The sequence below is a fragment of the Nicotiana tabacum genome, chromosome 11 (genome assembly GCF_000715075.1).
Source record: "Nicotiana tabacum cultivar K326 chromosome 11, ASM71507v2, whole genome shotgun sequence".
Lineage (NCBI taxonomy): Eukaryota > Viridiplantae > Streptophyta > Magnoliopsida > Solanales > Solanaceae > Nicotiana > Nicotiana tabacum.
In genome coordinates, this window is record NC_134090.1 from 22,592,751 (window position 1) to 22,664,839 (window position 72,089).

The window sequence follows — 72,089 nt, forward strand, 5'->3', positions numbered from 1 at the left end:
TTGCAAGTCTTCCCGTTGGCATAGGCTTTTGAAAAATGTATTTCAATGGATCCAACCGAGAAATGAGGTAAGTAGTGTAGGATGACAAATAGTGTTTCAATTTTTGAGCTACCCATGTTAGGGCGCAACATGTCTTTTCCAGATGAGTATACTTAACCTCATAAGCTGTGAACTTCTTGCTAAGGTAGTAGATGGCATGTTCTTTTCGGCCAGTGAGGTCATGTTGCCCCAATACACAACCAAATGAATTTTCCAAAACCGTCAAGTAAAGAATCAAAGGTCTTCCTGGCTCTGGCGGGACCAACACGGGTGGGTTTGACAAGTACCCTTTTATTTTATCGAACGCTTCTTGACACTCATCGGTCCATTTGACTGCAGCATCCTTTTTTAACAATTTGAAAATTGGCTCACAGGTTGTTGTGAGCTGAGCAATAAACCTGCTGATATAATTTAACCTCCCCAACAAACTCATTACTTCAGTTTTGTTTTTTGGAGGTGGCAGTTATTGGATGGCTTTAATCTTTGACGGATCTAGCTCGATGCCTCGTCGACTGACTATGAATCCCAGCAACTTTCCGGATGGAACTCCAAATGCGCATTTGGCAGGGTTAAGCTTGAGGTTGTACATGCGAAGTCTTAAGAAGAATTTCCTCAAATCCCCAACGTGGTTGGCCTGATGTTTTGATTTTATGATCACATCATCCACGTACACCTCAATTTCCTTGTGTATCATATCATGAAACATTGTGGTCATTGCTCTCATATAGGTTGCTCCGGCGTTCTTTAGACCGAATGGCATTACCCGGTAGCAATAAGTTCCCCATGGTGTGATAAATGCCGTCTTTTCTGCATCTTCTTCATCCATTAGAATTTGATGATACCCGGCATAACAATCCACGAAAGACCCTATATCATGCTTGGCACAATTGTCGATCAAAATATGGATATTGGGTAACGGGAAATTATCCTTTGGACTTGCTTTGTTGAGATTGCGATAGTCGACGCATACTCTAATTTTGCCATCTTTCTTTGGTACAGGAACGACATTAGCCAACCAAACAGGATATCGAGTGACTCGAATGACCTTTGCTTCCAATTGTTTGGTGATTTCTTCCTTAATTCTCATACTCATATCAGGCTTGAATTTTCTCAGCCTCTGCTTGACAGGAGGCACCGTTGGATCGTTGGGCAATTTGTGGACCACTAAATCAGTGCTCAAGCCCGGCATGTCGTCATACGACCATGCAAAAACATCTTTGAATTCTATGAGTGCTTTAATTAACTCTTCTCAGATCTTTGGTTCGAGATGGACACTTATTTTAGTTTCCCGGACATTACTCGTGTCCCCTATATTGACGTCCTCGGTATCACTCAAGTTAGGTTTGATTTTTTCCTCAAAGTGAATTATCTCTTTACTAATCTCTTCAAAAACCTCATCTTCATCATATTCTGATTCATAATCACAATATATTTCTTGAATTAATATTTCGGAACCAGATTGATTTTTAAGACTGGGTTGAGGATTCCTCATGCATGCCATATCACTAGAGCCAGCGTAAAAGGAACTGTACAGAAAAGAAGAAAAAGAAAAGAAAGCTATTAGGAATGATAATAAAAAGGATACTGATGTTTATTGGATGATGAAAGATAATAAGGTTTGCACACTTCAAACAAACTGTAAGATAAGCTTTGGGATTACAACCCTGAAGTAACCCAAAAAAACTGAAAGAAAATCAAAATAAACTACCAAGACTCCTTTCGAATTGGGAGAGGAGTGGCTTTCCAATTATTGAGCTTTGTTTCTGGCCCAACGAATTGAACTTCTGCGTTGCTACACCCTTCTCCGCTTTCCAACATATTCACATCACTAAACAATTTCTCGAACCTTTCAATTAATTCCTCTTCAGGATTGACCCGGGATTTAGGAATTGTTGTTATCGAGCGATTTTTAGCGCCGGTCTTGACAAAAGATTTTGACAGATGTGGTACTGGTTTTGGAAGAACCCATGCTTGGTGCTTCAACTTCTTAGCCCTTATCACGTCATTGGCGGTGGGTATGAACCCTAAACCGAATGTTCCCCAGTTCTCGGGGAGAGGTACTGGTTGTTCAATTCCTTGTAGAGATAAGCCCAGACCTTTGCCGGGTATAAAGCCATTCTTTAACATTTCATAAGCTACCATGACTGATGCAGAGGATATCTTTGGTTTTGGAAGATATTTCCCCTCTGGAATTTTCTTTATCGACACTGTGTCGATCACTTGGTATACCCATGGTCCCTGGTCATTTTTTGTTCCCTCGACTGGTACAATGGTACTGCTATGAGCATTTAAACTTTCTTCTCCATGCACGACTATTTCTTGATGATCCCATTCAAACTTGACAGCCTGATGTAGTGTTGACGGGACTGCTTTAGCAGCATGGATCCATGGTCGACCCAACAACAAGTTGTAAGAAACAGTTATGTCCAACACTTGGAATTCCATTGTGAATTCAACTGGCCCTATAGTTAGTTCCAATACTATGTCGCCAAATGAATCTCTGCTTCCACCGTCAAATCCTCGTACGCAGATACTATTCTTTTGGATCCTCTCCTTTTTAATTTTTAATTTGTTTAAAGTGGAGAGAGGGCATATGTTTGCACTGGACCCATTGTCAACCAATACCCGGGTTACTATGGAGTTTTCACATTTTACGGTGAGGTAAAGAGCTCTGTTGTGCTCGGTACCTTCCACAGGTAATTCATCATCAGCAAACGTAATTCTGTTTGTCTCAAAGATTCTGTTGGCTATTTTGCCCAAATGATTTACAGAGATCTTTTTAGGAACATGAGCTTCATTCAGGATCTTCATCAACGCCAGACGGTGTTCCTCTGAATGGATCAGTAATGACAACAATGAAATTTGAGCGGGGGTCTTCTTTAATTGATCCACAACAGAATAATCATGGAGTTTCATTTTTCTTAAAAACTCCTCTGCCTCTTCTTCCGTCACAGCTTTCTTTGTTGGCATTGGATTGTTTTTAGTTTTTCTCAGCTCTTCGGGAGTAAAACATCTTCCCGAACGAGTCAAGCCTTGCACCTCACACACTTCTTCCTTGATTTCTTTGCCCTTGTACATTACAGTCACCCGTTCATAGTTCCATGGGATGGCTTTGTTGTTGATGATCGGCAACTGGATTACAGGTGCAATAATAACCCGATCTGTACGTGATCCTTCCACGAATATAATGGGTTTGTTAACGACCCCTGGTACTACCACTTTCGGCCTTTCTTGTTTTGCAGCAACTTTGCTCGATGATGCCTCATCGACTATCATAGACGGTTCATCACCATTTTTGTTCTGCTTAAACACCGGCTTTTCCTCCATTAACTGCTTATCTGGCTTGGTTCCATGAGTCTTGATCATCATGACAGTTTGTGACGGCTTCTTTGTTTCTCCATCAGCTTGTATGTTTTCTATCATGTTAGCCTCTTGATGGGCTGGCATTGGATTTCTATTGATATTTGGAGCTTCGGGGGTTTGAACCTCGATTTTATTAGTATCAATCAGCTCTTGTATTGCATTTTTCAAATGCCAACATTTCTCCGTATCATGGCCTGGTGCACCGGAGCAATATTCACAACTAATGGTGTAATCCATATTCTTTGGTGGAGGATTGGGTAGTTTGGATTGTATTGGTCTCAGCATGTCTAACTGTCTCAGCCTGTGGAACAGACTAGTGTAAGACTCTCCCAATGGAGTGTAAGTTTTCTTTTTCTGTTCCCTTTCTCCCCTGAATGCTGGCCTAGGCCTGAAACCTGGTCCGGGATAGGCTCGTGGGTAAGTATTTGGTGTGACAGGAGCACGCCAATTGGTGTGAACAGGTGGCTGATTGTATGCTTGAGCATGGTTAACGGCAAAATGAGGCTCTGAAGGGTGATAGTAGTGTTGGGACGAATCATGGTGGTAAGCTGATTGGCGAGGTCGCTGTTGATTATAGTAAAGCGGTGAACCTCTGAGTCTCGGCCAAATTCCTGAATCAACTACGGCTGCTTCCTCCCTCTTCTTTCTTCCGATTCCTCCTACCCCGCCTTGAATAGCTTGAGTAGTTGCCTTAATTGCTGAATAGCTCATGATTTTATTTGTCTTGAGGCCTTATTCCACCATACCTCCCATCTTTACTAACTCGTTGAATGATTTTCCAACCGCTGAAACCAAATGGGCATAGTAAGTTGGTTCCAAGGCTTGGAGGAAGTAGTCTACCATTTCGCTCTCCTTCATAGGAGGATCCACTCTTGCTGCATGTTCTCTCCACCGAAAACCATACTCTCTGAAACTTTCATTGTGTTTCTTCTCAAATTTGGTCAAAGATAATCGATCTGGGATGATTTCCAGATTGTATTGGAAATGGTATGCGAATGCCTGTGCCAGGTCATCCCAGGTGTACCATCTTCCATGGTCCTGGCGTGTATACCACTCCAAAGCTGATCCGCTTAGACTTTGACTGAAGTAAGCCATTAATAATTCATCCTTTCCCCCAGCTCCTCGCATCTTGCTACAGAAACCCCTTAAGTGGGCTACCGGGTCGTCGTGCCCGCTGTATAAGTCAAATTTGGGCATCTTGAAGCCAACTGGTAATTGTACGTTTGGGAACAAGCACAAATCTTTGTAGGCTACACTGACTTGCCCACCTAATCCCCGTATGTCTCGGAACAATTGTTCTAGACTTTTGACCTTCCTGAACATCTCTTCTTGTTCAGCATTTTTGACTGGCTTGTCAATTTCGGTTGGGAGATCAAACCGAGGAGTAGTTGAATTGATTTCGGAGGCTTTGAAGGTGGGCTCCGGGGGGTAATATTGGTTGTCTTGGGCCTGGAATATAGGCTCACTAGGAGATTTGTGAAATGTAGCAGGAGGAGGTGCTACGAAAACAGGAGTCATAGGTGGAGGAAAGTACGGAACTGGTTTTGGAGGTGGAGACTGTGGTGTCTGAGAGGTGGTGCCTCGGTAGTGTTGATAAATGGGGAAACTTGGGGATAATTCAGTGGTGATATTATCCTGAGTTTGGGTCATTGATGGAGCAGGGTTATTTGGGTAAGATGGGGGTAACTGTCCGGTAGACCAAGCTTGGTACATCTCAGCCATTTGCTGCTTGAGCTTAAACATCTCTTCTTTCATTTTCCCGACATCCATCTCTTCTATCTCCATACCTGTGTCAACATCTGGGATAGACATACTTTCGGGTATCGGTCCTTTTGATCTTGTGTGATAGTGATAATATGCCAGTATACTCTTTAGAGAAACTAACTGCTTGAATTCTGGAAATGGACAAACTTGTTAGTTGTGAGAGTTTAACACATATATAATCGCATGTTGAGATGCAATGCTCCTAGACAAATAATCCCTTTCTATTATGCATTTGCTCGGCTGCTTGTGTCGTCCCAGCCTTCTTGAAATTTTTATTGTTATTCATTTTTATTTATTATATATATCTTTTATCGTGGTGGTCGAATCTGAGAGATTGCCTACGTATCATGCTCTTACATGAATCAGACCTTGCGTAGTTCGGACCAAAGGCAATCACTTTTATTCATTACACAAAGATGGAATTACATTTGAAAACTTTAAGAAAATGGCTTGAAAACACACACACTTAAATCAAAATAAAAGATACAATTCTTAACATCTCACAACGTGCCCCACTTTCCACTTTTGTTGTCAAATATTGGATTATCTGCTCAATGTGGGGCTTGACCCGGATGGCCTCCCAGCGTTCGATACATCATTTCTAACTCCATTGCTAGATGACGAGCAAAAGTGGGTGCATGCTCTGTAAACCTTTCATAATCCATTCCTTGGCAGTTTACATAACTTTGAGATGTGAAGACTGCCAGGTCGTGGATTTGTGCCCTGAAACCTTGGAGACGTTGGTCATGGTCTTGCAATTGCTGTTGACGAGTGGTGGCTATATCTCTGACACGGTTTTCACGATCTAGAGCTGATTCTAACAGGGCTCGGAGTCTAGCCTGCTCTAATCTTGCATGCGATCTTTCCCTGTCGAGGTCTGCTTGTTGATGTTCTCTGTTGCATCTTCTTGCCTCTTCTAGTTGTGCACGAAGCTGGTCTTCTGATCGCATCCAATAGTCTTTTTCTTTCTTGAATTGTGCCTTGTCTTTTTCGGATTGCCTATCATGGCGTTCCTTGTTAGATCTGGCCTCTTCGTTTAATTGTTGGATCCTTTCTTTTGCTTTGCTCAATGCCCTTTCGTTTTCCGCAAGAATGGAATCATAATCTTGCATTCTTTCAAAGAGATTGGCGATGGTTTTTTTATCCTTCCAGCTCCTCTTTGGCGTTTCAGAAACTCTTTTCATTTTTGGAATCGAGCATGAAGATTTTCATTCTCACAAGCTAGACTCTTTTTCTCGCCTTCGGCTTCTTGTGCTTGCAAATCTTTCTCCAAACTGAGGCTTCTTAGATTTTCTTTTAGGGCATGGATAGTTGCTTTGTACCCTTTTTCTTTTTCTCCCCAGATCAACCGCTCTTGGATTTTATCATTGAAGTTTTGAACATGGGGTCTTTTTGTTGGCCTTTTTAGCTCAGGTTCTGGTACATCATCCACGCGAGACCGTTTTTCGAACCACCTTGCATATCCAGGATTTATCTCACCCTTTGTAGTGTCTAGGACTTGAGTATCACTTTTCAAGTATCGGCACCCATTCCACATCTGTTGAAGTAGAGCTTCGGGAATAGTGGCTTCTGGGTGTAATTCGATTACTTGCATACTCAAATCTTCATCATCAGGAACTATTTGATATCTCCCTAGTTGCCTTAGGACTCTTAGTGGTGCATACGGCTGAATGCTTGTCAATCCCAATAGCAGTAGATAACTATTTGAGGTTGACATATGTATTGCTTCCCTCATCGGGAGCCATCCCAGGGTCCATTCAATTTGGTTTGCCGTTAAAGCCTTTAGATGAGATACCCATGCTTCTATCCCTTCTGGAGCTTGATAATTTTTTGTTCTTTCCTCATAGCTCTCAATGCAATTAGCTTTGTTTGACCCATACTGTATGATCTTGGGCTGTTGTTGGAGATGTTCAATCACCCACATTTGCAACAAAATTTTGCATCCTTAGAAGACTTTTGCTCCTGTTTTGCATAAAGTCAAAGCCCGATAAATATCTGATAGAATGATGGGGACATAGGTGTGATTTTGTTTGGTGGTGAGGATTTGCACAATTTTTGCGGTGCGAATATCAATTGTTCGCTCTTTATTTGGGAAGATCATGACTCCTAGAAAAGCCACCATGAAAGCAAATCGACGGTGCATCTGCCAAGTGTCTTTGTTTTGCTTATTAGTAAGGCCTTTCTCATGAATTTCGAACACATCTGACTTTTCGAACCTTGAATACAAAAAGTTGAAGGAACAACATCCATTGATGACATTGCTTTTCCTGATTTGACTGCTGATGTTCAGAAGACCGAAGAATCGATGTACCGAAGGAGCCTTTGTGAATATCAAGCTTTGATTTCTTAAACTTCCATCAAAACCAGCATATCCAGCTATCTCCTCTAATGTAGGAGTAAGCTCGAAGTCAGAAAAACGAAAAACATTGTGAGCAGGGTCCCAAAAAGTTACTAACGCCGCAATCAGATCATCCCGGGGTTTAACTTTCATAATGTCCGTGAGATTTCCCAAATGCTTGACGACCCATTTTTGACCGTCTTCGCCTAAATCATACCACCACATTTGAAGCTGACATAGAAATTCTTCCGTACTTGTGGATGAGGGGCTTTGTGTGGTGCTCATTTTGTATCTGAAATTTAATTTTAATAAAGTCAAAATTCATTTTGGGAAATTTATACTAAAAATCATTTTTGAAATTTTTTTTTTTTTATTTATTAAATATCTTTATTTCAAAATTTTAAAACTATATTTTTTTCGAAATTTTCTTCTTACCATGATTTTATTTAAGCTGGTCAACAAGCATGTTCGAGGCAAATGAATGCACAAGTAACAAGTAGGATGCATCATGATGGTCTTTTAATTTTTGGGTTCACCTGTCCTAGACAGACCCAACCCCTGTATTGAGTCTCCAAGGCCAAATGTGTATGATGCAAATAGACGTTCCTACTAGGGATCCGGTACATGGCTGAGTTATTCTAAGTGTAAAACCTTAGGTTGATTGTTCTAAACCTGGCTTACCCAAACGGACAGTTTGAGCCGAAGCGGGGGCAACGTACCGGGAGCACAAAAGTCTGCCCGGCCTAGTTACTTGTCCCAACTCCGTCTTATTTGGTATGACTTTAACAGAAAGGTGGGTCACGCGCACGTGTACACCATAAATTCAGAAGACTCAGAAAAAAGGGGGTTTCGTAGCAGTTGTATATATTCACAATTCAAATAATATTAAAGCGGAAAAAAAAAACATTTAGCATATTGGCATATAAACAGTTGAAAATCATATAGTAAATAAAGCCAATTAACACAGATATTTTAAGCTCGAATTCTTTAAACCCTGAACCAATGGTTCTGGGTTACAATAACACAATTGATCCCCAGCATAGTCGCCAGAGCTGTCGCACCTCCTTTTTACCGCGCCCGCGGGGCACGTGGGGAATTTTCTCCAATTGAAGGACAGTCGAAACGGGATTTATTTAATCATTTAAGAGTCGCCACCTGAGAATTTTAAGGCGTCCCAAGTCACCAATTTTAATCCCTGAATCGAGGAGAATATGACTCTGTTTATTATTCTGCGAACCAGAAATCCTGAGTAAGGAATTCTGTTAATCCGGAAGAAGGTGTTAGGCATTTCCGAATTCCGTGGTTCTAGCACGGTCGCTTAACTGTTTTTATTATTGGCTTAATTATCTTGATTTTTATTAAATATATAGATGTTACATGATTTTACTACCGCTTATTCTTATTGTGATTGAAAACCCTTCTTTGATTCGAATTACGCGTACGTATATTCGTGTTATAAATTTAAAAATGCGGAATTGTGTCACGCGTACGTGTACACAATAACTTTTAATAATATATTTATTAAGCAATCATTTTTTTTTAGAGATTGTGCTGAATCAAGAATATTTGTTTTTTCTTAAATATTAAACCGCACATCGCGGATTTTTATGAAATTAATTTAACGCCTTTGGAAAAATCCTTTTATTAAATATTTGCTCGAAATTGCGCGTACGCATAATCCGAATTTTGCTTTTTAAAAATATAATCAGGGTACGCGAACGTATCCCTAATTGCGCGAAATATTTGCAATGATATTAGGGATTTTTCCATAAATTGTTTATTATATTATGAGAAATCTTCATTTAAGATATCCTTTAATTCTTGGAAAAGAATCTACAATTTATTAAATGTTTCCCATTGATTATAATTTCCGAATATAAATTATATTCATTCCAACTATTCAAATTCAAAGGACAGAATAAAAATATGATTAATACTATCTTTAAAACAAATATGACATATATATATATGCCAAAGAATAAATTGCATATGAAACTGAAAATGAATGATTCATAAAGGAAAGAAATATTTTCCAAGAATTTTTATTATTTACTTAATGCAATTTCTATTTATTTTTTTTTATCATTGATTTAAAGTGTTGCAATCTGTACATGTACATCTCAACTTATTCTCATATATTCGTTTTTAATCGAATAGGCGAAATTATTATAATTGATTCTGCTTATGGTTAAACGTAAATGTATATATAATCAACCCTTGTTACTAACTTTCACATTATAACCTCCTAGGCCATTTGTTATTTTAAGAAAGAGAACAAATCTACCTAATTGACTTAATAAAGTAATATTGCCTGCCACATTATTCATCCTGTTTCGACGTTTGCAAACATAATGGAGGATAATAATGCAACTTCAAACTATTGGTGTTAACCATAATCATTATTATGCCATATATGAATTAAGTACAATCAATCATCGTCTAGCCTTAATCCACAACCAAACAATCGAAATACACTAACCACTCATTTCTTTATATTCTCGGACTACTTTATACCTGTCTAACAATGTCGTAAGACTTAATTAATAACCAACCTCATGCCATATTCCTTATCTTAACAATTCAACCATAACTATACCTTAATGAAATTCTGGAATAGATGAAATTATTACAATACTTGTATGAATTTCAAAGGAAAATGATCAACTGATAATTAACATGTCCAGCATACCTCTATATGAAATAACATGAAACAAAACTGGAATTTATAATAACAAACTTAGATAAATGAAAAAAATAGAACTGCAACTCAAACTTCATTGATTTATCATGTCGAATCTCTTTCCAACATAGAATTTAAGAAGATATGTACCTGGAAATGGAGGTATAAAGAGTAAATTTCAGCAGTAGCAGCAGTAACAAATTCAACAGAATAGCAGTATTTCCACAGATTTGAGCGATAATATGACCCGAGGAAACCAGATGCACAATACAGTATTTTAAAAGACACTTCAGATTTTAACTGAACAGTGGAATCACATAAAGTTGAACAGATTCAACAAAAGAACAACATTTCAGATTTCAGTTTCTTTTTAGTTTCAAATTCCCATTTTTTCTGATTTTCTGTTTCTGCTGCTGTATCTGTGTGTGAATGTGTATGTGAGTGTTCTATTTTCTGTTTCCTTTACTATTTTTCTTTCTTCTCAGATTTCTATTTTTCTCTCAAAATCTGCCTTTTCAGATTTTTTCTCCGCTCAAAATCTCTTAAAGTCTGCCTCTTTTAAGCTGTCCAGCTCCCTGTATTTATACAGGGCTGGTCTTTATCTTTTTAAGTGCTTCTTGGACCCCCTTCTTCTTTTAAAATCAAAAAGTTCCATTAAAACTGCTTTTGAATAAATTAAATGATCATATCCTGATTTTAAGCAGCCCCATTACCCTTTGTTCCACATTAGTATCATTAACTAATAGCCATTAACATACCACTTTCAGCCCTTTATTATTATCAAATTACCCTACTGCTTTTATCCCAGAAATACTACTGTGATCACTATTATTACTGCCTTAAATGCAAAATCGTAACAGAATTTACAAAACAGATTTAAAAATCTGTTCAAACTTAATTATCAACCTGATTTAACACAGCTATAACCAATTCTCTTAGGTTCTGGACTGAATCCTAAGAATGTAAACATTCTATCACAATTACATCTAATCATCATTTGTAAATTTGAACTCAAACTTGACAATATTACACTGAGTTCAGCATAATAATGCAAACTGAACTTATAATTGAACTAAGATCAAACATACACAGGAGCATTGTCAATATACTGACAATGCCCTGTTCAGAAAACAACATATACAGCATACATTTGAATTCACTGATTCACAAACAAACATGATTTAATTGACGAGTATTAATCAGTTGACTATTTACAACATTTGTCAATAATTATTCTGAAACAATAGAAGCAGACTGTTTTAGTCAGCATTTTAAGAAATGAAAATTCGTAATATAACTAATCGACGAACTTAATCGAGTCGATTACACATATTGTAAACAATCATAACCAACAGAAACATTTCACTTTAGAAATCAAGTAGACGGGTAGGGAACAGTATAACAAAATTAATCAAAACAAAAATATGAAAAATCCACAAGTTATTAAACAAACGAAAATACATACAGAATATCACAAACAGAAATAGAAAAAATACCTTTGAATCTTCAATTTTAATCCGACTCGAACTCAACTTGGATTTGGATTTTTGTTTGAAATGAAACAGACCTTAGTCGAAGTATTTTCCACTGAAAATACTTCGACTAAGGTCGATTGAACCTCAATCTTTACTTAATCTAAACAGAATCCGAAAGTTTGGTAATTTTAGGGTTCTTAAAAATTTGATTTGGGATTTAACCATTTCTGGTCAGATTCGAGAAGAACCAAACATGATACATGGGTGAGGGTAGCCTAGGGGTCATTTGGTGTTAGTTTGAAACGGATCTGAGTTTGTTCTTGTTTGGTCCGAATCTTCAAAAGAAGATTCGAGAAGTTCAGAACTGATTCGAGCCAAACAAACAACAGATCCATACTCAGGATGACTAGGGGAAGCTATGGTGTTAACTAGGTGCTGTTTGGTTTAGATCTGAACTTGGCTCGAATCTTCAAATGAAGATTCGAGAACCTTCAGGGAGATTCGAACCAAGCAGATAACATATTTGGATAGAGGAGGTTCAGGGGGTTCTGGGGTGTTATTTTGGTGACCGGCGGCGTTGATGCCGCCGGGTTTCAGGCGAAGGGGAATAGGGGCGGCTAGGGTTAGGGGTCTGTTTGGGAAGACGATGAACAGGAGAGGATGGGGGGGTGTTTAGTTAGGGGCCGGGGTAAGGGTTTGGGACTTATATAGGGGTGGGGTGGATTGATATCGTCCGTCCGATCAAGCAAGATGAAGGGCCAGGATTAATTCATTAAACCAAACGACGTCGTTTGGTTTAAAGTTGGGGTCGGACTGAATCGGGTTAATGGATCGGGTAAGGGTCTTGGGTTAGGGTGATGAAATCTTGGCCGTTGGTTGGATTTAATCCAACGGCCCTTGATGAGAGGTGACCAAACGACGTCGTTTGGTTCTGGCTTTGAATTGGACCGGACAGGCTGTTTGGATTGGGCTGACAGGGGGGGTAAATTGATTTGGGCCTGGATTTTAATCCAGGTCCAATCTTTACAACTTGTATATTTTTTATTTATTGATTTTATTAATTAATAAAAATCCTAATTAAAAATAAAAACAAAATTATCATTACAATAATATTAACTATAATATAATTTTAACTTCACAAAAATATATTAATTACTCTATAACAATTATTTAACACATAGACAAAACATCAATCACACAGTGAAACATTTGAAATAGAACCAATGCATATTTTTGTGATTTTATTTAAATTATCTTTTAAATGCATAATTAAATCCTATATGCATGCAATATGTATTTTATTTTATTTTCATTTTATTAAGACATAGTAAACATTTATGGATATAACACAATTATTTAGCATCACGCAAAAATTCAAAAATTACACAGTAAAAGAAATTTATTTTATTTTTTGATTTATTTTGGAGTAGTTTTCGTAAGGCAAAAATCACGTGCTCACATAAGCATGAATAATATGATCAAAGAATGCAAAGATTACAAGAATAAAACTCACTCGCATGCTATGTCTCGACAACAACACATAGGTACTCGTCACCTCACATATACGTTGCACTCAACATCCAAACACATAGCAAATAGGCAAACAATACCTAATCCCTCAAGCCAAGGTTAATCACGACACTTACCTTGCTTCATGGGCCACTCAATTCTCAACTACCATTTTTCCTCTAGTATCCACCTCCGAACCACTAGTATCTAGCTACAATTAACTCAATAACATCAATTATTGCTAAAGGAATTAACTACAATGCATGAATTTAGATTTCCCGAACTTTCCCCCAAAAAGTCCAAAATCGACCCCCGGCCCACTTGGTCAAAACCCGAGGTTCAGACCAAAATCCATTACTCATACACCCCTGAGCCCGGATATACAATTGGTTTTGGAATCCGATCTCAAATCGAGGTCTAAATCCCCAATTAGCAAAAATCCCCAATTCCACCTAAATCCCTAGTTTTATACCATGGAAAAACAAATATTAGGGCTAGGAATTCAATGGGTAATGTTAGAAATGGAATAAAATGAGTAAAAGAGTACAAACCTATGATTTGGTGTTGAATCCCCTCTTCAAAATCGCTCGTAGGTTGAGTTCTAATGAAAGAGTTGTGAAATTTTGAGAAAATCCCGTCATTGTTCTGTTTTAAATCATAGGCGTCATACCTTCTTCGCGTTCGGGAAAGGTCTGATGCAATCGCGGAGCAGCGGCTCAATGAGCCTTTGCGTTCGTGAGATACTCTTCGCGTTCGCGAAGGCTTATTCCCACCATCCTACGCATTCGCGATCCATGTGCCGTGTTCGTGAAGAGTAACGTTTAGTTCCCTCCCCCAGGTCCCAATGTTTCGCGTTCACGATAAGAAGGTCGTGTTCGCGGAGGGTAAAGCCCCAATCTCTCCGCGTTCATGAAGAAGGAAATCTTCTTCAGACCAGTTCACTTTTCGTGTTCACGAGAGTAGCTTTGTGAATGCGAAGAAGGAACTACGAGATGACAGTTGAAGCTAAAAACAGATTTTTCTAAGTTCAAAACATCCCGTAGCCTATCCGAAACTCACCCGAGCCCTCGGGGCTCTAAACCAAACATGCACACGAGTTCTAAAACATCATAGAACTTGCTCGTGCGTTCAAATCGTCAAAATAACACATAGAACTACGAATTTAGCACCAAATTGAATGAAATTTTCAAGAAAGTTTTAAAACCTCTATTTTCACAATCGGAAGTCTGAATCACGTCAAACCAACTCTGTTTTTCACCAAATTTTACCGACAAGCCTTAAATATCATAATGAACCTGTATCAGGCTCCGGAACCAAAATACGAACCTGATACCAACAAGATCAAATATTAACCAAATTCTTAAAACCATTTAATTTTCAGACTTTTAATTTTTCATCAAAAACTCATATCTCGAGCTATGGACCTCAGAATTTAATTCCGGGTATACGCCCAAGTCCCATATTTCGATACGGACCCACCGAGACTGTCAAAACACAAGTACAGGCCCATTTACTGAAAAAATTAATTGAAGTCAACTAAATTAACTTTTAAAGGAAAAAATTATTATTTTCATCAACTTTCAACATAAAATCTTTCCGGAAACATGCCCGGACTACGCAAGCAAATTGAGGAGGGTAGAATGAGGTTTTTAATGCCTCAGAACACAGAATTTAGTTCTAAATCATAAGATGACCTTTTGGGTCATCAAATTCTCCACCTCTAAAACAACCATTCGTCCTCGAGCAAACATAGAAAAGTACCTGAGCTGGGAAAAAGGTGGGGATATCTACTCCGCATGTCTGACTCGGACTCCCAAGTAGCTGCCTCAACAGGCTGACCTCTCCACTACATTCGGACTGAAGGATAACTTTTTGACCTAAACTGTCAAACCTACCGGTCTAGAATAGCTACCGGCTCCTTCTCGTAGGTCAAACCCTTGTCCAACTGGACAGAGCTGAAATCTAACACGTGGATGGATCACCGTGATATTTTCAAAGTATGGACATGTGGAATACAGGATGAACTGCTAATAAACTAGGTGGCAATGTGAGCTTGTAAGCCACCTCACCCATTCTCTGGAGAATCTCAAAAGGCCCGATGTACCTAGGGCTCAACTTGCCCCTCTTTCCAAATCTCATTACACCCTTCATGGGTAACACACGGAGCAACACTCTCTCTCCAACCATGAATGCAACATCACGGACCTTACGGTCGGCATAACTCTTCTGCCTGGACTGAGCTGCACGAAGTCTATCCTGAATGATCTTAACCATATCCAAGGCATCCTATGCTAAATCTGTACCCAATAACCGAGCCTCTCCCGGCTCAAACCATCCGACCGGCGATCGATACCGTCTACCATATAATGCCTTGTAGGGATCCATCTAGATACTCGACTGATAATTGTTGTTGCAGGCAAACTCCACAGCAACAAGAACTGATCCCCAGAGCCTCCGAAGTCAATAACATAAGTGCGGAGCATATCTTCCAAGATCTGAATAGACACTCGGACTATCCATCTTTTTGAGGATGAAATGTTGCGCTCAACTCAACCCACGTACCCAACTCACATTGTAATGCCCTCCAGAAGTACGAGGTAAAATGCGTACCTCGATCAGAAATGATAGACACGGGCACACCGTGAAGACAAACGATCTCCCAGATATAAATCTCTGCCAACCTCTCTAAAGAATAGGAAACTTCCACAGGAATGAAATACGCTGACCTGGTCAGTCTATCCACAATAACCCAAACTGCATCAAACTTTCTGTGAGTCCGTGGGAGTCCAACAATGAAATCCATAGTGATACGCTCCCACTTCCACTCAGGAATCTCTATCTTCTCAGCAAACCACCAGGTCTCTGATGCACGTACTTTACTTGCTGACAATTTAGACACCGTGCCACATATGCAATTATATCCTTCTTCATCCTTCTCCACCAATAATGTTGCCGCAAGTCCTGATACATCTTAGCAGCACCCGGATAAATAGAATACCGGGAACTGTGAGCCTCCTCTAGAATCAAGTCACGAAGTCCATCCACATTAGGCACAGAAACACGACCCTGCATCCTCAAAACTCCATCATCCCCAATCGTAACCTACTTGGCATCTCCGTGCCGCACTGTGTCCCTAAGGACAAGCTAATGAGGGTCATCATACTGCCGCTCCCTGATATGCTCAAATAAGGAAGACCAAGCGACTGTACAAGCTAGAACATAATTGGGCTCAAAAATATCCAACCTCACGAACTGATTGGCCAGAGCCTGAACCTCTAATGCAAGCGGTCTCTCACCGATTGGAATGTATGCAAGGCTGCCCATACTAGCTGACTTTCTACTCAAAGCATCGGCCACCATATTGACCTTCCTGAGATGATACAAGATGGTGATATCATAGTCTTTCAATAGCTCCAACCACCTCCTCTATCTCAAATTGAGCTCCTTTTGCTTGAACAAATACGGCAAACTCTAATGATCCATGAATACCTCACATGACATGCCATAAAGATAGGTCTCTTCAGCGCATGAACAATGGTTGCCAGCTCTAAGTCATGAACAGGGTAATTCTTCTCATGAACCTTCAGCTGCCGCGAATCATATGCAATAACCTTGCCACCCTACATCAATACCGCACCAAGTCCAACACAAGATGCATCACAATATACCGTATAAGATCTCGAACTTGTGGGCAACACTAACACTGCCGCCGTAGTCAAAGCAGTCTTGAGCTTCTGAAAGCTCGCCTCACACTCGTCTGACCATCTGAACGGGCCACCCTTCTGAGTCAACCTGGTCATCGGGGATGCTATAGATGAAAACCCCTCCACAAACCGACAGTAATAACGCGTCAATCCCAAGAAACTCTGGATCTTTGTAGCTGATGTGGGTCTAGGCCAGTTCTTGACTGTCTCAATCTTTTTAGGATCTACCTGAATACATTCTACTGATACCATGTGACCCAAGAAAGCAACTGAACTCAACCAAAACTCGCATTTTGAAAACTTAGCATATAATTGGTTCTCTCTCAGAGTCTGAAGGACGATCCGAAGGTGCTGCTCATGCTCCTCTCGACTGCGGGAGTAGATAAGAATATCATCAATAAATGTAATCACAAAGTAATCCAAGTAGGGTTTGAACACCCGGTTCATCAAATCTATGAATGCTGCTAGGGCATTTGTCAGCCCGAATGACATTAATAGAAACTCATAATTCCCATACCGAGTCCGAAAAGCTGTCTTAGGGACATCGGATGCCCTAATACTCAACTGATGGTAGTCAGATCTCAAATCAATCTTCGAAAACACTTTGGCACCCTGAAGCTGATCAAATAAGTTATCAATTTGTGGCAATGGATACTTGTTCTTGATGGTGACTTTGTTCAACTTTTGATAATCTACACATATCCTCATCGATCCATCCTTCTTCTTCACAAACAATACAAGCGCACCCCAGGGCGAGACACTAGGTCTAATAAAGCCCTTATCAAGCAAATATTGCAACTGCTACTTCAATTCTATCAACTCTAGCGGGCCCATACAGTATGTCGGAATAGAAATAGGCTAAGTGCCTGGAACCAAATCAATATAGAAGTCAATATCCCTGTCGGGTGGTGATAACTGTGATTTCTACATGTTTTATACTCATTCTTATCTAAGCTTTGTGCATTAACTGCCATAAATTAGTCCCAAAATGCTTACAAGTTGCGCTTGATTGCAGGTTTTTTGCGATAAGACGGTCGCATTCGCGGAGGGTAAAGCCCCCATCACTCCGCGTTCGCGAAGAAGGAAATTTTCTTCAGACCAGTTCACTCTTCACATTCGCGAGAGTAGCTTCGTGAACGCGAAGAAGAAAACACCAGATGATAGCTAAAGCCAAAAACCAGATTTTTCTAAGTTCAAAACATCCCGTAGCCTATCCGAAATTAACCCGAGCCCTCTGGTGCTCCAAACGAAATATGCACACAAGTCCTAAAACATCATACGAACTTGCTCGCACGATCAAATCGCCAATATAACACCTAGAACTATGAATTTAGCACCAAATTGAATGGAATTTTCAAGAAAGTTTTAAAACCTCTATTTTCACAATCGGACGTCCGAATCACATCAAACCAACTCTGTTTCTCACCAAATTTTACAGACAAGCCTTAAATATCATAATGAACCTTTACCGAGTTTCGGAACTAAAATACGGATCTGATACCAACAAGATCAAACATTAACCAAATTCTTAAAACCATTTAATTTTCAGACTTTCAATTTTCATCAAAAATTCATATCTCGAGCTAAGGACCTCAAAATTCGATTCCGGGCATATTCTCAGGTCCCATATTTTGATACGGACCCACCGGGACTATCAAAATACAAGTCTGGATTCGTTTACTCAAAATATTGAATAAAGTCAACAAAATCAACTTTAAAGGTAAAAATTATTATTATTATCAACTTTCAACATAAAAGCTTTCCGGAAATATGCTCGAACTGTGCACGGAAATCAAGGAGGGATAGAATGAGGTTTTTAAGGCCTCGAATCATAGAATTTAGTTTTAAATCATAAGATGACCTTTTGGGTCATCACAAGTGTGCATCACGATCGCGGACGTTGGTCGTGTTCGCGAAGAGAAAATGGGAGAAAGGGGCCTGTGAATCGCATTCGCAGAGACAGATTCGCATTCGCAAAGAAGAAATTTCTGCTGCACAGGGATGACTTTGGAAGCTTATATCTTGCAATCTACAAGGAATTTGGATATGATCCAAAAATAAAATTGTAGCTCTTGGTTCTAGTTTACAGATTGTTAAACCATTTATCAGTTGGAGTTTTGTACAAAACGTTATGACCATTATACTAGAGGCTATCTGGAAGAGTTAGGCCACTTGTTCTTCGCGTTCGCGATTGGTTTCATGCGATCGCGAAGGGCAATTTCAAGCTGAGAAAAAGTTGTGCTTCGCGATCACGAAGAGTAAATACTCGGGCAAAAGCTATATTTCGGAGTTTTGGTCGTTTTATTCGTATTTTTCGGATTTTGGAGCTCGGTTTGGGCGACTTTGGAGAGGAATTTCACCACATGGATTGGGGTAAGTATTCTTGACTTGTTTGTGATTATATTTCATGAATTAATCTTCATTTTTGGCGTATGATTATTGATTTTTCAAGAGAAATCGGAGGAACTTTCTATAATTCCATAAAGTGAATTTTCAAATTTTGAACATCTATTCGGAATAGGATTTGAGTAAAATTAGTATGGTTGGATTCGTAATTGAATGAGTTATCAGATTTTGTAACTTTTATCGAATTTTGAGGTGTGGGCCCCATTGTTGACTTTTGGTTGACTTTTCGAGCGGAGTTGGGAATTTTTATAAATTGTTAAATTGTAAGTATTGGAGTATATTTTGATTATTTTGCACGTTGTTTGACTAGTTTCGGGTCGTTTGGCTTTGAATTAAGGAGATAGGAAGGCGTACAGAGATTGATACGCGTGGAATGGAATTTCCGGAGTATTGTTTAGCTTGATGGGCATTGGATTCGGCTTGTTCGAGGTAAGTAACACTTATAAACTTGGAGCTGAGGATATGAACCCCTTATTATGCGTGTTATGTGATTGGGTTAGGGTGACGCACATGCTAGTTGACGGGCGTGTGGGTGTGCACCGTAGAAATTGTTACTCGATTGATTCTGTGGAGCTGTATAGTCAAATAGTCTTGTCATTATCCATGTATTTCATGTGTTTAAGAAATTGAGCTGTGACTCATGTTAGAAATCATGTTTAGGCTATATGCTTATCCCGTTGGGACCCACTGAGGTCATTTATGATGTTGAGTTATATGTTTAAATTGCAATTTCATACTCAGTCATATTCATTCATTTTATATCATATCTCAATCTCTGTTGTTATTCATTGACACATTATATCATCATTTTTGGGCTGATTTTCATGACATTTTGAGCTCGAGAGACTGGAGAGATTGATGACTGAGTGAGGCCGAGGGCCTCATTGTTAGGATATTTATGGGACCGGGCTGCACACCACAACATGTTTTATTGATTCATGCCATGATTGGCTTAATATAGTGCTTAGGCTGGATCCGCCCCTCTAGAGTCTGCACACCCACAGTTGAGCACAGGTACCTACTAAGTGCGAGTGCTAAGAGCGAGTGTCGAGTGATTGAGAGGATTGAGTGTCTGTGAGGAATGAGTGATTGTGAAGACTGAGTGATTGGGAGGACTGAGTGACTGAGCATGCTGAGTGAAATTTCTACTCAAGAGCATGCATATGATTTTACTACTATGTTGCATTGCATTGGCATGCACATTGACATGTACGCATAGAGATGTACTTTTCTCATGCCATCTGACAATGAAATTTCTTATTATGGAAGAAAGGTTTTGGGAAAAATCACAGTTTTCAGACTTACTCATATATTTGGTGATTTGGTGAAAAGAATAGTGTTTTACTGTCATCTTTGAAAAACATGCCTATTTTTCCGAAATTGTGAACGAGCGCAGCATCATATCTTGAGTTATTACTTGTATTGTTTTGTTTATATTGGTTTGAGTTTTTTTCCTGACTGTTGATGTTAGACTCTGACTGTTGTCCAAGCACGTCACTACTTTCAACCTAAGGTTAGGTTTGTTACTTATTGAGTACATGGGGTCGGGTGTACTCATACTACACTTCTGCACCTTGCATGCAGATTTCAGATGTTGATGTTGTTGTGTATAGCAGTAGCTAGAATTGAACATGTAACTTTGTTTCGGTCATAGCTGCCTCTTGATTGTGGTAGCTTTAGAATTTTAATCTGTTCATATATATTTCAGACGGATGATGTATTTTATTTCACACAAGCTTTATAAATTCTAAATCTTAGAAGCTCATGATTTGTACTACCAGTCCTTGGGAAGTGTAATAAAGTTAGTTATATTATCTTTAGTTCTCAGTTAAATCTCCTTTGAATCGGATTGTTGTTATTTGGCTTACCTAGTGGGTGAGGTTAGGTGTCATCACGACTAGTTGAATTCTCGGTCGTGACAAATAACCTGCATGCTTTTTTCTCCCCTTACTTTTGAAAGCCTTGTGGTAAATCCATGTACACTTCTTCATATAGATCTCCATGAAGAAATGCATTAAATACATCCATTTGATGAAGTTTCCAATCTCTGTAGGCTACAACGGCTATGACAGATCTCACAGTCACCATTTTGGCAACTGGAGAGAATGTCTCATGGTAGTCTAAACCTTCTTGTTGATTGTATCCCTTTGCTACAAGTTTTTCCTTAAATGTTTCCACTTCTCCATTTAACTTATACTTGATTTGGTATACCTACTTAGATCCAATGGTAGACTTCTACATCCCAAGTTCTGTTATCCTCTAGAGCCTTCACCTCTTGCTGCATTGCTTCAATCTACCTCTTGTCTTTTACTGCCTCCTTGAAGGAACGTGACTCTTTCATTACTGAAAAAGCATGCAAGTAATCGTTGTATGTTTGAGTTACAGTGTCATAAAATAGTTAGTTAGAGATGGAGTAGGCACACTGTATAGATTTCTCTTCTTTGTAATATAATCTTGCATCCATATAGATGGTTGTTTTGTTCTGGCTGACTGCCTGATTTCTGCAGTTGGAATTCCTTCAGATGATGAAGTTCCTTGCAAAGTTGGAATAGCTAAATGATCTACATTTTCTGCAACAGAAATTATTGTCTCCTCAGCTAAAACTCCAGGTGGAACTGTTGTCTCCCTAGCTAAAATTGCAGGTGTTGTGGAGTCCATGATCTCTTCTAGCTGTTCAAAGCCTTCTATCAGGCCTTCATCTTCTCTTTCATTAGCTGCTGGTTGATTTGATGAACTTTCAGGTGTGGCTTCTGCAAGTTGTTCCAATACAATGGTGTAGTCATAACTGGCATTTCTGTTGCTTAACCATGCTCCTTTAGGAAGTGTATTTCTGCAACATGTCTGTTGTCATGCTGTAGATAAAGGAAATCATCTTGGTTTTGCATCACTGTGTGTAGATTGATCCGCAGTTGAGTCTCCTTGAAAGGAAAAATAGATTCCCTGAAAGTAACATCTCTGCTAACAAAAAAATAATTAGTTTCTAAATCAAGCAATCTATATCCCTTTTGTGTAGAGGAATATCCCAAAATGACTGCTTTCTTAGCTCTAGGTACAAATTTATCCTCCTTCACTAGGTTTGCAGCATAGAATAGACAACCAAATACCCTTAGATGATTAAGTGATGGTTTTCTTTTATGTAATAGCTCATAGGGACTCCTGCTAGCCAGCATTTTATAGGGTAATCTATTTATGATGTAAACAGTTGTCTGCACACACTCTCCCCAAAACCTTTTTGGTAAATTTGCTTGAAACTTTAATGCCCTTGCAGTATCTAATATGTGCATGTGTTTTCTCTCCACAACTCCATTTTGTTGTGGAGTGTAAGCACAGCTATTCTGATTAATCACTTCTTGATCCTGTAGAAGAGTGTCCTATTGATTATTAAAGAATTCAGTTCCATTGTCTATTCGATTCACCTTAACAGAAGTATCAAATTGGTTCTTAACCATGCATAAAAATTGTTTTAAGATAACAATGGTCTCACTCTTCAATTGCATTACAAATATCCAAGTTGCTCTTGAGTAGTCATCTACAACAGTAAGAAAATAGTACTCTCTATCATGAGTTGGCACTCTATATGGCCCCCAAATATTCATATGTACAAGTTCAAAAGGTTTAATGCCCTACTGTTCACTATCAAGAAAGGCAAGCCTAGACTTCTTTGCCACAAGGCATACAGAACATCTATTATGCAAACTACTATCTACTTTATTCTTCAGAAATAGAATGTGTTGCAACACTGGTATTGAATCATGTCCTAGCCTCATATGCCATATCCAGCTTGAATCTCCTTCTCTACTTTCATGTTTAATTGCAGCTGCTAATTGTCTCACTCTTCTTTCTTTTAGCAAGTACAATCCTTCACTTTCCTCACCAATACCCCTCACCTTACTATTGTAGAGGTCCTAAAACACATACAACTTAGGCAAGAAAATAGAAGCACATGATAGGTCTCTTGTTAACTTTGATACTGACATTAAATTAAAGTTGAAATCTGGCACATGAAGGACAACTCGACAACTACAAAACAACAGAAACAGTTTGCTATGGGTAAAAATTTAATTTTTGCATTTGCCTAGCTAGACCTGGTTTCAAACTCCTTGTGCAGTGCACCTCTTGAATTTTTAATCTAATCAAACTCTGCACAACTCTGTTCTTGTTTTGAAACACTCAATAATTTCTCTCCAATCAGATGTGGTATACAGCACCTGCTAGAAACATTATGTATGCCTCTGATTGGGATCCCCCCAATTTGTTAGTCTGTCCCTAGTATATAATCTTCTATGGATTGATAAATAAAGTGTGAACACCCATTTAATTTGGGCTCTCCTCATTATTGCATATGGGCTCTCCACAGTACTTTGGAATATTCTCCTTTTAACTTGTTGTTTACATGTTTGATAGAATAGCATTCTGCATTAAGCACTTCTTCTTTCAAACCAGCTTCTATTAGATACTTTACTGCCTTAAATATTTTCTGAATTAGCCCTGAAGCATGCTTGCTCTATATACATATAATTGATCGTTTTATTATGTCCTGTTGTCATGTAGTGAGGAGAAATAAAATCCAATTAATAAACTAAATTTTTCGTCTTTGATGGCACACGATTCTTCTAATGTTGAGAGGGCTTCAATCATTCTCCAGATCCTCAGAGTTAACAACTAATGCAGGCAAGTCTAACATATTTGCTGTGAATATGGAGGCAAAGGAGATAGAAGATTTATGTAAAATAACAGGTTATAGTAAAGGCAGACTCCCATTTAAATACTTTGGTGTCCCAATATCATCTAAGAATCTATCAAAAATTGATTGTTAAGTGCTAGTGGACAAACTAACTACCAGAATAAGAAGCCGGGGTTCAAAAAATTTATCGTATGCTGGAAGAGTGCAAATGATCAATGCAGTGTTGATGCATATCCACACGTACCGGGCATCGATCTTCATACTACCCAAAGCAGTTCTCAAAAGTATTACAGCAATCTCTCAAAATTATTTGTGGGATGGTAAGGTGGAAACAAATAGGGCACCACTAGTAGCTTGGGACCTTGTATGTTGACCAAAACAAGAAAGAGTTGTTGGAATAAAGGACTGTGTGGTATGGAACGAGGCAGCTATAGGGAAGTATGTCTAGGACATAACTCAAAAGACTGGCTCTATGTGGGTCAAATGGATTAACCATATCTACCTTAAAAATGTAGATTGATGGTAATATAATGTACCACAGGACAGTAGCTGGTATTGCAAGAAAATATGTCACATAAGAGACAAATTGGCATGGGGCTATACTCATGGAGGATGGCAGTCAGAAACATAAAAGTATACAATCCAAAAAGGCTTTTCATGGTTGAAGGAAAACTTGAACACTTGCCAATGGAGAAGATGGTCTAGAACAAACAAAACATTCCAAAACACAGCTTTATTTGCTGGCTGACTATGCAGAAGAAGTTACTCACAAAGGACAGGCTAGCTCACAGAGAAATCAACGCAGATGCCATGTGTGTACTGTGTGGAAATGCACCAGAGACTGTTGAACACTTATTCTATGAGTGTCAATTCTCAAAAACATGCATCACTATAATACTACAGTGGCTAAAGGTAAGGATCACAAACCTTGAAGGACAGTTCCTATGGAGAAGAGTAGCCAGGAAAATGGGAGGCAAATTGAGTAGGAAATTCTCATATGCAGTATTGGCAGCAACTAACTACCAGGTATGGAAAGGGAGGAGTGAAGCCCTGTGGCAGAGTTCAGTCCCTAGACCAATGTGAGAAAATCAAAGAAGAATGCAAAGTTCGAGTGGTGGAAATACTCAGCAAGCGGAAAAAGGGCAAGGATAGAAAGTGGCTGGAAGAAGTATATAGATAGATAGGAGATAGGCAGGAAAATACATGTATAGGATAGGATAAATGAGTAAATACGGGATTTTTTATATAGCTAGAAGCTGGAGTTGGATCATTCATTGTTTTTCCTTCATTGTACTTTTTCTAGAGATGAATAAAAAAAATTCATTCCACCAAAAAAAATAGAAACCAAATCAAAAGCTTAAAAGAAGGTAAGATACTAAAAATTAGAAAAAGTCGAAGCTTTTCTAAAATAATTTCGGCTTATTTCAATTTTGAAAATCTTCATTCTTGGTGTAAAAAAAAAAAAAAAAAAAATGAAGAAGAAGAAAATTACACTCTCAGTTAGACGGGTAAGCCTTGCCTCCTTAAAATGAAATTTTGCTATATATGTATAAAGGTGATTTGGTAGTGCATGTGTAACTTAAATTCTTATATATATATATATATATATATATATATATATATATATATATATATATATATATATATATATATATATTTATATATCTATACTATATTAAAAGCACGAAGGCCCTTAGCGAAATGTCGTTCACCTTTTTTACCCCTTTAAAATAGATTTTACATAGTACAAAATTGTCATTTAAGTCTTTCCCTATCTTTTAGATGTTTTAAATAAACTAAAATTTTCCTTATTTAACGTATGTAAAAACTCCTAAAATTTAGGATTTTGAATGCAAACAAAGAATTTGCTATTTTTTGTCTCCTAACATTAAGAATTACACGATTTTTTCTTCTTTTTAAAATTTTTGTCTATTTCTTTTTCGTTAGAGAGTGTTAATAATCAATTTAACGAAATCATGTTAGAATAATTTTATTAGTTAAAGATGTATACAATTACAGTAATAAATATGCATTCCATGTTGGATATAATGAAGTTATGGATAATATTTCAAATATTTAATATTACAATAAATTTTTAAATTTTGAATGTGCTAATATCTTGAACTCTGAGTTCAACTATGAATTCACCACTTTTTACTTTGCTAGATTTATAATGTTTCTTCTTCTTTGATCTTTTCAATTAATAAATAAAGATGTTATTTCATTGAATGGTGATTTTATGAAATACGTTAGGAATGCATTATATATACTTTAATAATATTTATATAATATTTCAAAGTTTTATAATTATTGATATGGGCTATGCGCGTACCAAGATCATTAGGGAAATATCGTTTACCTTTTTTACCCTTTAAAATTTGGTTTCACACTAGATAAAGTGTCATTTAATTATTTTCCTAAAATTTTGGCAACTAACTCTTTTCTTACTTGAAAAATGTAGAAACTCCTAATATTTAGAATTTAAAATTGAGCAAAATTTCACTAATATAAATCCTTATTTCATTTGAATATTGTGTGAAGTGAAATATGTTAAAAGTAAAACCTTTAATTTAATTATTTTAAGATACGTAATATTAAGCGTGTTAAAAGTTACATATTAAAGGCATATACGAGATTTCTTAGTTCATCTAATATTAAGCATGTTATAAGTTATTTGTGGTTGTTTTACATGATTATTTTTTATTATGTAGTCAAATAATATATTTATCATTACTTTGATAAGTTTAAAATTCTCATAAATTATTTTGTTGGATTTTTTTTAAATGTGGATCGTTAATTATTTTTCTTCGCCTTCTCAATTCCTTACTCCATTGATGGCTAATTATAGTTTTTTTATATATGAGATAATTTGTGGTACAATATTATTTCAACATTAGTAATTCTTAGGCTTTAGATCGTTAATTATCCATTTTATTTCTCCAGGAATTGTAGGACGAACCTTCACTCGCAAATTCCAAAAGACCAAATTTTTTGGTTTTTCATTCATGTTATTTTGAATATTTGTGATAAAACTATGTCACAAAAATATTTAACTAAATTTAATGTCGATATACCCTTTTACTTTAAAAATGAATTTTTTTTCTTCTAAATAGCTGCCCAACAACAGTTTAAACTTTAAATAGCCGGCATATATATAATATATATGTATAAAATTTATGTATAGTCGGTTGAAAAAAGTAAATAGTGAATCCTGTCGGCTTTCTGTGAAAGATCCCTTTAAAAATAAATTTTATATAAACAAAATTACTATTTAATTGTTTTTTTAATATTTTAGGACTTTAAAATCAACTAAAATTTATGATTCAAAATATAGTTGCTGGACTTATTTTATGCCATCGTAACTTATTCTTTTTAAATTTGTCAAATTTAATTCATATAATATTCTTATTAATTAAAGAAAAAGAGAATGTCTTCTATTAGTTAGGTGAACATGGTAGTGTCTTTTAGAATGAACTTGAAAAATATCACATACCCACACACACAAAAAAGTTGAAAATAGATTTTTAAGAAAATAAAAAAAAAAAACTTTTAAATCTTCAAAGGTTATGTGTTCTTGCTGAAACTGAAAAGAAAATATGATAATTTGTGAATTTGAGGTGATGAAGTCATAGAGCTGAAAATGAGTTTAAGCTGAATATACAAAAAGGTAAATATACTAAGGAATTCTATGAGACAGATTCTCTTATTTATTGAGTTATTTATATTAGATCAATATTTATCAATTTTAGGAGTTTAAATTTTTATTTTATAATGCAAATATAATTTTAATATACTATTTATGTAATTTTTTTTAAAAAAAAAATTATTCATCAAACTGGGTTACACGTGCAAAGCGCGTACTCTAAAACTAGTATCAATAAAAGAAAGAGTTCTGCTTGCATAATTCTTGCCTAAAATATCTGCAAAATAAATCTCATTAAATGCAGACTGATGGCAAACTTAATTAGGAAGCAGCATAAATAAAAAATAAAACACACATTAAAGATGCAAAACACAACGGTAGCCTACATATAAAGAAAGTTTTCCTTTTATAACTTTCAATCAGAAACCTAAGAGAAACTTTTCTTTTCATAACTTTTCCTTTTTAGCATACGGTATTTATAAACTGGTTAAGGCTGCGTCTAGGGTTGGGAGAAGAAAAAAAACATAAATATTTCTTTATATATTCTCTTCGACAGGCTGAGAACTTGGAGGTGGCCATAGATTCTGTGTCAAAATATTTTTGAGAAGGATGGAAGAGAAAAGTGTGGATGCAGCAGTGGATTACATATCCAAATTGCCAGAGCCAATTTTGCAGAAAATTATGTCTTCTCTTTTGGCTAAAGAAGCTGCACAATTAAGTACATTGTCTAAGACTTGTAATAGTGCTTGGACTTCTCTTTCTTACTTAAACTTTGGTTATAATTTTTTGTATCAATCAGAAAACATAACAAAGCTTGTGAATATTGTGGATCAAATTATAGCAAAACGGCAGCAGCAGAAGATTTCTATACAGAAGTTCTGGCTAACATTACCGTCTAGTGAATGGAGCTCTTATGTCTATAATTGGATTGAGACACTCGTAGCGCTAAGCATCAAAGAGTTGGTTTTAAGTGTAGATGCACCAGATACACCTTTCTCTGGTTGCAGCACTTTGCCTGAAGCTATCTTTGCTGTCAAACACCTAAATATTCTTGATTTACGTGGATTTAAGCTTCAATTGCCCCCGGATGGCATAAAGTTTTCATCTTTGAGAATGTTGCACCTCTCCAAGGCACTTTTGGGCGAGCATTTTATTCGAGTTTTATGTGAAAGCTGCAATGGCTTAGAGGATTTAACTTTAAATGAATGCCGCAGACTATTCAGTTTACGAATTACAAGAACTTTACACAAACTGAGGAGGGTTCGATTGACTCGTCTTTTTGATTTACGCATGGTTGATATTGTGGCACCCAATCTTGAAACTACTCACATTGGCATAACTGCTTGCGAAGCATTGAAAAGATTGTATCTCGAAGGTCATGTTTTCCAGTCTACCCAACCTTGAAAGCTTGCACCTATGGAGATGCAATGGATTGAAGACAATCAAGATCACAAGTGACCGACTTGAGGTTTTTGATGTATCGTTCTGCTGTAATCTGATTAATATTGAACTGGATACTCCCAACTTAAGAAGATTCACTTATGTTTGTATTAATCAGCTGCCTACACTCAAACTGAAAGTTTCACCTTTGCTAAAAGTTTATCTCTACTTGGGAGTGGGAAAAAAACTTGATAGTCATTGGTACTCTAAGCTCGCGAGATTTCTTGGAAACTTCAAGCATTCAAAGGCTATTCAGTTATTGTGCAACAGTGAAAAGGCGATAGTTATACCCAAGGACTTGAGAAAAAACTTGGTTCCTCCACTCTTTGATACTGATTGCTTGCGTATAAAATTTAGAAGTTATGCAGATAATTACTCAGTTTTGGACGTTCTTGATAGTTCGCTTTGGATTTCTCCTCAACTGGACACGCTATGTTTTGTTCGAAGTAATCTAGGCTTGAAGAGTAAGCTGAAGTTTATATATGAAGATGAGAAAACATGTTGTGCATCTTTGCCTTTGAAATATTGTTGGAGGCATAAGCTGAAGGAAGTCAAAATGGAAAACTTTACATGTTCGGAGCAGCAGGAACTGCGAAACTATCTTTTCAAAGATGAAGATGCATCAAAGATGGTTGACGTATTCAAGAAATGCATCCTAAGTCCAAGATTTCACTTCAATAGCTTTACTTTATGCAGAAGTTTCATAATTTCTTGTGTCTTGTTGTGTTTAGTGGCATATATATGCTACATCATTTGACCTTTTGTTCTTCTCAGCCTTTAATTCAAAGTTATTTTCTAGCTTGATTGATTCTACATCGCACTCATGTCTACGCAGTTAAATAGTTAGCAAGGGCAGCAAAAGAGCGTAGTATTGCTACATTGTGAGTACAGAGCTCAGATTGAACAATTACTGTTATTGAAAATGCTAAAGATTGATTAAATACTGATGAAATATTGAAAACTAGTTAAGAGAAATAACGATTCACTTACAAAATTTTTGCGTTTTTCATAATCTCTCCTGGCAGTAGTTTTGCAACCCTATGGATAGTAATAGACAACACTTTCCGGTTGTACTCCAGTTAAACCAGCTGAAACCTGGCTTAAGCTTAATACAGATGACAGCAGTAATGTGGGAAATAATACTGCTGGTATAGTAGAAATTATTAGAAAGTGATGAGATAATTTGGCTTTTATTAAATCTCTTCAGTTCTGTACTGACAATTCCTTAGTAGTTCATGTTGGGGAAAATATAATATGCCGCCCAGGAGCAATATCCACGATAAATTACAATAACATTTGAGAATAATAACGATACCAAATCTTTTAACAAGGTAAAATACAATACCCAAGTGGAGCAATATTACCACTATAATATTACAACTTAGTAGTGTCAAAAGACTACTACAACTTTAAAAGTAATAATACTTTTTATTTTAGATACCTCGCTACAATATTACTCACACTCACTATTTATCTCATAGACCGTAATCTATGGATTACTCTCAGCCTTCTGCTTCTCTCGTTTTGGTGTGTTTCAGAAGAGAAATAGAACCTACAATATGTGACTACTTAATAATACCGTTTTCACCTAAATGCTTGACGAAACACTTTTTAAAATAAATAAAAAATATTTTTGACTTCCCGGCTATAGTATCTTCCCTTACCAAGTGAAGATGACTATATACAAAGAATTCATAGGATCCCAATTTAGAATGATTATGGTGCCTTTTTTTTTAAAACTTTTCTTGTATCCTTTTATCTGAGTCGGTTATCTTTCTAGGAGCTCTTCTTTTATTCTTTTTTTCTCCCTTCTACCTTTCTCAGAGATTACTATGTTTCTGTCAGCTCCTAAAAATTAGGAATTAAAAGAGAATTCAAAAATTAGGAATTAAAAGAGAATTCAAAAATTAGGAATTAAAATTACGAATATTACAAATATCTTCTACCGTGTTTAAGATACACAAATTTTCTCTCTACATACGTATTCCACTCAAAAATTTGTTTAAGAAAAACCTCCTCGCGTAATCGCTTTTTGAACAGCAAAATCCATGGCATAAAAGGGTTAAATGCTAAAAGACCAGACTCTAATCCTATACATTCCTTCTGATTTAGTAGTAGTTCTTGCTTCTCACTACTAGCTTCTCTGAGGGGCAGAAGGGAAGGAGCTACCATCCTGTACGCAATCTATGCAGAGTAGCTAATAAAGCCAATCCTTATAGTCGATTAATGAAATTATTAAACTAATTACACACACATAAGGATTAAAGCTTGTACTAATGAAAAAACGTAGATACAATAGTAGGTACGGTACCATATTAATTCAGCAAAACAGCATAGCAACATTGTTCAAGGTAGTCACATTTACAAGAAAGGTTTTGTACACTACTAATATTCCAAGTGAATCATGTCGCAATACCTTAGCATTTAAAACCTCCACAAGCAAAAAGCCAAACAATGATAATGAAAACTAAAATAGCACCTCCAACCATGAGCTTCATTTGAAGGTTCTGAAACCACATCTTGCGACGAAGCTGCCTACCTTGCCTCTGAAAGCTGTCAGCCTGAGCACATTCATATTTGCCACTATGCCAGTCAGCACAATCACAAAGGTTACTCTCAAGGCAAAGAGTCGGTAAAATAACACATACCTGGAACTGAAGGTTCTCAGTTTTATCCACTAGCAGTTCAATCTTCTCACCCCGATCCAAAACCTGCAACAGAAAATGTCTTTTAACCTAAATTCGACCAGAATCAGAAGCAAAGAATCTTACAAAGAAACAACTTTTTTTTGGATGATGGTGGTGTCAAGGCCAGCTTGCGTGTACCTCAACTATTCCACCGGGCACCTACTAACTCTCACATGCACAAGTACCGGGCAACCCTATCCAACAAAGCTGAGGCAGATGGAAAAGAAATCGCCTAGTATGTTTTGCCTCCGCTGGAATTTGAACCTAGACCTCATTGTTCTCCTCTCACTTTATTGACGTCTAGGCTACACCCCTGGGTGCTTTTACTAAGAAACGTAATTGAACTGACCGTAACAGTGATTTTTTAAGACAACCCCTAATTTTCCAGTTTACCTTTCTCAAAAACTTGATTCACATAATCATTACTTGATAATTTTTTCCTTCTTAAAATGTTAGCCAAAAGCAAAAAGAAAAATAGCCACTTCATATGGAGTGGTCGGAAACTAATCAAGCAAAAGCATACTATTAGTTCATTTCTAATTCTCCCAAAAAAAGGCAACCTCTTATTTTCAACTAACCACTCACCCTCTGTCCTGTGACTTCAACAGCATTCCTTATCACATAGAACCTAAAACCCATCATTATGAGGATATTTATCTATTAATTCCATTACAATAATTTGTGAAGTGAACCTATTAGTACCTCTATTTAAGCAATGAAGAAACTTGACGTTACTAGCACAGAAAAGACTGCAGTTTGCAATAACAGCTAAAGTAGGAAGGTAAAGCACATCTGGACATGGGAGCTGGTGTCTAGGAGTTGTGAACAATAGAGTCCAGAACAAGGTAGTGGACGCATGCCTTTACATAGTGTGACATTCTCAAACATGGGTTTGTTAGCATCATACAGGCAAAAGTGCAATTGGATAATAAGAAACTGGGTGGTCTGTCTGTGCACAGTAAACAACTAATTGGCTCTTCGCAAAGCCAGGCATTGAAAACGTGAATTATCCAAAGATATGAAAAAAATATTGCATACATACACCAAATGAGGTCTGAAATAGCTTTAGCATCAAAATCTGAAAACCCCCAATGGTGTAAGTTTCTCTGACCAGGTTTGTGTCACAAAAGCTTTAGCTCACTATTGATTGGGTGACCTTTTTGTTCTTCTCAACCCTTTTCAAAACTATTTTCTAATTTGATTCTACATCACTGGGGTATCTAATAACAAGGACACTAGAAATCCGTTCCTTGCATAATACATATGCAAATTGCAAAATACAGTAAAGAGAAGCTGAAGAAAATAAATTTGGAAAGGAAGAGAGCACAATTAGTTGGTGTCTGACAACTGCCCAAATGGACTCCAACTAATCTTACTGTTAAACAGACTAAGATTTAAAACACAACATAAAATTGGTGTTCAGCTTCCTAGGAGGTATCGGTTTCCAAAAGCAAACACATTCACTATTAAAAGTCAGCATTTAAGATGTTCAACTTTCCCTACGTACCCCCAATTTACAGTTTCTTCATACTTTTCAAAACCACTGAACTTATCAATGAAGTAACAGAAATCCGTAAACCCAAACACAATGTAGGTGGTAGAGCCACTGCACGTGCAACCTTGGGTGATTATGGGGCAAACCTCAACGTTCAATTTAGCTTAGGCAAGTCTCTCATTATTAAGATAGGTGGTGGGGAAATTCACAACTGAGCATAGGCGAATCCCAATCTCTAAGACAATGGTGGAAGACACTTAGTTTCTAAGGGGAGTGCATGTAAAATCCCAGGCAAATCCTACATTGATAAAACACAGAAGAGATGTTGGATATATAATAAAACAAATCTTAGACCATAGTGACGCATTCTAGAACCATGTGCGCCTATGTCCAGAGCAGACAATATCACTACTTGGTTGGATTGTTATAAAACATGAGACAAAATATAACTGTAACATCAATAACTAACCTTACTCAATATGTATAGCCTATATGCACCCTTAGTTTTCACTGTGTTATGTTATTGTTTAATGAAAAGGTAAAGATTTTACAAATAAAACAGCACTGAAATTTCCTGATGATGTACAACAAACTGTTACATAAAAGTATAGTCAAACTACCAGCTAGATTGTAGCTACTCCTGGCAATTACATGGAGTAATAATAAAACTACCAGCTCAAAGGAATTTCAAACTCTGAAGACTGTTTGAATTGGCAAGGAAATAAAATTGGTAAGTTCTCTGTTAGATCAGCTTATAAGGAATTCAGCCTCTCCATGAATCAGGTTGGTTGTTGGCCATGAAAACTGATTTGGAAAGTCAAAATTCCTTATAAAGTTGCTTGCTTTAGTTGGTTGTTGGCAAAGGAGGCAGTGTTGACCCGGGACAACCTAGTCAAGAGAGGATATCAATTATGCTCTAAATGCTACTTGTGTAGAGAGGAGGCAGAGACAATTAGTCATTTCTTTTTACACTGCAAGTTGACAGCTCAACTATGGAGAATTTTTATCAACTTAAGGGGCATTATGTGGACTATGCCAAGAAGAATTCATGAAGTTCTTGCATGCTGGAATAGAGATGGTAATTTGTCCAATCAGAAGGAGAGATGGAGGATTGTCATCTGGTGGAAAATTTGGGAAGAGAGAAACCAGAGATGTTTTGAAGAAAAGTATAATCATGTCCAGAAGAAAAAAATGAAGTGTCTACTGTTGTTCTACTTTTAGTGTAAAGGAAAACTGTTAGAAGAACATGAGTCTATTTTTGATGTTTTAGATTCCTTGTGAGAAGACCAAGGATTAGGAGTCTTTTTTCCTCTGCTATGTAATTATGGGTGACTCCACAGTTTTTGTGTAGTCTTTATATTAATATAATATACAATATGTTACCTTCTCAAAAAAAAAAAAAAAAAAACTACCAGCTAGATTGTAACTGCTCCTGACAATTACATGGAGTAATAATAAACCCGGTTTTCCCTATTTCATGCAAAATGCTGATCATCACCAGTATAATTTTTGGTGTTGTTATCGTTAAGTAGAGATTATAGGTCTGCTGTGGTAACTTGTTCCTATGTATTTTAGGTCTATCCCATTCCTTTTAGCACCTTCAACCATCTAATATAGTGTTTAGTTACTAAATGGTGCAGTTAGAATTCTATATAAGACATAACAAAACCACTTGAGGTGACCTTCTCTTATATATCATCAAAAATATGGGCCACAACTATAGACTTATTTCACCATATGAATGCAAAAAGCATACACCCATTCCAACAAAATACTTTTTTTTTCCTTCTTTTTGGGGTGAGGGTGGGGTGTAAGTTTAGAGGTGTATTCCTTACTAACCAAAACTGGCTACAAAGCTCAAAAGAGGAAATACATAACCAATCACACTACCTTCTTGGCTCCATTTTTTTAAGAGGACCAACACATTCCACAATTATATAAGAGAAAACTGAAAGTATAATCACCTTTTTACAATAGGTTTTTCCAGGTTAACTCTTCAAGACTTTAATTCCACGTTTGGGAGAATGGAAGACAAATAACCTTCCCAGTCAATTTATTAGGAATTGGTCAAAACCAAATAAATTGACCTTCAAGGACATAAAAAGACTTTACTCGCTATCCATCTATATAAAAAATTCCTACCCCACTCTTCTTTTTCTTTTCCTATCCCCTGGTGAAACGCCTCAATTTACCTTATTTCAAAAAAAAAAGTCCCAATCCCACTCGTTATCCCATCTTTCCAACCTAAAATAAGTTTCACCGACACCAAGGGAAAGAAAAAGGAGGTCAAAGAAGAAAGATAATATAACTTTACCTTCTCAATATTGTCCATCATTATTCCTTTGACCTCTGTGATTTGAGCCTTCAACTTAGAGAGCTTGCTCATTTCATCAGGATGGTTCATACAGTACTCCATGTGCTCTTTAAGTTTTGGCCTAGCAATTTAAGGATAAATAAATCCAAGTTAAATGGGCTGATTTTGGACTCTATACCAAGTCTACAAATATATTTTACTTGTAGGTGAAAGGAATAAATACACATACCCGAATTCTCTATCAAGATTGTACGCGATGCTAAAACGATCCCCGAATAGATCATCATCTTCTTCTTCATCATCAGCAAGAGGGTGCGGATCACCATCATTTTTAATACTTGAACCATAACGTTTCTTGAAATCATCCTTAACCCTTTCAAGAAAGACAAAAGGTACACTTCTTCCAGTTGATTCATCAGCAACAACTAGGAAGACTGCAAAATGTATTGGTAGAAACTATTCAGAATCCAGTTAATTTGAAATGAATTATATACAACACCAAATATTATAAGAATAAATAAATACCAAATCCACTATCAATGAGGAAGTTGAAGGTGTGACCATCGCATGAGTATGTATACTTGCTACTATTTGAAGGAAGCTTCTGCAAGCACTGGACAGCAATGGTACTGAAGTTCCCTGAATAAGGTGTATGCTCAGCTAGAACAACAGTTCCTCTCGCAACAAAGCTATAAATCAAACCTTTTGGATTCATTTTCAGACACAAACTCCAATGTCGATGACTGCAATTACAAAAAAGACCAAGCTGATCCCTTAATGAAATATGCAAATATCTGACAAAAAATGGACACAAAAAAAACAGCTTTTCCATGAGATTAAAATGATCACATCTGCCTTCACTAAATTGATTATGTTCAAAATACAAACATAAAAAGGTCTTCAAGCATTGGTTTTACATCTATCAATAGAAACCCTAGCTTGTATGCACCAAAGACCTCAATTTCTAGAGTCCAAAGGGAAAGATAATAAGGGAAAAATAGGGGAGAGCCGGAGAGGTGAATATTACTCCCTCCGTCCAATTTTATGTGACACACTTTTCTTCTTAGTTATCCCAAAAAGAAGACACAGTTCCATATTTAGAAATAATTTAACTTTAATCTTCTCATTTTGCCTTTAATGATTTAGTCACACAAATGTTAGGCTTATTTTAGACCAGAAGTTTTGAAAATCTTACCTTCTCTCTTAAACTCAGTGTCTTGGTCAAACAGTGCCACAAAAATTGGAACGAATGGAGGGAGTATATGATACGCCCAAAATCAAAGATGCGCATATTGCAAATAAGAACCGACAGTCAAATCGAAGCAACTTCAACAATCTAATTAGGAATCTACAACTATAATCCGGGAAACGAAAATCAATAATTTCCAACTAACTATCGTAGGAACACGATTATAATTGGAATTGTCAAAACTTCCGATCAGATCCTCACCAATATTGTTCAATTCGTGCTGAAAATGTCAAAAAATTATAGAAACAAATAAATACACGCATATGTATAGAGAACCTGAGGTTGCAGAAATTGTGATTGCTTAGTGAGCACGACTGAAGTGGAGCTTCAGATTTCGACGCGAGGAGAAGGTGCGAGGGGGGATTGGTGAAGAAAACGTGGAAAGGACTTTTTCTTACTCTTCAATTAACAGCGACGGAGTCGAGGAGCCGAAGTTATAAGTCTGGGACCAAACTGTATAATTATGAATTTGATTAACTGGTAGACGGTTTACATACGTTTAAGCTAAATTACGCTGACACGGCAAAAGGAAGAATATACAAGGGCTTTTTTGGAAATTTGAACAATTGGACTTTTCATGTTTTTTTCTTTTTCTATTTTAATAATTTTAAGTATTTGACTGGGTACAGAACATATGTTTCTGTCTCTTGAAAGTTTTATAATTTGGAAGGAGATTTACATCATTGTTATTGGTTTTTTATTAATGCTATGCGTCATTGCAGCAATTCATTTAATATGTTACATTATATTAGTATTATAAAGTGACTAACCCTTGAAAGAAGAAAACTTTAGAGGATTCAAGCTCATGCAATCTACTCGTAAAAGAGTTAGAGGCATTCTTTTTCTTGAATAACTATTAAGAACAGATATTATTTATTTTTTATATTATTAGTGCATGATATTATAAAATGACAACAAATGATATAATTTATTCAAATATTATATACATCAAAACAATACAATATTATACAATACAATATATTATAAAACGATACATAACAATCATCCAAACAAGCCGTAAAAGATCAAGAAATATATTTTTTTTACGAAGAGTTAATATGTGTGTACGTGAGTAATTATTATCTAAATTTTGGGATCATGTGGAGTGATAAGTGTCAGTGAAGAAGTATAAAACTTCAAAATCATAAACTTGAGTGACCACAAGAACAACAAATCCAGTGCGGTCTGGAGAGGGTGAGCAGTACGCAGCCTTACTCCTGCCCTAGAAAGCAGAAAGGTTGTTTCAAAAGACTCTCGACTAAAAGAAAGATAAAAGGAGCAATTGCAACAAGTATAAACACATAGATAAAAAAAGAGCCGAAACCAAGGTAGCAAATAAACGGTAGTAATAACAATCTAGGAATAAATAGATAACAAACTAACACTAATGCTAACGAACTAAGGAAGACAAGGGGAGACACTCGACTACCTACTAACCTTCTACCCGCCAATTACCTTTTCCTAAGACTTCTTTGGCATATCTTTACCCCTCCTACCCGCCAAGGTTAACCTCTCACACCTCCTCACTGGGACTTTTATGCTTCTCCTCTTAACATGTCTGAACCATCTCAATCTCACATCTTATCCTCCAAGGGGGCCACTACCCGTCGATGACTAATTTAATATAAGTACCAATCAATGACTAGTAACAATCAATTAGTAGCTCTCTTCGCGACTCTGTTCTTGTCTCATTTGTTGTTTTAGCTAATTGCACACCCTAATTAACTAGAAAATGAAATCCTGAGAACTTTCTGCTGGTCATCATTTTGAGGGTTGGAGAACTTTCTTCTAGTCATCATTTTGAGGGTTGGAAGTACAATGGACAATATCGATAGAGAAATAAAAAGCTCTCCAAGATCTTCAAATCCCCAATCTAATCATTGCTTGATTTGATCAGATAACTATTTCTATATTATGTGTTGGATTATTTTATCTGGTGTATCTATGACAAAGCATTTCTTTTTAATTATGTTGTGCTATGATTTTCCTGAGCCGAGGGTCTATCTGACAGAAGCGTATCCAGAGGTGGACCCATGTGTACGGGTGAGGGGTCACCGGACCCCGTAAACTTCGGATGAAATCCTATATATATATATTTATATACCTTGAAAATGGTTAATTTAAAGCAGTTGACACTCTGAACACTAAAAGCTTTTAGGGGGCACTGGTTGAGCAGAATAAATGTGCCCCCGTTGCGTAAAAATTCTGGGTCCGCCTTTGGGAGTATCTAGGATTTCTAAAACATAGTGCACCACTAAAGAAAGGAGGAAAAAATATATTAAAGTAGGAATTGATTCATGTTCCTTTGGATAAATAATTCAATATTCAATCAAGTACACCATTCAACCTTCGTGGAACATGGGTGCCAACAAATAATATTAAACTAATTATAGAAAATACATGCATAAAATATAATCTAATGAAGCGAACCATGGGTTCACGTGCCTCATAAACTATCCTATAAATCCGTTTTTGCTATCGGAAACAACCTCTCTACCTCCACAAGATAAGGATAAAGTTTGCGTACACACTACCCTCCACAACACTACCCTCCCCAGAACCTAATTGTGGAATTATGCTGGGTTTGTTGTTGTTGTATCTATGACAAAGCAAGCGATTTCAAAAAGAAAACCAAAAGATAAAAAGGAGTTAAAGCCAACAAGTGCTTAAAAACTGATCTAAACCAAACACCCTCGTGTCATCCTATTCTGTAGCTAGATATCAGAAATATGGACAAGTCAATTAAACAAAACACAGACTGAATATGATTACTGTTTTGTGTACCACTCCCTTCATAGGAATTTTGAAGCAATGAAAATCTATAACTTTTAATACCACTTAACCCCAGCATCATGTAGCTCATACACTGGCTCATACTTGTGCTCCTTAAGTATGCACCACCTACCTCAATTTCCACTATAATTATCAACCTACATAATGGCTAATCTAATAAACAGCATCACTACGACATCCAGCAGCATGACAAATAAGACATTGTGTGTGGGGACGCAGGGAAAGGCTGCACCTTAAGGGGGTGTGATTTAGGCAACCTACTCTGATGCAAGTCTTTACCGTTGCTCCAAGGCTCCCCTCGCCCTTCGATTTGAAAATATTCAGTACTTGTATCTCAACTAAGTAGAGATCTAAAGGACATAGCCTGCTGGAATAACATTTTAATCACAGGGAGGGGCTGGTGCCCGAAGCATTCTGCGTTCACGGGGGGTGCAAGAAAGGGCCGCACACCAAGGGGATGTGATGTAGGCAACCTACCCTGATGCAAGTATCAGTGGTTGATTCCACGGCTCGAACCCGTGACCTATAGGTCATACGGAGACAACTTTACCATTGCTCCAAGGCTCCGCCTCACCATACGATTTGAAAATATTCAGTATTTGTATCTCAACTAAGTATATATCTAAAGGACATAATCCACTGGAATAAGATTTTAAGCACAGAAAGCAGACAATTATATTATAACCACTTAACCACAAATGCAGCTTCTTAAGAGAAACTGTCAAACTTGAATTTTTTCGTGCACTTGGCACTGAAAATGAGTTCAGTTTCAGTCTTGAAGAACAATGTAAGACAATTGTGACAACAATCACTGGAGAGGGTTGGAATTTATAACAAAGTATTCCAACCATTAATTTAGAAGAGTTCAATCTTCCAGTCAACCATAATAATCCACTGGTCGCAGAGGAAGGTTCTTCCAAACAATCCATACTTTCAAGGTTTCACACCATTAATAGCTGGAGTGAGACCTCGGGTATTTTTCACATAAGCCACATATTCACTGTAGTGCATAGTAAATAATGTGCTCTGGTATCGAGTTAAACGGATTCGTTTCCTCAGTGATTCTGTTATAGGTCCTTCGTAACCTGCTTTGCGTATCAATGAGTCAATTGCTTCTATCACTGTCCACCCTGGAGACAAAATTCAGAGAGTTCATTTTGCAGCTCAATCAGTTCCAAAAGCGCCAGAAAATCTTAAACAGACAAGAGGTACAACACTCCTCATCAGTGATAGGGAAGGAGGAAGAAAATCACCTTCATGAGCGGCGACCTCAGGTAGGTATGTGGCATTTCTCTTTGTGTTATAGTTAGGGTCAGTGAATTCAATGATTATCCCATGCGTACCTACCTGAACAAACCCATTACATTCGTGAGAATATAATACTAGTACAGCCAGCCAACAAGAGAGAAACACACTGTTGGGAAGAAATGCTGGTAGATAATATTGTGAACCAAGTTGCTCGGACACGGGTGCGGGTGTCCGATACGGGTGCGGATCTAGAGGTCGGATCTTTCGAGATGCTGGTAGCTAATATTGTGAACTAAGTTGCTCGGACACGGGTGCGGGTGTCCAATACGGGTGCGGATCTAGAGGTCGGATCCTTCGAGATGTAAATTCTAAGATTCGGGAATACGGATCCTAGAACGGGTAGGGATACGGGTGTGGGGATCTGGCTAAAAATAATTCAAAAATATAAAAATATCTCTAAATTTTGAGAAATTTTCGAGGAATACTTAAGCATAGCTTGTAAAGTGTAGATTTCTTTTTTATTTTCAAGGTTGTAGATAATTAAAGGACTGATTTCCTAGATACGGTAAGCTATTTTTTTCCCCAATTTTGGTTTTGATTTCGAGAATCAAATTGTATCTCGCCTCAAATTTTTAGTCAAAGTACCCAAAATTATTTGACCAGATTCGGTACGGACCCCACACTCACACCCATACTAGTGTCGTGTCGACACGGGTACAGCACCTAGACTGCCGTGTCGGAGCAACTCACAACAACAAACCCAGTAGTTTCCCACAAGTGGGGTCTAGGGAGGGTAAGATGTACGCAGTCTTACCCCCTACCCCTAGAAGGGCAGAGAGTATTTTCGATAGACCCTCGGCTAGAGAACGATTGGAAAAAAAAAAGGTCATTACAACAAGTAGGAATAACAACAAGATGAAATAAGATTGAATCCAAGAATGGAGTCAAACTCTAGATAGTAATAGTCATCTATGGATAAAAGATATCATACTAACACTAATGCTAGCAAACTGAGCAAGACAAAGAGAAACGTTCAACTATCTATAGACCTTCTACCCTAATCGTTGACCTCCACACCCTCCTCTCTAGGGTCATGTCTTCAATCAGCTCCAGTTGCGCCATGTCCCGCCTAATAACCTCTCCTTAAGACTTCTTAAGCCTACCTCTAACCCTCATGCTACCCACCAAGGCTAACTGCTGGGGCTTCTATACTTCTCTTAACATGCCTGAACCATCTCAACCTCGCCTCCCACATCTTATCCTCCACAGGGGCCACTCCTACCTTTTCCCGAATAACTTCATTCCTAATCTTATCCAACCGGGTATGCCCACACATCCACCTCAACATCCTCATCTCAATTCTCAGCTACTTTTAGCTTTCTTGTCAATAATGAGGATTTACGCACTAGTGAATAGTGATCACCTTACCCATGCACAAATACATACAGAAGTCATATGTCTGATCATTCAGCTAAAAATCAAGAGGAGACTTTGAAAATGTAAAAAGGCTTCCGACATTTGTTTTCAGAATCCGGATTCTCGCGAGGCAGCAAATGAGGAAAGACACCTTTGATCCGAGCTTTACCGATTTACATGTCGGGGGTGTTTATACAAGTTCAAAGATATATTTGATTGTCATGGTTGTGATTCAAATTTCCAAGAGCACCAACGTCCAAACAAAACTAAGTTCTGTCATCTCATCCAAGTACAATATGATGTCTTAGAAACTAAAAAATGCATGCAATGATTCAACACCATTCATATAAGTGCAATCTAGCAGTCTATTTATCGCAGTATTTGCTTCTTATTTGAAATCATTTGGTGCTCATTAATTTGCTCCGCAAAGCCAATGCACTATCAATAAACATGCACGTCAAGCATAAAAGCATGTACATTTCCACTTTGCTTTAAGAATCAGAGTAAGTTCAAAAGTAGTACCTCCCAGTCTAGGTAGTTAGCTGCAGTTTCATAATTAGTTAGAATTGAAACTGTACACTGTAAAGTAGGTAACTCTTTAGCCTGTATTGGGGGGAAACGACGGTCCCTGAGGGCACTGCAAATGAATTCAAACGTCAGTACAAATACTGATATAGTGTCACAGGATATAACAAGCTTTAATATAGGCATGATCAAAATCACTTACTTTCAGAACTTAAGCATGACAAATTTATGGTCTCAAAACAAACAAAGAGAAGGAAAAGGAAATGTAAAATGTCATTTGAAGAGAAACAGTGAAATCTGAAGAGACGAAAGTGCAACAATCTCAAGAGTTAACTGTATACAGATCAAATATCTTTATATCACATACTTACCTATCAAAAAAAGAAAAATCCTTTATAGCACATACTGAATCATTATGAAGTACTACAGCAGTCTGCAAATAGAATGCTTTCAGAAGCTCAAGAAGTGTCTGATCGATTAAAATAAAGTTTTTTTAAAAAAACATACCCAAGTCGAACAAGCCTGTTATCCTTCTGCCACTAATAATCAACACTCATGCAAGAAACTCTCATCACATAATTATCTTAATCTTATTCATCCGTATTAGCTACCAAACATGAAATATTATTACAAAAAGTAAAAAGACAGCTCCGCAAATATAAGAACTTCACTTGTAATTTACCTTGTCAGAGCATAATCCCTAAAACCATTAACAATGCAGCGAGCTTCCAGAGTGCCAATGCATCCTCGCAACCGAGGCTCCCCACCATTCACTGCTTTCTTCCAAGTTACAAATAATGGACTGAAATGCATTTGGGCCACAGGAGAACAAAGCATTCAAAATAATTTTCGCATTGGTTTGGCATTTTATAAGTTTCAAATGAAAGATTAAGACTAACGCTAGCATTTTGGTTAGTATACAAAAGGGAAAATAATAAAGCCTTACCAGTAAGACTAACGCTAGCATTTTGGTTAGTATACAAAAGGGAAAATAATAAAGCCTTACCAGTACAGAACTGACAGGCAGCTTATCAACACTAGACTTAAAAACATTTTACACAACAACAACATCAACCTAGTAAAATCCCATCAGTGGGGTCTGGGGAGGGTATAGTGTACGCAGACCTTACCCCTACCCCGAAGGGGTAGAGAGGCTGTTTCCGGGAGACCCTCAGCTACATTTTGAGGTGAAGATAATATAGAGAGAGTTAAAACAGATCAAGTTTCAGAGCCACAAACCTTAAACATTATAAGGAAGATTAAAGACTACAAGTAGGGGAAATTATATGGAAAAGGAAGCTTCCCATATGTCGAAAAAGAAGTTCCCTACATAAAATCCTATTTGAAAAGCGGAAAAGGTCCAAATATGCCCCTGTACCATACAAAATTGAGTACATTTGCCCTTTGTAAACACTTTAGCTCAAGAATGCCCTTACCGTCACATAGTTGGTCCATATATGCCCATATAGTCACATAGTTGGTCCATATATGCCCTTATGGTCACAATTGGTCCATATACACCCAAACCAATTAGCTATTTTGTTAATTAATTGTATTAAAGTGTATTACAAACATTATTTCCTTTTTATTAGCGCTTTTTTTTCTTTACCTTTCTCTTTTCTTTCTTTTTTTTCTATTCTTCTCTTTTTCCCCTTTTCCCATTTTTGGTGGTGTTAAATGGGTGAAGGCAGAAATTCATGCATTTTGTCAAGTGAAATTGGTGACGAAAATGGAAAATGGAGAAGGCATCAGCAATGGAGGAAATCGGATATGATATGGGAGAACGAAAAAGGGGGGAAAAGAGTAGAAAAGAAAAAAAGAAGAAAAAAGAAAGATAAAGAAAAAAAGTACTACAATAAAAAGGAAATAGTGTTTGTTATACTTTAATACAATTAATTAACGAAATAGCTAATTAATTTGGGTGAATTTCGTTTCGAAAAGGGCATAGTGGCGGTTTCTACATCTCGAATCCAGCTCGAATCCGTGACCTATAAATCACACCGAGACAACTTTACAGTTGCTCCAACGCTCCTCTTCAATAAAAGTAAAAAATCACATCTCGAAAGCACATGCAACCAAGAATGTAAACTGATCCACAGTAAAACACTCAACTAAACAACTAGCACAAAACAATCTAATTCATTCCAATCTAAAAATAGAGAAATTGCACATACCCAGGTACAATGTTGTCTATTTTCCACTCTATATCCCAAAAGGATAGTAAAGAAATTTTTACACATCATGTATATTAAATTTCAAAATACCCCATGTATTGAAAAGTAAAAAAGGACCAGATTTTGCAAGAATAGAGATGTGGGTGTCTCTATTTTTAGGCTAAAAGAAAAGGGGAAAAGGAAAAAGTAACATACTGTTCACCCTCATCAAAAGCAGGAGGAGGCGGCTGTTCTTTGTTGTAGTGAGCCACCAATGTATCAAAGCAGTAAACAACCATTTCCTTATTTGCTGACACCATTTTTTTCTCTTGTTAAATTGAAATCAAATATAACCCAGAACAAGAATCGATCTTTCAATCAATCAGTTAACAATCAATGGATCAATTTGAGTCCAATTAATAAAAGGGGTTTTCCCCTTTTTCTATGTGCTTTCAACAAATCTTAAGCAGAATTGAGTGCAGAATAAAAGGAAAGAGCCTTTAGAGTATTCTCCTTCCTTTTCCCCTTTGGCTCTTTTTGAGTTTTTGCTTTAATGGTTCCCAAGAATTATTTAGAGTAGTGGAAAAGCCATATTGCTCAGCTTTTTCCTTTTTGTTTTTCTATTACTCCAAATAAAATAATTACTGTACTATGTTTTTAAATTTTAATCCAAATATAATTAATAGTTTCTCCAATTATTTTTTTGCATTAATGTCGTCAGGGACCAACCTTCTAGAGAAAGGCCAAAAAAGCCCCTCGATTGCTGGAAACTATCATATTTTACTACATTTACGTTGCGTGACAAAAGACTTGAAAGCAACATTAGAATTTCCTAGTTTTAATCCCTCGTCTAAACAGTAAGAGTCTGTTTGGAAAGCAACACCTGTTAATTGGAATTGGTATAATTATTAGAGTAGTAATTATACAGTCTAGTAATTATATAGTTGTGTAATTACGACGACCTGTTTGTTTGTCATAGTATAATTACAATGTAATTACAAATTTACTGTTTGGTTGCACAAATACAAGTGTACAGTTAAATTAAATTTTAAATGAAATAATTATCAAAATTTAAAAGTTAATATAATAAATATATGCCTACAAATTTTTATAAGTATAAATGATAATATATTTGGTATTTAAGATATATATTTTTTCGTGAATATACATTAATTAGTAATCATATATTTATAACTAATATTGTAAAAATAATTTATATATATATATATATTCCAAATTAATAATATTTATATATTTTTCAAATTAATAATATTTAGTTTAGATACTTACAAAAACTAAAAACATACGTTTTGTAAGAACATCATGGAATTCATGTTTGATAAAATAAATTAATATTTATAAATACAATATCATAACACTATTCAAATGTTTGACAAAACTAATCTAATAATTCTAACTAAAAATAAACAACATGCAATGTGAGGCAATACTACTAAAACAAGTAAATTGAAACCAAGAAATAACACAATTTCAAAATTCAAAAAATATGTCAAATTCCAACATAATAATAAGTAAGTTCCACTGCAACTTAAGATTAGGAAACACAATAAGTTTATAACCACATTCAACAACGAAATTTCACTTTAATTGCATTACTCATTATATGTCAAGTTTGTTAATGACTCATTATTTCTAATATTAGGAGGTGTAGTTTCAAAAAATAGAATAATAAAATATAAGCAATTACACGGAATCACAAGAAGTAAAAGTAGAGAAATAAAAGATAAATAATGTACAAAGAAAAAAATATTTTAAAATTTCAAAAGAAATTAAAAAGTACAAATAAAAATTAAAAAGTAAAATAATAGAATTAAAAAGTTATAAAGAAAATAAATTAAAATAAAAACAAAAAGGCAAGAAACTAAAAGGCAGCCTTGTAATTACACAGTGTAATTATCACCAATTCTCACCTCTCCCTTGAGAATTGGAGAGTATAATTACACCCCTCTGATTATACTCAATTCCATGCTGACCAAGTAATTACTTGGCCAAACAAACATGTCAAACCGTGTAATTACACCCAATTACACTCAAATCCAATTCCTGGGTGGCTTTCCAAACATACTCTAATAATGTTTTCCAATAAAACGTAGTCTATAGAATCTATAGACTTTCTACCCTCAAATGATAGCCCACTTATAGAATTGTTATTGAAATATGTATTGTTGTAAAATAAAATAATAAACTTTTTGAAAAATAGAAACAGAAAGTTAGTAGAACTAGAACGTCAAAACATATTCTAGAAACAGTATAGTAATTTCAAAATAAATTCTGAAAAACAGTATAGGAACAAATCGAGCCCACTGAATACACAGTGTGTCCTTAAGGAAATTATCCCCCTCAAGTACCCGAGGTTCTGGAATATATCCTCCTAAGATAGAACGATTTAACTCACCAGCGTATTGGTACCAAAAACGCAGATGAACAGCGAACCACTCAAAGGCTATAAAACACACTGGAATTTTTGTGCAGAAGAAGAAGAAGAAGATTATTAGAAAATTTCGTAAGTAAATATTCTCGGATTTGAAGGAATATTTATAGCCAATTTGGTATTGTTTCTGAAAAGGTTTGCAACCTTTCAGAACAGTCATAGCTGTTGGAAATATTGCAGGAAAATTAAACGGATTTAAAATCATCCGGGAAAGAAAAATTGGACCGAACCGGCTCGCGGGTCATCGGTGATTTGAATTTTTGTTAATTAATTTTAATTAATTAATTAAATATTTGAAAAGAATTTTGTCCAAAAAGATTAATCAATCAATCGTTGACCAAATCCGAAGCCGAAGCCGAAGTCGAGTCGAGCGAGTGACCGACGACGACGGCGCGAGACTTGCCTTCTTCTCAGATCTTTAAGAGCTAAAAGATGAGATTCTCTATATATACACAAAGATTTTATTTCCTTCTACCAATGAGGGACAAAGTGCATTAGTAAAGTGAACTCATTCAAAATTTCAGTTCCCTCTATTTCTTTTCCCACCATTTCTTTTCCCACCATTTTCCATTCACTCTTCTTTTGTTATTAATAACAAAATCCAACAATACCCCACATGAATGAGGAATGGCTATAAACTTAAAGAAATGCACGGACGTGTGTGTGTTTCACATGCAAGAATTAATTGCATCTGGATAAGTAGGTTTCCCTTTGAACTTTCCGTAGTGAACTTATATCGGATACACTCGGTCAATTGGTAGATTTGATATCTTTGAACCGTCGAGCTTTGTTGTATACCTAGACAACATAAGTCACACAATCAATCCTTAACCATCTATGGTTCTCACGGCTGTGTTCGTTTCAACCATGAACACCGCCTAGTTTCATGAGTGCTTAGAGAATGGGCCTTTACTTTCATTCTCCTTGAAGCGTCTTACACTTCACACTTACATAGGTGATTCCTAAACGTGTAATCCTAAAGACACACTATCTGGTCATATCCTGTCAGACTTAGCAAATCATTAAAAAGCTTTAAGCTTTTTGACTCATCAAAAAGCCTTAATGCTTTACCTTGTTTTTGAACATTGTCTTCATCACGAGAATGGATTGAGTTAGTTGACAATGTTGAACCGTCATTCATAACTTTGTTTAATCTCTTTGAACATAACTCTTGGGATCTCCAGTCTACTAGGGAGAGTTACCGCCATGATGACTTGTCCTAGGCCTTTAACCCCATTCTCTTTGATGATCTTTCAACCGCCTTTCTAGATAGGCCTTTTGTAAGTGGATCCGCCACGTTATCTCTTGACTTTACGTAGTCAATTGTGATAACACCACTAGAGAGTAGTTGTCTAGTGGTATTGTGTCTCCGTAGAATATGACGAGATTTTTCATTATACATAACGCTCCCTGCCCTACCTATTGTCGTTTGACTATCACAATGTATACAAATAGGTGCCAAAGGTTTGGGCCAAAATGGAATATCTTCCAAAAAATTCTGGAGACATTCAGCTTGTTCACCGGCCTTATCTAAAGCTATGAATTCAGATTCCATTGTAGAACGAGCGATGCACGTTTGTTTGGATGATTTCCAAGATACTGCTCCACCCCCAATTGTGAAAACATATCCACTCGTGGATTTAACTTCAGACGATTTGATGATCCAATTTGCATCACTATATCCCTCAATCACGGAAGGATATTTGTTATAATGCAAAGCATAATTTTGGGTATGTTTCAGATATCCCAAAACCCGTTTCATTACCATCCAATGTATTTGATTGGGATTACTTGTAAACCAACTCAATTTGCTAATAGCACATGCTATATATGGTCGCGTACAATTCATGATATACATCAAACTTCCCAATACTCTTGCATAGTCCAGTTGTGAGTCACTTTCACCTTCATTCTTTTGAAGTGCATAACTCACGTCAATTGGAGTCTTGGCAATTTTGAAATCCAAATACTTAAACTTGTCAAGTACCTTTTCAATATAGTGAGACTATGATAATGCTAGACCTTGTGGAGTTTTGTGAATTCTGATTCCTAAGATCACATCAGCAACTCTTAAGTCTTTCATGTCGAATTTGCTAGACAACATGCGTTTTGTAGCATTTATATCTGTCATACTTTTGCTCATTAGCAACATGTCATCAACATAAAAACAAACAATGACTTCATGACCTGGAGTGTTTTTAATGTAAACACATTTGTCACACTCGTTGATTTTAAATCCATTTGCCAACATTGTTTGGTCAAATTTTGCATGTCATTGTTTGGGTGCTTGTTTAAGTCCATAAAGCGATTTAACAAGTTTGCACACTTTCTTTTCTTTACCAGGAACCACAAAACTCTCAGGTTGTTCCATGTAAATATCTTCCTCCAATTCTCCATTTAAGAAAGTTGTTTTAACATCTATTTGATGGATTTCAAAACCATACACGGCCGCTAGTGCCACTAAAACCCTAATAGATGTTATCCTTGTTACTGGCGAGTAAGTATCAAAGTAATCAAGACCTTCCTTTTGTCTATAACCTTTAACAACAAGTCTTGCCTTATATTTGTCAATAGTGCCATCAACTTTAATTTTTCGTTTAAAGATCCATTTCGAACCTAAAGGCTTATTTCCCGAAGGAAGATCAACCAATTCCCATGTATGGTTATCCAAAATTGATTGAATCTCACTATTGACTGCCTCTTTCCAAAACGCTGAATCAGAAGACGACATAGCTACTTTAAAAGTTTGAGTCTCATTTTCAAGTAAAAATGTCACAAAATCTGGTCCAAAGGAAGTAGATGTTCTTTGACGTTTACTACGCCTTGGATCTTCTATACTTGGAGTATTTTCCTTTGGTTCTTCCCAAGGTCGTTTAGGTCTTTCACTTAACGACTCGCATTCAGTTTTATACGGATAGATTCTTTCAAAGAATTCAGCATTATCCGATCCCATTACCGTATTAACATGAATCTCGGGATTATCGGATTTATGAACCAAAAACTGACATGCTTTACTGTTTGTAGCATATCCAATGAAAACGTCTGCTATTTTTTGTCCAATTTTAACCCTTTTAGGTAAAGGAACTTGTACCTTTGCTAGACACCCCCCACACTTTGAAATATTTCAAGTTGAGTTTTCTTCCTTTCCATTTTTCATATGGAATAGATTGCGTTTTGTTGTGGGGTACTCTATTGAGTATTCGGTTAGCTGTAAGGATAGCTTCTCCACACAAACTCTGCGGTAATCCGGAACTTATTAATAAAGAATTCATCATTTCTTTTAATGTCCGATTTTTTCTTTTCACAATTCCGTTGGTTTGAGGTGTGTAAGGTGCAGTAGTTTGATGGATAATTTCATATTCCGAACATATTTCTGCAAACGGAGATTCATATTCTCCACCTCTATCACTTCTAATCATTTTGATCTTTTTATTCAATTGATTTTCTACCTCATTCTTGTATTGCTTAAATGCTTCAATTGTTTCATCATTACTATTAAGCAAATAAACATAACAATATCGAGTGCAATCGTCAATAAAAGTAATAAAATACTTTTTCCCACCTCGAGATGGCGTCGACTTCATATCGCAAATATCAGATGAATTAAGTCTAAAGGATTTGAATTCCTTTCAACAGACTTATAAGGATGTTTTACAAACTTAGATTCAACACATATTTGACATTTCGATTTATTACACTCGAATTTAGGCAATACTTCTAAATTAATTAACTTCCGCAAGATTTTATAATTGACATGTCCTAAACGAATATGCCATAAATCATTTGACTCCAATAAATAAGAAGCTGAAATTTTATTCATACTGTCAACAACCATTACATTGAGTTTGAAAAGGTCCTCTGTGAGGTAGCCTTTTCCAACATACATTTCATTCTTGCTTACAACAACTTTATCAAAAACAAATACACATTTGCGGGAAAATTAAACGGATTTAAAATAATCTGGGAAAGAAAAAATTGGACCGGACCGGGTCGCGGGTCATGGGTGATTTGAATTTTCGTTAATTAATTTTGATTAATTAATTAAATATTTGAAAATAATTTTGTCCAAAAAGATTAATCAATCAATCTTTGACCAAATCCGCCGAAGCCGAGCCAAGCGACGACGGCGGCGTGAGGCTTGCCTTCTTCTTAGCTCTTTAAGAGTTAAAAGATGAGCTTCTCTACATATACACAAAGATTTTCTTTCCTTCTACCAATAAGGGACAAATTGCATTAGTAACGTGAACTCATTCAAAATTTCATTTCCCTCCATTTCTTTTCCCACCATTTTTCATTCACTCTTCTTTTATTATTAATAACAAAATCCAACAAGAATTACACTAGATTATTATTGTAATAACACGTTCAAACTTTCTCACAGTTTAAGCGTCCGATTGAATTGCATTTTGTGAAAAAGCTATAGAACACAATTGAGAAAAATAAAACACAAGTTTTGTTTCAACTTTCATCCTGGTCAACTAAAGATGTAGTCTAGAATCTAATTTGGTTCGAATAATTATAATCCCCTCATTCTTAGGTGTTTTAAAATTCTTATAAATCCTTGGTTTGAACATCATACTATTGGTTATTGTATCAATCGTTTAATTGCATGCAATAATGTCATGGTAGACAATTGAAATTAAGTACCTGAAAAACCTAGATCCATTCGAGAATAGAACTAATTCCGTCCTTAAGATTTTATGTTAAGCATAAAATGCCTTATAGTTTTATATTTTTATATATCTTATGTTCTCATGTTAACTAAAAACGTAAACTATAATAGAAGTTTGATCCACATGAGATGTATAATGCAGAGCTAAAGAAACACCAGTCACTATCTGATTAAACAAAAACTAGCTTACAAGTCGAACCCCCACCAATAAGTAAGATGGCTTACACTTGGATAATCTGTCAAGTGCTAATTAGGTGTGGAGGATATAGATTGTTTAAAAAGAGAAAGTAGTTGGTCGAAAATAAAGGAGAAGTAGCGACCTTCTACTAAACATCACATTAAGGATGACCTTTGGGTCCTTTTCACAACATATAAATACCATGAAATGTATTGAATGCAGCACGGGCTTACTTCGTGAAAAAACTGGATTTTAGTACTAACTTACCAAACAGGCGCACAATCGTATTAAATTTTTAGGTTCCTTGAAAATTATCGGCAAGTGTTTTCTTCATTTTCGGCAACAGTAGAAAAAAAAGACATGATATAATGAAATCTATCCCTGTTTGTAAAAGAAAGCAGGCAAAAGAGTTCCATGGTACAATTTGTTAAAGTATTTAATTGTATCCAACACAAATATCCAGAACGTAATTGTTAAAGTAAATGGTCGTAGCACACAATGAGTACAAGGATTATTCAAGTTAATCCGAATCCGAATCATGTCTTCTTCTCTTCTCCTTGTCTTTCTTGTGTTTCCTCCTGTCATCTGAATCTCGGGTATGCTTCCTCTTATCGTCTGAATCGCGGGAACGTTTCCTCTTATCGTCTGAATCGCCGGACTGTTTCCTCTTATCATCTGTATCCTGCAAGTGTCGCTTCTCTCTCCTTTCATCTTTTTCCCGTCTCTTCTCTTCTCGCCTCCTCTTCTTTTGGCTCCTTTCATCCTCTGACTCTTCTTCATTCTGTAGGGGTGCAGCAGCAGTTACACTCACATTAATCTTTTCTGCAGGCTCATTGATCGGATTAGATGGAAAAGCCGATGGTGAAATTGGCTCTTCCCAAGGTTTGGGCAATCTGCAGAATGCGTTAACAAACATGATTAGGCACCCGTACAGAATAAAGAAGAAACAAATCCACACAGTAGTCCTTTATTATTTTCTTTAAATCTTAATTTAGTTACTCTAGAACCTTTCGTCTTTAAAGTCAAGCCAACATTCCTCGACTAGCAATGAAACTGAGAAATTCATCCATGAGAAAAAAGCTAAAGGGTGCGGAAAATATACTGCGCATAATGCACAACATAAGAAATAAAATGACTGCTAAGAATCACAAAATCTAGAGAGAACTTTCATTGCTAGAGAACCAATACTTACTTTGAGAAACCAAGTCCATCTACCCGAGCTGCTTCAGAATGGCCTGCTCCCAAGTCTTCTGCAGTTGAACCTCTCTTCACAAGTTCAGAAAACTCATGTTTATCTAGCCGAGTACCTTGAGGACGTGTGGCACGCTTAGGAGCTAAGCCCAGCGCCTCCCTCATTGCCTGCTCCTCCTCTTCTTTAATCCTACGTATTTCTTCTTTTGCTGCCTCCATATCCTTTTCCTGGGATTTCTTATCGCGGGTGTACCAATGAAGATCTTTCCCTGCACAGAGGGAGAAAACACCACAACAAGATGTGAAATATGCCACTAATTAAGTCTATGTAATGAAGAAATAGAATGTTCAGCGCAACTTACCCCAGCTCTCCCAGTAAAAAAGCACTAGAATTTCCAGATAAAATATGCATTCAGTACCTCATGAATCCAACATGTTATTTATAACTTCAAATCTATATCGGCTAGCTTTATCCAAACATGCATCTCCAGACTTAGCAAGATAATTACAGTCTACAAAGCAGGGCAGAAAATTTCCTCCGAGGATACAAGATTAGACAAGATAAAAATTACCACACCTGCCAGAAGGTGCAATTAGCACACATCAAGGATAAATGAGAGGAGGACGCTAGAGATTGTTTGTTTATGTCCTACGTCTACCTCCAGATGCACTCTTAGTGCGAAATGAAATTATTAGAAGGGGACGAGGTAGACCTCAAATCACTTGGAATCTATGCATACTTAGCCGTAGCGGACCCAGGATTTTGCACAAGCGGGTTCAATAAATGATGATGGTAGCTAATAGTATAAGCGTTCAATTTATTACAAGCATGATTCGATAACTTTTTTTTTCTTTTTGTTCGTAACACAATCTCAAAATAAATTCATTTTAAAGTTGGCACACTAAAATTTTAACAAAGTTGAAAAAAATATTTTGAAAGAAGGTACAACAGATTTATCAACTTTCTATTTGATTTAACAAAAGTTTATTAACCCTAAAATATTTAAATATTTTGTTATTACTAAGAAGCTGTTACTTGCAGAAAATAGAGAACTAAAAAGATTTATAAATGATAAACCAATAACAATGAAAAAAGACCTATACACCAAAGCAGAAAATTTAGTATAAAATAATTAAGCATTAATAATTAAATTAAACTAACAGATTATAAATGATTTCAATAAATATACTTGCATGTTATATCAAAATTTAAGAAAGGAAGAACCAAAATTAACTTTGTAGATAGGTTTAGTCTTTTATTTTTATAAAGCAGATTAAACTATGGAATAGTTTTTATTGTATTCAAGCAAAAAAAATAAAGTGAAACAGAAAAATGAGTAGGAATAGGACATGAGAGTAAAATAAATTTAGAAGGGAAAACTTGGTTGATTTGAAACACAATATCGCCTACTGTATGGTTAATTTGCACACACGCCGTTCCAAATGCAGACAAAATAAAAAATAGAAATGTGCACTGTATTGGATTTGAACCTGGTTACCCGATGCCAATTTGAACCCCCGGCACCATCTCGACAGAGATTTCACTTGGTTCAAGCGGGTTCAAATAATATTTTTAAACTTATCTTCTCCGTTTTAAATATAATTTACCTCTATACACAGTATAATTTTCTAACAAAGCGGGTTCAGTTGAACCCCCTTGGCACCATGTGGTCCGCCCCTGATACTTGGCCAAAGGTAGGGTATGATGGAAGAAGATGACCTATATAGGCAATACAAATTAGTTGGGATATATTTTAGACATATTAGTAAGTCACTTTAGATCTTATGCTTTCTAGGAATCTTTTAGTCTTGACAGAGATTTATATGTCAGTTGAAAATGTAGAGAACTTCAAACACATTTTTGTTATTATTTGTATCTTGCATAATATAGGCCTTAGAATGAGTTTACATGGAGAAACATGATCAATGAGGATTCATATAGCCGACTACAACTCGTTTAGGACTGAGGTATCTGTATCTCTCTCCCCCAACAACCAATAAGGCAAATCAATCAACTATGCCTCAATCATAAACTAGTCGTCTCTATAAGAATTTTTTGTATCTATTGAACTCCATTCAATTTTGTTTCAATTTTCAGTACATAATTGTCTTTTAAGGCAACCTCGGAGTTACCTAAAGCTAGAGATTCTCTAAACTTCACACTTATCTTACATGCACATACAAGTCTGTAACCAGAATAAAACAAGAAATCACACGACCTAATGTAAGCAACAATAACCACCAAGTCTAATTCCAACTAGTTCGTGTAGCCTATATGAATCTTTTGCTACTGTTATGTGCTTTTCTTGGCTAAATACATACAGATTCCAAGGGATAAGGTCTTTTAATAAAATTTCCTCGATGTAATTGTAGGCCTCTTTCAGTTTATTTTTTTTCTCGATAAGGGTATTTCAGTTATTTATTATATTATATGTGCTACTTGCACCCTCTGTTGATGTGATCATCTCTAATCTTTTTCAATCTTGTATAGTTGGACAACCATACAAAGATTCGCAATTTCAAAATCATTCAAGTTGTTGATAGCCCCTCTTTTAATCGGTTTAAGATGTTGATAGGCCTTATAGCCCAATATTCACTCCTACACAATATTGCTAGTCTGAAAACTTTTATACAACTTCCTTTCACTTTATTAAGTATTTACTTATCACATAGGACTCTGTATACGGATGGCAATGGGGCAGGGAAAAGTAGGGCAAGACAGGGACCCTTGGTGTAAACCTACCATTATACTAAACTCCCTTCTTACCTATTTTTTTAAAAAAATTACTAAACTCTTTTATATCTCCTACTACTGTTCACACACCTTTGATTGCTCCTTCGTACATAATCTTTGTGACATTAATATATTTGGTATGAGTTCATTTATTCTAAAGTATACTTCCCTTGGCATTTCTATTACATGCTTGACTAAAAAACTAGACTGATCGATCAAAAACTCAATACAACATACAATAGGAACATCCTGCAAAATCTATCACTTATGGTGCATTGTATGGTAATAGAAGATAATAGAATAATTGCAGCAGCAAATAAAAGGTAACATGAAGTACTGTGATACTTCATGTATTACTTTTTTTCATATCTACAATCTTCAGAAGAAGAATAATTCTTTTAGCCATTTTTATAAGTGGAAGAAGAAGAAAATTCATAATTAAGAAAAAAAGAAAAAAGAGAAAAGGAAAGAGCAGCTCTTATACATAGGGATCAACATATGTAGTTAGGACCATTCTTTTACTTACAATGGGCACAAACTGCTAATGAAATTAGCACGTATCAAAGGGAAAACAGCAGAAGCAATATGTTTCTTATCGACTAATTTCCAGCAATTGCAAGTGTGATATACTACGAGAACAAGAATAAATACCTTTCTGCCATCTCCCAACTGGTGCTTTGATACTATGACCTATATAATTTTCTCGATGTTTATCGACCTTCACGTCATCCCAGCTAAATTCTGTTGCAGCAAAGAAATTGTACATTACGAAATACTACATAATAGGACATAGGCATAACAGTTTGATTCTCCAAAAACAAAATAATTTTGTGCTAGAACAACCTATGCCATCTACAGAGAGACTTCATTAAGCGTTTCTGAACTAGATAGCATCATAACTCAAAATTCAATTTTTTTTTCTGAAAGGTAAGTATGATCATTACTCGAAACTCATGACTCTAGGAAGAGCTTAGATCTAGTGATCCTGACATCTGCGTATCTGTCTCCTCATTTTTTGTTGGAGAGAGTTGGATTAGTAAGGCAGACCGCCCCCCCCCCCCACCCCACCCACCCACAAAAAAAAAAGGAGAAACATTCATGGCAGAAGGAAAATATAAAAAGGCAGACAAAAATATGTATGACCAGCAGGAGCGGACGCCAAGATAGCTGACCACATCTAGCTGCATCAGTAGATAGCAACTAATTTGTTGTGGCACATACATGATTCACCCCATACAAGCAGCACGTACAACAAAACTTCCGAATCTAAGAAATTGAAACATGGACTTAAAAAATACAGACATCAAATTATCAGAAAATAAACATGCATTGAACACCACCTCCCGCCTATCACCCAAAAATAAAAGAAAGAGAATGATTGCGGCAACTCTCTGCTTTATTCGGTCAAGTAACCCTTTACACAATGTTCCTACTTCCTAGATCACAAACCCAATATAGTATCCTTTATACTTTTAAACCCTAGAGTCCTAGACCTGATGTATAACCCACCAAGCTAGAAAGCCTGAATTTTAAACCCTAGAGTCCTAGTCCTTGGATTGAAGCATAGTCATCGTAATTGTTATTGTAGAACCATGAGGTCTAAGGTTCAAATCCCAGGGGAGACAAAAAATGCTAGGAATTTCTTCCCATCCGCCTAAGCTTTGGTGCGCAAAGTTGCCCGATACCTAGTGGGAGGTAGTAGGTATCCAATGGGCTAGTGCACAAGCTGGCTCATACACCACTTGTCATAAATAAAAAAAGTAATTGTTGTTGCTTATAACTCCTAAATGTTTTCCATTGTAATCCTACTTTTGAGTGCTGGGCGAAAATCTGGTTTTGTTTATCACTATAATAAATCTACATAATGCAATTCCAAAATTTAAGGTTTATCGAATAAGCCTTCTCATTTAACTGCTAACTTCAAATTCAACACACAATAAGAAGACTCGATCTTTGTAGGGAGCGGTGATTTTCCCCAATTACTGACCCGATAAGGAAATCAGACTAACAATATAAGGGGAAACCCGAGATTAAGAGAGATGGGAAAGAGGGGGAAATGAAAGCTTACGATCTCGACCACCGCGAACGCCACCTCTAGTTGGATGATACATCTTTTGCCCCTTTCTTCTAACCCTGGATTTCAATTGCAGGAATGAATCCAAAAACCGAGGTACTGAAACGGAAAATAGGATTTTGGTACCTCGTTTTTTCTCTTAACCACTTAAACTTCAAGCAAAAATTTAAGATAATGTTATAAAAACAACTAGTCTTACCGCAGGCGCTTTGCGCGTATACCCCACCTTAATGACTAAATATTTAAAATAATTATATAAATATTATAATAAAATTTTATTTGAGTTATAAATAAAAGTTATATAATTAAAATAAAGAAAATAATTTTTACAATATATTTAACATTAAAGTTTATATACATTTCAAATAAGTAAGAATTTAATGCAAAAAAATTAATTAACTTCAAAATATTAGGAAACTTAAATGATGTTTTTGGGAAAATGATGATAATGCGTATATATTCCCATTTATTGTTCTAATAAAGTTTAAAATAAATAATGACGATTTTGGACTTCTGCTTTAAGTGCCTCTGATTATGTTATTGAATCTATCCAATTCTTCTTTATTTTGGGATTAATTAATAGAATATACTTGAATACATAAATTAAACGATAAGGATGTAATAGTAATTTTTTCTCCTCTAAATTTAGATATATTATTTGAAGTTGATGTGCAATTATTAAGTGTTCTTTTATTAGTTAAGTATTTAAAAATTTAATATTGAATTAAAGAGTATAATAATAGCGGGTAATGTGAAAATTTATTAGTGTCTATATTTATTTTTTTGTATATAAATGTTATAGAATGAGTGCTTGTTTATAAGGGTTAAAGTCGATCACTTTACATAAAGATTTTGGTGTATCGATTCACGTGAATTTAAAAAGAATATTCTTTGAATATATTTTTAAAAAAATATTATTATATGTATGGCCAAATATTAAATCCTAATATTATGGATATTTGTTACTCCATATGCTTTTATCATAATTTCTCAAAGATTTATCAACTTATACAAATAACTTAATATATGAAAAACTACATTGAATTATTTGTTGGAATCAATGGAAAAAGAAAAAACTTCCTTTGGTGAATAGCCACCATATTTGGTAGGATTTTTGGAAGCCATACTTTGGTTTCGTATGCTTTAAATGTTTTTTTCATTCATATAGATTTTATCTTTTAACTTTCTTTATTTGAGAATAAAAGTGGCAAATTCATTAATGATTTCAAACTCCTAATTATTAGTAATTTAATTTATTTATAAAAGAAGATTTAGTGCATTTAATATCGTTATACAAAGATACATATTTCAAATAAGGAATGATTTAATCACCAAAATTTTAGCTAATTTTAAACACGTAAAAAATAGAAAAATAACTAAATGACGACTTTGTCTAGTGTGAAATCTATATTTAAAGGGCAAAAAAGACAAACGACATTTTACTAACAGCCTTCGTGCTTTTAATATAGTATAGATAAAAAGAAGAAGATGTTATAAATATTATTTTATTTATGGTGAAAGCCTATATTTTAGAGAGATTTTAGGGTTTGTTACGTTGTGGCTAAGTCACTTTTTTCCTATAAATAGAGGGGTTCTATTCTATTGTAATTCATCACAAATCAATAAGAATTCCTTCTCTCTACTTTTTTCTGTAATACTCTTCTTCTTTTATTGTTTTATAACGCGTTATTAGCACGAAACTATAACCAATCGAGTAGAGGGCGGTTGTTTTAATTTGTAGATATACTATTAATTAGTTGTCTAGCGTTTGAGAAATTACACCATCCGTGGATAGAAGATATAGGAATTTGCGTGAGGCTCTTAGGTGAATACATTGATATTCCTTTACTAGCATCTGCTTCGGTCACCGGGCTTTGGGATACATGCGTGGTGCTCAATTTAGACATAATATTGAGCATAATGATTATCAATTATTTCATGAACTTCCTTTAGCAATAAATTCTGGACTTAAGGTAAGTATTTTACCTTATTTTTCTCTTTTAAATTCCTGAAATTCTACAGTTTATTAATTTTAAATACAAGCAAAACAATAAATTTTGATTTTAACTCTACTAGAGTCTATAAGAAATTATAACCACCTATTACGACCCGGAATTCCCACCATCGAGCCCGTGATGGCGCATAACATTCCACTTGCTAGGCAAGCCGACATTAGAGAATTATTAAGCCAATCCTTATTCAATTCAGTATATAATAGCAAATAAGCTAAAATGAAATACAACCAAACCTGGTCAACGAGGCTGCTATAGATGAGAACCCCTCCACAAACCGACGATAATAACTCGCCAAACCCAAGAAACTCCGGATCTTCGTGGCTGAAGTGGGTCTAAGCCGGTTTTGAACTGCCTCAATCTTCTTAGGATCCACCTAAATACCCTATACTGATACAACGTTCCCCAAGAAAGCGAATGAGCTCAACCAAAACTCGCATTTTGAAAACTTAGCATATAACTGGCTATCTCTCAGAGTCTGAAGTACGATCCGAAGATGTTGCTCGTGCTCCTCTCAACTGCGGGAGTAGATCAAGATATCATCAATAAACACAATCACGAAAGAATCCAAATAAGTTTTGAACACCCGATTCATCAAATCCATGAATGTTGCGGGGGCATTTGTCAGCCCAAATGACATCACTAGAAACGCATAATGCTCATACCGAGTCCGAAAAGCTGTCTTAGGGACATCGAATGCCCTAATCCTCAACTGATGGTAGTCAGACCTCAAATCGATCTTAGAAAATACCTTGGCACTCTGAAACTGATCAAATAAATCATTAATTCTCGGCAATGGATACTTGTTCTTGATGGTGACTTTGTTCAACTGTCGATAGTCTATGCACATTCTCATCGCTCCATCTTTCTTCTTCACAAATAACACGGGCGCACCCTAGGGCGAGACACTAGATCAAATGAAGCACTTATCAAGTAAATCTTGCAACTCCTCTTTCAATTCTTTCAGCTCTGGCGGGGCCATACGGTATGGCAGAATAGAAATGGGCCGAGTGCCCCAAACCAAATCAATACAGAAGTCGATGTCCCTGTCGGGTGGCATCCCTGGCAGGTCTGTAGGAAATACCTTTGGAAACTCTCGACAACTGGTACAGAATCCATGGAAGGAACCTCCACACTAGAATCGTGGACATAAGCCAAATAAGCTAGACACCCATTCTCAACCATACACCAAGCATTCATATAAGAGATAAGCCTGCTAGTAGAATGACCAGAAGTCCCTCTTCACTCTAATCGAGGCAAGCCCGACAAGGCTAAGGTCACCGTCTTGGCGTGACAATCCAATATAGCGTAATAAGGTGACGGTTAATCCATACCCAAGATAACATCAAAGTCTACTATATCGAGAAGTGAAAGGTCCACACTAGTCTCAATACTCCTAATGGTAACCATATACGGACAATACAAGCGCTCTACTACAATAGCATTTTCCACATGTATGGACATATATATGGGGGCACTTAAAGAATCACGGGGCATAACCAAATATGAAGAAAAATAGGAGGACACATACGAATAAATAGAACCCGGATCAAATAAAACTGAAGCATCTCTACTGCAAACTGAAACAGTACATATAATAACGACGTCAGAAGACTCAACCTTAGGTCTGGCAGGAAAAGTATAGCAACGGGCTGGGCCCCACCACTCTGGACGACATCTCTAGGACAGGCCCTAGTTGGCTGGCATCCACCTCTAGCAGCCTGACCTCCACCTCTAATGGCCTGACCACTACCTTTGGCTGCATGACCCCTACCTCTAGCTGGCTGATTGGGTGGTGAAGCACCCGGTGCCGAGACTATGGCACGAGAACCCTGATGCTGAGAACTGCTCGATGCACGAGGGAAAAATCTAGCAATGTGCCTCGGATCACCACAAGTATAACAGGACCTCGGCTGCGATGACTGCTGGCCTTGAAACTAACCTTGTAGGCCTGAGTAACCACCCTAAAAACTCCGGAGTAGAGGTGCACTGATAGGAGCTGGTGGTGCACTGTAAGGTAGGTGGTCAGAATAATGCATAGGAGGGTTATGACCACCTGAAGCACCGTGGGATGCCTGGAGTGCTGAATGAAATGGCCTAGGAGGATGGCCTCTACCAAAGGTACCCTGGCCTTCAGATGAGGCTCCATTGAATCCACCGAAGTGAAGAGGCCTCTTGTTAGACCCTTGACCACTCCCCTGAGCTAGAACCATCTCGACTAGACTCGCTTGGCAATATTGGCAGCCGTCTAAAAAGAAATCTCACTCCCAATCTCCTTAGTCATCTTCAATCTGAAAGCTGAGCAAGTCCTCCAACAAACCTCCTCACCCTCTTTCTCTCTCGGTAGGAAGCAAAAGAATAGCATGACGGGCCAAATCCACAAAACGGGTCTCATACTGAGTGATGGTCATACCGCCCTGCTGGAGACACTCGAACTGCCCGCGGTAATCCTCTCTTAGGGTGACGGGAAGGAACTTCTCAAGGAATATCTGGGAGAACTGGTCCCAAATAAAAGCAGGCGACCCAGCTGGTCTGGTCAATACAAAATCATTCCACCACCTCTTGGCGGAACCTGTCATCTGAAACATAGCAAAATCGACCCCATTGGTCTCCATTATCCCCATGTTCAGCAGTACCTCATGGCAGTAGTCAAGATAATCATATGGGTCCTTAGAAGGTAGACCTCTGTAGTAAACTGGAAAGAGCTTGGTGAACTTATCCAACCTCAAAAAGCTCTCAAAAGACATAGCTGACCCACCATCGACCTGTGTCGCAATAACCGGCTGTACCACTCCGACTGGCTGAGCAGCTGGAGTCTGATACTAGGGAGCCATCTGCTCTGGGTTGTGAGTAGGAGGAGTCTGTGCTCCTCCTCCAGCCTGAGAGAAGGCTGGTGCCACAGGAAATGTGCCAATCTGGACCACATTCTCCATAAGGCCCACCAAACGGACCAAGGCATCCTGAAGCACTAGGGTGGAGATGAACCCATATGGGACCTGAGCTGGTCCTGCTGGAACAGTCTAGGCTGGAGCCTCCTCATCAAAATCCACCTGAGGCTCCGCCGTTGGTGCTGCTTCTCGAGATCTAGGTTGAGCCCTGCCCCTGCCTTGGCCTCTGCCCCTCGTAGGAGCTACCACTGGGGGCTCTGGCTGCTGCTCAGCTAAGGATGTTGTACTTGTTCTCGCCATCTGCGAGAGAACAAGAGTAGAAGAATTCAATTAGCAATGAGAGAACAAAAATCGCACGACAGAGAAGAATATAAGTGACATTGTTCCTAAACTTCGTGGCCTCTGGAACATAAGTACAGACATCTCCGTACCGATTCCTCGGACTCTACTAAGCCTGCTCGAGAATTGTGAGACCTAGGCAACCTAGTGCTCTGATAACAACTTGTCACGATCCGAAATTCCCACCGTCGGGACCGTGATAGTGCCTAACATTCCACTTACTAAGCAAGCCGACGTTAGAGAATTATTAATCCAATCCTTATTCAATTCAGTATATAACAGTAAATAAACTAAAATGAAATACAGCAAGTGCGGAATAATATAAAAACTTCAATATTTACTACCATCTGGATCTGGAGTCACAATTCACGAACTTCTAGGATTTACTACAAATAAAAGTATGAAAGGAATACAACTGTTTGAATGTAAGAAATAGTAAAAACAGAAAAGATAGACGGGGACTTCAAGGTCTCCGTAAGCCGACAGATCTACCTTGAGTCTCCGATGAACCAGTTCGAGCTGCTATGCCTCTCCATCAACTAGGACCAATACCAAAATCTGCACAAGAAGTGCAGAATACAATATCAGTACAACCGACCCCATGTACTGGTAAGTGTCAAGTCTAACCTCGGCAAGGTAGTGACGAGACTATGACAAGACACCTACAAATATACCTGTGCAATTTAACAGTATATGTACAAAGATAATGGCAAGTAAAAGCTAGACAAGCAATATCAGGAGGGGGACATACTGAGGGGATCATAAGATAAAGAATCACAGCAGTAATGAGAACTTGAGCAACCAATATACCTTGGACAAATAAGATCAAGTGAACACAGTAAAGGAAACTGCACGACATCTCCCTTCGTGCTTTTACTCTCAACCTCACCATATGAATCAATAGAAACGGCACGACATCATCCTTCGTGCATTAACTCTCTCATAACATGGCACAACATCACGCTTCATGCATTAACACTCACAAAATGGCACGGCATCACCCTTCGTGCACTAACACTCTCCCTCTCCATAAAGCAATGAACAATGACAATAGGGAGATAAAAATAACAAGGACAAGTCTTACTTCAATATTTGTTTCCACAATACCAATCTCAACTTTGAATCAATACTCAATTATTACCAAAGTCTGTAAACATGATAAGAATGATCAACTTAATGATTAACTAGTCTAAGCATGAATAATATGATCAAGGAAAACAACAATTACAAGAATAAGACCCACCCGCATGCTATAACCCGACAACAACACATAGGTACTCGTCACCTCACCTATACGTTGCACCCAACATCTAAACACGTAGCAAATAGACAAATAAGTCCTAATCTCTCAAGCCAAGGTTAACTACGACAGTTACCTCGCTCCAACGACCAAACTCAAAGCTCAACCACGGCTTTTCCTTTCAAACAAGCCTCCGAACCAATAGAATCTAGCAAATTACCAACCAAACGATTCAAATTAAGCCTTAGGAACTACCAACGATTGCAAAGAATTCAATTTAGGTCATTATTAAAAAAGTCAACACCTGAGCCCACTTGGTCCAAACCCGAAATTCGGACCAAAACTCGATTATGCATTCACCCCCAAGCCCCATTATATAATTGGTTTTGGAATCCGACCTCAATTTGAGGTCTAAATCCCCAATTTACAAAATCCCTAGTTTCTACCAAAAGACCCCCATTTCCACCATGAAAACTCTAGATTTTAGATTGAAAACTTGTGAAATATAGTGAAAGATTGAAAGAAACTAGTTTAGAATCACTTACCAATGATTTGGGGAAGAAAAGTTCTTTGGAATAATTGCCTCTTATGTTTCTAGGTTTGAAAATTTGGAGAATGAATCCAAAATCCCGTCTAAGTCATATGTTGTTCAGCTGCAGATGTCGCATTTGCGACCCGAGTTTCGCAAATGTGAAGCCTGCAAATGTGAGAAATCCATCACAATTGCGAAGACTGCCACACCTTTGCAATCATCGCATTTGCGATGAAAAGTTCGCAAATGCAAACACTGACTGACCAATCCGCAATTGTGACCATTTGATCGCAATTGCGACCACTGACTGACCCAGCTCCCCATCGCAAATGCAAAGACTTGACCGCAAATGCGATTACTGGCTCCCCGCAAATGCGACCCCTACATCGCAAATGCAAATTAAGGCTGATCCAGGTACTCTTCACAATGCGAAGAATTTGCTCACAATTGCGAGCCTGTTAGCTTGGGGAAATGTTCGCAAATGCGAGATCAGACACCAGTTGTAGAACCAACAATGCTCTAAGTCCTATTTTCACTCTATAGCCTATCCGAAACTCACTCAAGCCCTCGGGGCTCTAAACCAAAAGTGCACACTAGTCTAAAAACATCATACGAACTTGCTCGCGCGATCAAATTGCCAAAATAACACCTAGAACTACGAATTGAATACTAAATCAAATGAAATTTTCAAAAAAAACTTTGAAACTCCTATTTTCACAACCGGACGTTCGAATCACATCAAACCAACTCTGTTTCTCACTAAATTTCATAGACAAGTCATAAATATGGTATTGGACCTATACCAGGTTTCAGAATCAAAATATGGACTCGATATCCAAAAAGTCAAACATTGGTCAAACATTTCCAATTCATTAAGCCTTTAACTTTCAAATTTCAACAAAGTTCGATATCTCGAGTTAGGGACTTCCGATTTCGATTCCGGACATATGCCCAAGTCCCAAATCACGATACGGACCCACCGAGACTATCAAAGCACGAATCAGGGTCTGTTTACTAAAAATATTGACCAAAGCCAACTCAAATGATGTTTTTAGGCAAAATGTCTTACTTTTATCAGTTTTTAACATAAAAGCTTTTCGAAAAGACGCCCGGACTGCGCACGTAAAACGAGAAAGGCTAAAACATGACTTTTAAGACTTCGAATCACAAAATTAGGTTTCAAAACATGGGATGACCTATCGGGTCATCACACCACCCAAAGTGGTAAATTTTTTATGTATTGTCATAATCAAATTCATATATGATTGTGAGCACAAAAAGTAAAAATCCGCTCCATTGAATTTGCTTCATTCTCATTGCCTTAAGAGAATGTGGTAGCAATATGTAATAAATCTGAAAGAAGATAAAATTATAAATTATTACCTTGAAGGTATCAATAGATGTGGACATGACAATAGGCGCAATTATAATCGTCATCATTGTGGTAATGAGAATAATATTAGGGTTCTCAAAATAATCCATCACTCTATAAAAGTAATATTTGTTATCGATTTGACATGATATTTTGCAAAGCACATATAGATGATTATGGTCCATTGATTATGTGAATGTGACTTATGAATACATATTCATTGTTGGAAAAATATGAATGTGCCGGTGGTAGTGAATATACCACAACCTAGATAGAGGGTTGAGATGAAATAAGAAAATAATTTCATTATTATGGCATGAATGGTCATTGGTCACGTACCTATTGTATGCCAATATATTTTGGCAATATGATTATTAAAGGACAATAATAATACAAGAAACAGATCTTACATTTAATTTTGACCATAACCATACTGATATAATTTTCTCTTTAAAAGAGATATTTACCATATGGATGTTGATGAATATTGGTAGTACAAAATTAATTGAGAGCTCTAGAAGAGCCAATTATACTATTTTGAAGAAATAAAATTGATTGTCAATAAGGTATTGTGGTGTAGTAAGTCTCAAAGAAACTTATTGAGTTTCTAAAGTATTTGCGAAAGTGGTTGGTTATATTGAGACTACAAATAATGAGAAGATTTAATATCTTCATATTACTACAATTGCAATGGGGTAATATGTATATGAAAACTACCCATTTTATTATCTGATTTGTACTATACAAATAAAAAATATGGTAAAGTTACATGACACAATAAACTAGGTGTTTATTGATATAAAAACCCGTGTCATAATAAACTGAGAGTTTAATGAACGATTGCACATGTTATGATGTAAACCTGAAGTTTATTCATACAGACAATTTTATCAAGCATGGCCTATTGAGCAATCTTGATTTAAGTATGATGTGCAAAATAAATGAGAATTCACATGGATAAGTGTTGAAGAAGATCATGAATTGTTGCTTGTTCTCGCGATTATTATTACCAAATAAAATTAGGATTGAATCCCTTAAATTCTAAAATTAATCAAAGGTGAATATGGGCCCATTCACCTGCCATGTATACCACATAAAATGCATCTATGAGATGGTTACATGTGGGATTATTATTAACCCACAACCCGATATTTGTGAGGTAACTTGCTCAATAAATTAAGAGCATGATTTCTAGTTTTTCTATTCAAGATAGTTCATCTTGATAAGTTGGTTTACATCACAATTGGTTTAGCAAAATGATTTATGAGTGCCTCCACTTAATAGTTAAACTATTGCTTATGAGAATAAAGTTATCTATATCAGTTTGATATACGTTATATATAAAAGTATATTATATTCTCCCCTCACAAGTGGTTCAGGGTCAGGAAGCAAATAATTTCATATTATTATTATTGATGTGCGGTGTATATTTTGATTAATACCATAAGGCACAAAGGTGAGTTTTCAAAGTTGAGGAAGCAAGTTAGTTTTTCTAACATGAGGGGGAGACAGGATAAACAGTTGAGAAAAAATTACGTGAAAAGAATTATCATTTATATATCTAGATCCTCGAATAAGAAACTATGAACTTGAAGTTCATAAATAATTCTTCTGCAATATATTGCAAAGCATGCCAGACGCATCTGCTGACTCAAAGGAAGTAACAATATTCTCACTACATATGTTTCTATTAGAATAAGTCCTAGAAGGACAAAGTCTATGGTACGCTTAAAGCGTATAGACAAATCGGTTTCAAATAAAATTTTTGATAAAGAAGATGAGCAATGATCAAATAATCATAATAAGGAGGCAAATGATCAAGAAAATCACATGACATAATACTTCATAAAATCTCATGAGAGGTTCGGGTACTTGAAAATATGAATGAAGAAATCTCTATATTATGTCTTTATGAAAAAAAGAGGTTGGAACCGATATAAAAATGTTCTTCAACTATATCCATGATAACGCTAAATATATATGAGGATCTTAAGTCTGGAGAAATAATTCAAGTAGAATTGATTTCATATGAAAAGACATGTAGTTTTGGACCTGTAGTTCAAAAACTTGAAAGTATGAAGTCAATGGTGTGTGCAATCACCTTTATCTATCTTATATGTCTAGCATGACATGAAAACTTGATATGCATCTAAAGTCTATTTATATGGCTTATTTGACTATACTTATATGACAATCCGTGAGCGATTTAAAATGCTGATAGCATATACAATTCTTGGAGAATTTTTTGGTCCTGAATTACCACACCCTAAGTGCAATTTATGCACATATGTATCTTGTTATAACAACCATGATAACATGATAGTAAGAGTCTTTACCCTTATGTGAAGATATTGAAATGGCGATTCTAACAAGATCATATGAAGACAATATATCTCTATTAGGAATGGTGATTTAAGGTTGAAACAAATTCATTCAAGTTAATATGGCTGATTTATTGTCAAATCTGTACCACTGATATTTTGAAGATGATGCATGATCTGGTCCAAGCCTGCACTACTATTGAGTAGCGAGGATGGTCGATGCAGTTTTACCCAACAGAGGCCGGGATCGAATCCACAGGGAGTTAATTAGTTTGGAGTTAGGTTTATATCCGAGTAGAGATGCGGGTTTTGCCCTTAATTGCACTTCCACAAATAACCGGTTGGTTTTGTCTTCTACTTCTACTTCTATACTATAGCACGCAATAGTTAAACTAAGTACAATATTTTTATTGGTTGTTTTCAAGGATTAGAAGGTACTATGGTAGTGACTGGTTGTTTTCAAGGATTAGAAGGGACTATGGTAGTGACTTCCACCTATGTGGATATCTAACGGGTATCGAGAATTCAGGGCAAACTTGTTGTGATTGGGGTCGTGATATAACTATCACACATAAGTGCTCACTCTATACCTCTCAGTAGTTTGAGTGACTTTGCCCAATTTGGCTTTCTCAAGTCCAATTGGGTGTTCATGCATAACAAATGATATTGGCTCATGTCGGGTATTACTTTCTCTAGGTTTAACCCTTTAATTAGGGTTATCAATCTCTTGAATTCACCCCAATTCCTTGTTAGCCTAATTTTCCTAGACTTAGTCCCTCTTTTTCAAGAAGAGTCTAAGTCATAAAGGCATGAATCAGTGTTTGCAACCACCAATTCTACGATTAAATCATGAATTAGGCTAAATATCACTAATCCATAAACAATTAAGCCCTAAAATTCAAGACCCATTAAATATCCATATTAGGGTTGGGTCACAACCCTAGCTACTGAGTTTAGCTACTCATAATAACAACAAAAATCAAAGATGAAAATGAAATATAAGCCATAAGATTCTAATACAAGATGAAATCTAATGATTTAAGGTAAATCTACTCTAAAATTACTCAAAAAGGTAAAAACCAGTCATTCACGTGTTCAGCAAAACACAACTTCACCTAAAAATGTGAAAAAGAACTATTTATACACAGCTAAAAATTCCTGACAAAAATGCCCCTGCGGAGAATTTGCAGAGGCGTAAAAGTGAGGCTTCCGTACTTGGACTTTCGCGGCAGCGCAATAGCAAGCGCGGTCCGCGTTTCTTCAATTCTAGGCTTGGGTTGGACTTGATTTCCTAGACAGCGTAATTTCATCCGCGTCCGTGTGTGCTTCCATTGTAGCTGCATAATTTGGACGCAGACCGCATTCTTCTATTAAACATGATTTGCAGGGTCTCTGAACTTCAATCACTGCTCTCAGCAAAAATGCAACCGCAACCGCGCTAGATATTCTGCGGCCGCGCTTTTCCATCGCGGTCAGCAACATGATTTGTGCTCAAAGTAGCCTCTCTGAACCTTAATTTTGCGGGCCGCGTATTTGTGGACGCCTCAGCAGTGGTCTTCATGCGGCTGCGCTTTTCGATCGCGGTCAATGGTCTAGTCTCAGCCTTGGATTTGTGCAAAATTGACTCCTTCATGAGTTGATTATGGCTTTTATGCCTCATTTTGACCTAACCCTGCAAACATACACATTAAGTCAGTTTTTGGAAATACTTTTACGCATTTTCGACCCAAAACCTAAGCAAAAGAGAGCAAATAATAGACTAAAATCACTAGTTATCAACTCCACCAAACTTAAGCTTTTGTTTGTCCTCAAGCAAACAAAGTAATTCCCACCTCCACAAGAAAAAGAAAGAAATATTTTAGTTGTCCTAAGGTGACTTCATCAAGCATCAATTGGGATTAACAATTACCTTCAACATAAATGTATTATCAACAACACACGACCTTTTGAGTACTATAGTTCTAATGCAACACTAGAGCATCAGGAGTTGACTGAAATCATCAAGGAAGCTCGCTCTATTATGTAAGTCATTGTGGAACCCAAACTCTTTCTCCTCTACTCTCCGTAAGCAAATCTCACTTAAGAATTGAAGCACTCAAAACAAGGATTGTGAAGAAGTACACTCATCTCTCACAAGGGAATGTCACAAGTCCGACTTCAAGTACCATAAGCTTGCCCCTTATGTGAATCACCACTAATGTAAGCTCACTCAACTCGAGATCCTATAGGGTTTTGCGGGAATGTAATGAAGGCTTTTGGATTAAGGTAGGATATATTGGTCTATGAAGGTTTCATCTTTCCTTAAGCACTTCATTTTCTCATTTCGGCTCACACTTTCTTGACTCTTTGAGTCATTTTCTTCTTCCTTAGGGGAACTAGAGAGACACACTGTCACTCTTTCTTGTTCATGACAATTATTTTTCTCTTTTTCTAATCATTCCAAGCCTTTCATCATTGTTTTCATTGATGCCCTTCATTTTTCATATTATTCACTTTCTTTTTGACTTTTTGCCTTTTTTTTTTGCCTTACTTTTTCTTTATTTTGTATCTTTTATCACTTTCAAATTTCTCGTCTCTCCCCCCAAACTTATGTTTTTGCCAATTGTAAATGCTAAGGAAAGATCGGGTGCCAAGAGAAAGTCATTATAGAACGGATAAAGGTTTGTATCATGGTTATTGAAAGAATAAGGGCTTCGGCTCAACAGGATTGACTAGGGATCTCATATTTGGTGGGCTATGGGTGCTTTCAAGTTTCAAGTTGAATCAAGGAGAGCCTATAATCATTTCTCAAGTTGAGCTACATTTAGAATTTCGCCTAGACAAACATTCATGGAAAGTTCTAGACTTATTGGCATGAGATTTGGACTTGCAAATCAATACCTTACCTTACAAGCTGTTGGATTGCTAAAGAGAACAAAGTCGAGGGCCCACAACAACCCTAGCTAAGATTGAGCAACACAAATGGCTCCAAGAAGCCACTCGGTGATTGTTTAGTCAACACAAGAATCTAAAGGTCACAACTAGAACTAATCTTTACCAATCAACTTGTTTCCAACCATAAGGTCAAAGGTAAATGTGTTAGGACCAAGTGAAGCTTGCCTAAGACACTTTTATTCTTTACTACTATTTACACAAAAACATAAATAAAACGGACTCAAA

At 36.7% G+C, this 72,089-nt stretch overlaps 4 protein-coding genes across 5 annotated transcripts; 1 reads left to right on the forward strand and 3 right to left on the reverse strand.

Annotated features, from left to right (window-relative positions):
• The first annotated feature begins 28,214 nt into the window (after positions 1–28,214).
• On the forward strand, positions 28,215–29,884 carry LOC142165773 (F-box protein At5g03100-like). The gene is made up of 3 exons (XM_075224145.1): positions 28,215–28,969; positions 29,139–29,682; positions 29,777–29,884. Exons 1-3 carry the CDS (start codon positions 28,215–28,217, stop codon positions 29,882–29,884), a joined length of 1,407 nt encoding a protein of 468 aa, XP_075080246.1.
• Positions 29,885–31,303: 1,419 nt separating this feature from the next.
• On the reverse strand, positions 31,304–37,268 carry LOC107796795 (vesicle-associated membrane protein 727). 2 transcript variants are annotated; one of them, XM_016619613.2, is made up of 6 exons: positions 37,067–37,268; positions 36,067–36,284; positions 35,771–35,975; positions 35,542–35,662; positions 31,694–31,756; positions 31,304–31,606 (listed from the first exon to the last, which is right to left on the reverse strand). In XM_016619613.2, exons 2-6 carry the CDS (start codon positions 36,254–36,256, stop codon positions 31,463–31,465), a joined length of 723 nt encoding a protein of 240 aa, XP_016475099.1. In that variant the 5' UTR covers positions 36,257–36,284; positions 37,067–37,268; the 3' UTR covers positions 31,304–31,462. The 2 variants fall into 2 exon arrangements, with proteins under 2 accessions (XP_016475099.1, XP_075081015.1); XM_075224914.1 differs by lacking the exon at positions 37,067–37,268 and adding an exon at positions 36,737–36,853.
• A 2,965-nt stretch (positions 37,269–40,233) lies between these two features.
• Positions 40,234–45,517, reverse strand: LOC107796796 (uncharacterized protein At2g38710). The gene is made up of 5 exons (XM_016619615.2): positions 45,142–45,517; positions 43,455–43,574; positions 42,770–42,884; positions 40,837–40,930; positions 40,234–40,713 (listed from the first exon to the last, which is right to left on the reverse strand). Exons 1-5 carry the CDS (start codon positions 45,243–45,245, stop codon positions 40,517–40,519), a joined length of 630 nt encoding a protein of 209 aa, XP_016475101.1. The 5' UTR covers positions 45,246–45,517; the 3' UTR covers positions 40,234–40,516.
• Positions 45,518–52,593: 7,076 nt separating this feature from the next.
• On the reverse strand, positions 52,594–58,388 carry LOC107796797 (uncharacterized). Its single transcript, XM_016619617.2, has 4 exons — positions 58,221–58,388; positions 56,804–56,893; positions 53,420–53,687; positions 52,594–53,120 (listed from the first exon to the last, which is right to left on the reverse strand). The coding sequence occupies exons 1-4, from the start codon at positions 58,261–58,263 to the stop codon at positions 52,748–52,750; spliced, it is 774 nt and encodes a 257-aa protein (XP_016475103.1). The 5' UTR covers positions 58,264–58,388; the 3' UTR covers positions 52,594–52,747.
• Between the last annotated feature and the right edge of the window lie 13,701 nt (positions 58,389–72,089).

Coding starts and splice junctions, on each gene's coding strand:
- LOC107796797 (XM_016619617.2), bottom strand. CDS start 58,263: ATGTATCATCCAACTAGAGGTGGCGTTCGCGGTGGTCGAGATC. Junction 53,688..56,803: donor AGTTGGGAGATGGCAGAAAG/GTATTTATTCTT, acceptor CCCTCTGTGCAG/GGAAAGATCTTCATTGGTAC. Junction 53,121..53,419: donor GATGGACTTGGTTTCTCAAA/GTAAGTATTGGT, acceptor CGCATTCTGCAG/ATTGCCCAAACCTTGGGAAG.
- LOC142165773 (XM_075224145.1), top strand. CDS start 28,215: ATGGAAGAGAAAAGTGTGGATGCAGCAGTGGATTACATATCCAAATTG. Junction 28,970..29,138: donor TGCGAAGCATTGAAAAGATT/GTATCTCGAAGG, acceptor CAACTTAAGAAG/ATTCACTTATGTTTGTATTA. Junction 29,683..29,776: donor ATGCATCAAAGATGGTTGAC/GTATTCAAGAAA, acceptor TGTTGTGTTTAG/TGGCATATATATGCTACATC.
- LOC107796795 (XM_016619613.2), bottom strand. CDS start 36,256: ATGAATCCAAAAGGTTTGATTTATAGCTTTGTTGCGAGAGGAACTGTT. Junction 35,663..35,770: donor AATCTTGATAGAGAATTCGG/GTATGTGTATTT, acceptor TTAAATTGCTAG/GCCAAAACTTAAAGAGCACA. Junction 31,607..31,693: donor CTGAGAACCTTCAGTTCCAG/GTATGTGTTATT, acceptor GAATGTGCTCAG/GCTGACAGCTTTCAGAGGCA.
- LOC107796796 (XM_016619615.2), bottom strand. CDS start 45,245: ATGGTGTCAGCAAATAAGGAAATGGTTGTTTACTGCTTTGATACATTG. Junction 43,575..45,141: donor GCTTTTGATGAGGGTGAACA/GTATGTTACTTT, acceptor AATGCATTTCAG/TCCATTATTTGTAACTTGGA. Junction 40,714..40,836: donor TGAGGTCGCCGCTCATGAAG/GTGATTTTCTTC, acceptor TTTTGTCTCCAG/GGTGGACAGTGATAGAAGCA.